This window comes from Tamandua tetradactyla, chromosome 14 (genome assembly GCF_023851605.1).
Source record: "Tamandua tetradactyla isolate mTamTet1 chromosome 14, mTamTet1.pri, whole genome shotgun sequence".
In the NCBI taxonomy this organism is placed as follows: Eukaryota; Metazoa; Chordata; class Mammalia; order Pilosa; family Myrmecophagidae; genus Tamandua; species Tamandua tetradactyla.
The window spans coordinates 37,852,378-37,924,466 of record NC_135340.1 but is presented as its reverse complement, the minus strand read 5'-3'; the positions used below and the strand labels follow the sequence as shown (position 1 = coordinate 37,924,466).

Below are 72,089 nucleotides of genomic sequence, written 5' to 3'. Positions count from 1 at the left end.
ACATATAGACTGTTACAACCCAAAACACAAGGATATGAACTTTTCTCTAGTGCTTATGGAATATTCTCCAGGATAGCTCATAAGCTGGGGCACAAAACCCATCTTAATATATTTAAAAAGGTTGAAGTATTTAGAGCACTTTTTCTGACCAGAATGAAAGGAAGCTGGAAATCAATCACCAACAAAGAGCCAGAACTTTCTCAAATATTTGGAGATTAGGTGACACACACTTAAACAAGAAGAAATTGCAAGAGAAATTGGTAAATATCTGGAGATGAATGAAAATGAAAATACAACATGTCAGACTTTATGAGATTTGGCAAAGGCAGTGCTGAGATGGAAAGTTATTGCCCTAAATGCCTATATTTAAAAAGAGGAAAGAGTAAAAAATTGAGGACATAATGCTTACCTGGAAGAAGTTGAGAAAGAACAGCAAACCAACCCCATTGCAAGAAGAAATAAATGAATTGGAGAACAAGAAGCAATAGAAAGGTCTTTTTGGTGATGATGACCTCACCATGAGAACATGCCTCTCACAAAGGACTTCCCTCATCCCTCTCCAGAGGAGAAGTGGAAACACAAGAACAAGAAGCATTGTGTGCAGAGTCCCAATACCAGGATGCTATAAAAATCACCATGGTCTTTAGCCATGCACAGACCATAGTTTTGTGTGTTGGCTGTTCCAATCTTCTTATCCAGCCTACTGTAGGAAAAGCAAGCCTTAAAGAAGCATGCTCCATCAGAGGGAAGCAGCACTAGAAATATCCTGAAGGAAGATGTGTGGGATACTATCACAATAAACATTTTGGATACAAAAAAGCAATAGAATCAATAAAACCAAAAGTTGTTTTTATGAGAAAATCAATAAGATGGATGGAACCCTAGTTGGGTTGACAAAGAAAAAGTGAAAGGATGCAAATAAACAAAATCAGAAATGAGAAGGGGGATCATTGCCATGAACCCTGAAGAAATAAAAAATCATAAAAGGGTACTATCTATATGCCAACCAGCTAGACAACTGAAATGAAGTGGAGAAATTCCTAGAAACACACAAACAACCAACACTGACTGAAAAAGAAAGAGAAGATCTCAACAAACCAATCACAAGTAAAGAGCTTCAATTGGTCCTCAAATATGTTCCTACAGATAAAAGCCCAGGACCAAGTGACTTCACAGGGGAATTTTATCAAAATTTCCAAAAAGAACTAACACCAATTCAGGTCAAACTCTTCCAAAAATTGAGGAAAAATGAACACTACATAATTCTCTTTATGATGCTTACATCACTTTAATACCAAAACCAGGTAAAGATGCTTAAGAAAATAAAACTACAGATCATCTCTCTAATGAATGTAGATGCAAAAATTCTCAGCAAAATAACTGCAAATCAAATCCAACAACATATGAAAAGAATCATACACCACAACCAAGTATGGGTTTATACGAGGCATACAAGTGTGGTTCAACACAAGGAAATCAATCAATGTAACAAATCAAAATGGAAAAATCACATGATTATCTTGATAGATGCAGAAAAAAAGCATTTTCCAACATTCAAAATCCTTTTCTGATAAAAACACTGCAAAAGATAGGAATCGAAGGAACTTTCTCAATTTCATAAAGAACATATACAAAAAATCCACAGCTAGCATCATACTTAATGGTGAGAGACTGAAAGCATTTCCCCTTCTATCACTGCCATTATTCAACATTGTGCTAGGAATTCTAGCTAAAGCAATCAGGCAAGAAAAAGAAAGATAGGGCATCCAAATTGGAAAGGAAGAAATAAAACATTCATTATTTGCAGATGGTATGATACTATACCTGGAAAATCCTGAGATATCTGTGACAAAACTACTTGAACTACTAACAAATTCAGCAAAGAGGTGGTATACAATATTAATATCAAAAATCAATAATGTTACTATACAAAAGTAATGACCTGAGTAGTTAAGGGTAAAAATTCTATTCAAAATAGCAACTAAGAGATTCAAGGGTCTAGGAATAAACTTAACAAAGGATATAAAAGAGCTGTACAATCAAAACTAAAAACATTGCTAAAAGAAATCAAATAAGATCTAAATAGGTGGAAAGATATTCTGTGCTCATGTATAAGAAGGTAAAATGTCACTAAGATATCAATTCTACCCGAATCTATCTACAGATTAATTGCATCAAAACTCCAATCACCTACTGTGAAGACATGGAAAAAGTAGTTAAAAAATTTATTTGGAAGGGAAAGAGAACTCAAAAGGCAAAAATATTCTTAAAAAAAGTGAAGTGGGAGGACTGACACTTCGTGAATTTAAAGCTTATTATAAAGCCACAGTGATCAAAACAGCATGTTACTGATACAAAGACAGACATATTGATCAAGGAAATTTAATTGAGAGTATGGAAATAGACTACCAAATCTATAGTCACTTGATCTTCACAAGGCCCCCAAATCAATGAACTGGGAGAGAATAGCCCTTTCAATATATGGACCTGAAAGAACTGGTCATTAATAGCCAAAAGAATGAAAGAGTATAGGGTACCTTATACCTTATACAAAAATTATATTAACTCAAGGTGGATTGAAGACCTAATTATAAGAGTATCATACATCTCCTAAAAGAAAATATAGGTGAACATCTTTAAAGTCTACTAATAGGAGGTAGCTTCTTTACCTTTACATCCAAAACACAAGCAACAAGGAAAAAAATAGATAACTAGGAACTCCTCAAAATCAAATGTTTCTCATGTCTCAAAGGACTTCATCAAAAGGTGAAGAAGCAGCCAACTCATGGAAGAAAATTTTTAGGAACCACATATTGGATAAGGTTTGATATTTGGTATATATAAAGAAATCATACAACACAACAAGAAAATAACAAGCAACCCAATTATACAAAGGACAAAAGATATGAATAGGCATTTTTCTGAGGAGCAAATCCATATGGCTTAAAACACATGAGGAGATATTCATCATTATTAGCTATAAGGGAAAGGCAAATCAAAACTACAATGAGATGTCATCTCACACCTATAAGAAAGGTTGCTATTAAACAAACAGAAAACTAAAAAAGGTTGGGGAGATTGTGGAGAAATCAGAACCCATTATACACCACTGTTAGTAATGCATAATGATACAGCTGCTGTGGAACACAGTTTGGCAATTCCTCAGAAAGCTAAATACTGAGTTACCCTATCATCTGGCAATAGCACTGCTCAATATATACCCAGAAGGGCCAAAAATAGTGACATGAACAAACATATGCCCACCAATGTTCATAGCAGAATCATTCACAATTGCCAAAAGATAGAAACAATTCAAGTACCCATCAACAGACAAGTGGATAAACGAAATGTGGTATATACATTGTATTAGTTAGGGTTCTGTAGAGAAACAGAATCAACTGGAAAGGTTCGTAAATGTAAAATTTATAAACGTGCCTCATGTAACCATGGGAACATAGAGTCCAAAATCTGTAAGGCAGCCTGTGAAGCTGACAATTCTAATGGAGGGTCTGGACAAACTCCACATGACAGTCCCACTGGCTGAAGAAGCAGTGATCAGGTCTCTCTTCTTCCTTAAAAAGTCTTCAACTGATTGTATTATCTCATTGGTTGGAGGTAGGCATTGGTTGATCACAGATTTAATTAGCCACAGGTACAATCAGCTGATGATTTAATACACCCACCTTCCAGTTTATCAATCAGCCATGACATAGCCATGCAGCAGTGATTTGGTCAGTGCTTGCCTGATCAGACCACTGGGCATCATCACTTGGCCAAGTTGACATCAGAATCTAATCATCACATCCAATAATGTCTCTTGGAACCTTCCCTCCTTCCTTGTTACATTTCATACAGAATCATGCGTCACATTTAATTGTCATTGTCTCTTTAACTCTTTCTTACTTACTTTTTCTTATTCATGGAAACATCTATACAGCATAAACTTTCCCACTTTCACCACTCCCAAAGATACTATTCAATGGGATTTGTCACAGTCACAGTATTATGGTACCCTTACCACCTTCCATTACTAGAAATTTCCCATCTCCCTGAACAGAAACCCTAAACCCGTTATATATTAATTTTTCCCCCACCTCCTACTTCTGGCAAACTGTACTCTAATTTATGTCTCTGTGAAATTGTGTACCTCCGATATTTTCTTTGTAGTTATCATGGAGTTTACATTGATCGTAAAGAATCTATAACAATATTGTTTGTTTTAGTACCATTTGTTTTAGTTTGCTAAAGCTGATGAAATGCAATATACCTAAAATTGACTGGCTTTTAACATTGAGGATTTATTAGCTAAAGAGTTTGCAGTTCACTGCATGGCTGACTTTTCCATGAGCAGAACCTCCCCCCCCCCCAAAAAAAAAGAGTTTGCAGTTTTAAGGCTGTGAAAATGTCCAAATTAAGGCATCAATAGGAGAGTTTCTTCTACCCAAAGTCTGTATACTGGTGAGCTTGGGTTCCTCTGTCAAATAGCAAGACTCATGATGACATCTACTGGTCCTTCTTTCCCTCGTTGCTTTCAGTTGCTGGCTTCAGTGGCTTCCTTTCTCAGCTCTGGATTTCCCTTTTGGCTTCTGTCATGGTTAGCTTCTCTGGGGCTCTGTTTTCTATATTTTATCCTCTTATATAGGACTTCACTAAGAGGATTAAGACCCACTCTGAATGAGGTGGGTTACATCTCAATTGAAATAGCCTAACCAAAGAGTTCACCTACAATAGATCTACACTCACAGGAATGGATTAAAAGAGCATGGTCTTTTCTAGGATAAATACTGCTTCAAACCACACTAAAACAGCTTCAGTGGGTTCCTGTACCCCTTCATCTCCCCACCTTTTTGTATTTCTTGTAAGAAATTGCATGTTTATACATTATGAGACCAAAATCATTGATTTATCATTAAATTTTATGCAATAGGAACTATTTTAAATCCAATAGGAACTAAAAAAGTGGAGTCACAAACCAAAATATAATAGTGCTTGTATTTGTATTTACATGTGTTGCTACCCTCACCAGAGATTTTTATTTCTTCATGTGATTTCAATATATTGTCTTCTTTCCTTTCAACCTGCTGAATTTTCTTTACCATTTCTTGTAGGGTAATAAACTGCCTCAACTTTTTTTTTTAATCTGGGAATATCTTAATCCTTACCTTATTTTTGAAAGACAGTTTCACTGAGTATTTAATTTTTGGTTGGCAAGAGTTCTTGGTTGGTTTCATTTTCAGCACTTTAAATATGCCATTTCACTGCCTTCTTGCTTCCATGATTTCTGATTTAAAAAAATGGGCATTTAATCTTACTGGGGATCCCTTTTATGGACATATTTCTTCTCACTTGTGGCTTTCAAAATTCTCTCATTTTCAGCATGTTTGATTATAATAGGCTGTGATACAGGTTTATTTTGTTTTTTCCTATTAGAAGTTCATTGAGCATTCTGCATGTGTATATGCATGTCTTCATTAAGTTCAGAAAGTTTTCAGTCATTATTTCTTTGAGTGTTCTCTTTCTGCCGCTTTTACTCTTTTCCTTCTGGGACTAGCATAATGTATATGTTAGTATGCTTCAGAATGTCCAGACTCTGGTAGGTTGTTCAGACTCTGATCCCTATTCGTCAATCTTTTTCCTTTCTGGTCCTTAGATTAAATGATTTATGTTGGCTTAAATTCAAATTCTCTTATTCTTCTCCAAATTCTCATCTGTTATTGAGCCCCTCTAGGGAATTTTAATTTCTGTTACTGTGGTCTTCAGTACTGTTTGGTTTCTTTTCATAATTCCATCTCTATTGATATTCCCTTTGTTATTAACCATAATTTCCCTGATTTTCTTTAGCCCTTTGAAGAGGTTTAAGACCTTTTATTAAATAATCTTTTTCTAATGTGCCCCAGGTCTGTTCCTCCTCATTGATGGTTTCTGATGCTTTAATTTTCTCCTTTACCTGGACCATCACTTTCTGTTTTTTGTTTGCTTGTTTGTTTTGTAATTTTTTATTGAAACAGCACACTTGATATTTTGATATTTTAGGGTGTTATTACTAGAATTTAGACTCTGAGACATCCATTCCTTTAGCTTGTATTATAATAGAGCTTTTCTTGAAAAGCTAATAAAAAGAAGCTAATAAAAAAAAGAAGAAAGAAAAAAAAAAACACCTTTCTTTCCAGATTGACTTTAACAAGTACTCTCTTTCACAATTTATCCAAATAATTAGTTTAGAGATTAGCTGTAGGCCAATCCCTAGGGGTCTCCCTCATTCTTTCTGCATATGTCTTGTCTTGGGCATGTATGAGTAATCTTAAGAATTCCTTCATAAATACAATTCTGAACACCCCCTATTCAGCAGGAAATAGTTTTCTGATAGTCCTGGGCACTGCATTGAATGTCCCACATACAAAAACCTTGCAACAAACATACCTTGTCTCAGGCAGCAGAACTTGACTGATTTCCCACAACATTCCATAGGAGAGTTTCTGAGTTGCCTTCTGCATGCAAGGCAAGATCTGGGAAGGTGGGTCCCTCAGGTCACCAAGTGATAGATTGGTTGGACATATATGCTCCCAATGTGGGCATGAGGGTTACTCTACTCCACCAGGAACCAGGACCAGAGATCCAGACTGGGAGTTCAAGCCAGCTCCAAGTAGAGCTAGTGAGGGGTGAGGAGGTTTTGTGGCCCTCACCGAAAGAGAGACCACACAATTTAAATTGCAAGCCAATCGAGAGTCTTTGTTAGCCAGCCAGCAGCTGCCTCAGAAACCTCTGAGTAGAGATTCTGAGAGCAGCCCCCATAGATTCTCGGAGTCACCTTATAAAGGCTAAAACCACATCCTAGTTCATAGCTGAGAGCAAGCAAACATGACCACAGAAGCAAAAAAATGCTGCTAGCTCATGCCAAGGTACATCCTGTTCCTTCCATTTCCTACACTTTGCTTTATTGTTTTTGGTAAGTTGAGTCAATTTTAACTTTTGGGAACTTTCCACCCTAGTTGTTTTGAGGACTTGTCATTGTGTTGGGGCCTGATTTATAGCTCTTGTTTCTGTTGTGATTGGGCCTGATTTATAGTTCCTGTTTCTGACCCCCCACAGAGGGACCAGGCAGGGTACCAGAAAATCCTACCATATTTAGTAGCCTTTTCCTAATTCAGCACTTACCATATTACTGCCATCCTTTGACTGTTTCTAGTGCTTTGAAAAGATGTTTCTGCTAGTTCTTGGAGGGTTTTGAAACTTCTGTGGAGGGACAGTTTGGCCTAATCTTAGACAATCACATCTTCAAAGATTTTATTTCCAAATAATGTCACATTCACAGGACTGGGGGTTAGGGCCTGAGAATATCTTCCTGGGAAATATGATTCAATTCAACTCATAATGCTAACCATATGTAAAGATGTTTTACATCATTAATAAACATGGAAATGCAAATTATTAGTGTTGTTTCACATCAATAGAATAACTAAAGATAAAAAGCTTTATTATTCTTTGGGATTGTCTATACGTAGGATCATGTCATCTGTGAATAGAGATAGTTTTGCTTCTTCCTTTCCAATATGGATGCCTTTTTCATTCTTGTATAATTTCTCTGGCTAGTTTCCAAAGCAATGTTGAATATCAGGGATTAAAGTGGACTACTTTGGCTTGTTCCTGACCTTAGAAGACATTAGGAGATGTTTTTGATCATTGAGTATAATATTGGCTGTGGATTCTTCTTTACATATGCTCTTTAATATGGTGAGAAAGTTCTCTTCCTAGTTTTCTGAGTGTTTTTATCATAGAATAGTATTGGATTTTGTCAAATGTCTTTTCTGTGTCAATTGTGATGATCATGTGCTTTTTTTTTCCTGGTTTCTTTTAATGCAGTGTAGTATATTAATTATTTTTCTTATGTTTAGCCATCTTTCCACTTCTGGGAGAATTTCACTTAGTTATGGTGCATAATCCTTTTAAAATGTTATTTAGGTTTGGTTTTCTAGTATCTTGTTGAAGGTTTTTTCAACTGTAGTCATAAGAGTTATCAGTATGTAATTTACTTTGCTTGTGGTATCTTATTTGACTCTGGTAATAGGGCGGCATTGGCTTCATAGAATCAATTAGGAAGTGTTTTCTTCTCAACGTGTTTTGTAAGAGCTTAAGCAAGACTGTGCTAATTCTTATTTGATTGGTGAAATTGAACAGTGAAGCCATTTGGTCCTGGACTTTTCTTTGTTTGGAAGATGTTGATTACTAATTCAGTTTTTTAATTGTTATTTGTCTGTTGAGATTTTCTATTTCTTCTTGAGTCAGTCCAGGTAATTTGTTTGGAATTTATCGATTTCACCAAAGTTATCTAATTTGCTGATGCATTATTGTTCATAGTGTCTTCTTATACTACTTTTCAATTCTGTAAGTTTGGCAGTAATCTCCCCCTTTTATTTTTTATTTTCATCTTATTTATTTGTCTCTTCTCTCTTTTTATCTTTATCAGTCTACCAAAGGCTTGTCAGTTTTATTTGTTTTTACAAAAAATAATTCATTTTGTTTTGTTGAATCTATTTACTTTTTTTATTCCCTATTTGCATTACCTCTACTCTAATCTATATAGAAAATCTGAAGAATTCATAATAAAATTACTAGATCTAAAAAAATGTATTTAGAAAAGTTCAGGGTACAAGATAAAATGAATCAGTGCTGTTTCTATAAAACAACAATGAAATACTAAAAAGGAAATCAAGAACACAATTTCATTTACAAAACAGCTAAAAGACTAAAATATCAAGGAATAAATATAACTGAGAATGTAAAGGATTTGTACACAGAAAATTACAAAACATTGATGGAAGAAATTAAAGACCAAGTATTTGGAAAGAATTCCATCTTTATAAATTAGATGATTGCTGTGTTAAAGACATCAATATTGCTCAAAGCAATTCATAAATTCAATGCAATCCCAATAGAAGTTCCAGCAACTTTCTTCACAGAAATGGAAGAGTCAATCATCAAATTTATAGAAAGGTCAAGGATCTCCATGTTGCAAAAACTATCTTAAAAAAGAAGAGCAAACTTGAAAGGTTTACATTCCAGGATATGAAAACTTATCACAAATTTACATAATCAAACAACATGGCACTGGCTCAAGGACAGACATATAGAACAATGGAATAAAATTATGTGCTCATAAATAATTCCTCACATCTATGGTCAAATGATTCTTGAAAATTGTGCCAACTCCACACAATGGGGGAATAATAGTCTCCTCAAAACAGTGTTGCCTGGAAAACTGGATATCCAAATGCAAATAAAATGAAAACAAACACCTACCTCACATTATATACAAAAATGGATCAAACACCTAAATATGTCATATTTAAAACCCCAAGAAAAAAATAGAAAAAATATCTTCAAGAATTTGTGTTACGAAGTGGATTCTTAAACTTTACATTAAAACCATAAGAAACTTAAGAAAAAATAGATAAATTGGACTTCTTCAAGATTAAAAACTTTTGTCAACAAAAGACATTATCAAGAAAGTGAAATGACAGCCTACAGAATAAATAATTATAAACCATACAGGTAAAATAATTAAAAGCCATATCTCTTAGAAGGAGTTAATATCTAAGGTACATAAAGAACTCATTAACTCAACAAGAAAAAAAACAAAAACAATTTAAATGGGCAAAATCTTGGATAGACATTTCTCCAAAGATGATACAAAAATATACAATGTTCAATATGGACATGAAAACATGTTCAACATTATTAGTTATTAGAGCAATGCAAATCAAAACAGCCATGAGATACTACATATTTAGTAGGATGATTATAATTTAAAACAGAAAATAAGTGTTGTCAAGAATGTAGAGAAGTAGAAACCCTCATACATAGTTTGTGGGAAAGTAAAATGTTGCAGACCCTTTGGAATAGAGTTTGGCAGTTCCACAGAAAGTTAAGTGTAGAATTATCATATGACCAAACTATCCCACTAATAAGTATATATCCTAAAGAACTGAATGCAAGGGCTCCAATGTTTGCATGCCAGTGTTCATCACATCATTATTCACAATAGCCAAAAGGTGGAAGCTACCCAAATGCCCATCAATGGATGAATGGATAAATAAACTGTGATAAATACTTACAATGGAAAAATATTCAGCCATATAAAAGTCTGATACATGCAAAAATATGGATGAAACTTGAAGAATAATGTTGAGTAAAATAAACCAGACAATAAAGAACAAGTGTTGTATGAATTCATTTATATGAAATAACTAGAATATGACATTCATAGAGACAGAAAGTAGATTACAGGTTACCATGGCCTGGGTTGCAGGCAGCAAACAGGGAATGAATGATTAATGGATACAGAGTTTCTGTTTGTATTGATTGAAGTTTTGTTAATGGCTGGTGGTGATGGTAACACAACATTCTGAATATAAAATCTCTGAATTGGACACCTGAAAGTGTTAAAAATGGGAAATTTTATGTTGAATATATTTTACCACAATAAAAATTTCTTGTAGAAGACTTGAGAATATCAAATATGGAAGATATGCAGCTCTGAAGCAAGCAGACCTCTTATACATTGGTGATGTGAAGGTAGAGGGGTATAACTACATTGGAAACCCTTTATCAGTTTCTCATAAACAGATCATATTGTATCCCATGATCCAGCAATTCCACACCAAGGTATATGACTAATAGGATGGAGATTAGATTCATTAAAAATGCAAGAAAATTCATAGCAGCTTTGGAAACAAAACATGTGGTCAACAAAGGACGAATGGATAAAGTGTGGAATAGTCACACAATGGGGATGCCTCTTCACATTTAAAAAAATGCTTTCTGATATGATTTGAGTGTATCTAACAAATATCATGATGAGTAAAAATATATAGTCATAATTTAATGCGTACTATGCAATTATATTTATAAAAAGTCAAGAACAGGCAAAACTAATGCATGCTAATACATTTCATACTAGCCTGTGGGGGTAAAATATGGTTTAGAAGGAGTATGAGACAACTTAATAGGTGGCTATAATTTTTATTGCTCTTGATCTAGGTGATTTTTGTACTGGTGAATACATATACATACATGTGTATATATGAATTATTGAACTGCACTCTTAATATTAGTATACTTTTTTATACTTTGTGGTATGTTTGTTATACCTCTTAAGAATATATACACAGAAATAATGGTAATAAATATTAGGTAGGATTGTTTTAGCATTCTTTGACAAAGATTCTGCTATGAGAATTATGATATTTAATAAAGCAGGAACTCATTTTGTTTATATCTAGCCTAGAGAAACAAAAAGGAAATCTTCTGTGAAAATATATTGAAAACACTTTAAGGATTTCCCAAAAGGAACTTTATCTGGAGGACATAAACAGTGAATCTGGCTTAGCTGGTTGTGTTGTGTTGAAAGAGTGAAACTGTTTATAAATGAAAATATTGCCATATTAATTCCACAGGCTATAAGTAATCCTTTAAATATTTCTTCATACAAAATAAACTTTATAATTTAAAAATGATCATTTATTAAAGTATAAGAAAAATATTGTCAATGAAAAAATTAAATGAATAATAAAAAAGAAATGAAAATATTTCTCTTAATATGAATGATAGGTTAATGTATGTATGTTCATGTTATCAGTCATCTTTTACTCTACATGTATGTTATAAATGTCTTTTTGTATTTTTCCTTAGTGTTTAACAAACGGAAAACAAAATGAGTAGAAGATATCATATAAAACTAAAATTATCTTTTATATTTGGAATTTACATGATTTTTCTCTCCTGATATGAGGAGAGAAAAATACATAACCATATATATCATTACCAGATGAAAATATATATTCACATTCAGCCAATATAAACAAAAATTGAAGTAGGAAATGAAAATGATTCCATTCTCTCAACTCGTTGAATAGATATGTTATTATATTAACAGAGTCTAAGCTATGAGTGTGTGAAGTTATAAATTCAGAGACAAGAAAAACAACAAAATGGTTTGGATACTGCTAACTGGCATTTTTACTGAAATTTCAATTCAATTAGACAAAATTGTCATGTTGACATTACAAACACAACAGTAAGATATAAGAGATATAAAAACAGTGATCTGTTGTTTGACATATGAGAAATCAAACATTTAAAAATAGCAATTTCTTTTTAGCCATGAACTATTTTGGTACAATTCAGTACCAGCATAAGTCCTAAATCCAAGAGGAGCTAATTATATAGGAAAATTATGAAGGTAGTTATTTCAAGCATCAGAGGGATGTAACTCTTAGGGAACAGTTATTTCCAACATTTCCAATTAAATTGGCACTTTTCTCTTATCCTATTAAGATTATATGATAAAAGGAAGAGAAGTGCACAACACAGCTTAGTAAGAATTTTCCTAGAATAGAATAAAATGTAATACAATTAATCATGCAATCTTTGCATTATGCTCCTTAAGTCTTTTTCCTTTGGATCTATGAAAATTCAATGTTATGTATTCTGCACTTTAAATAGGACATTAAGTTTTTATATCCATTTCTGTGCTTGGAAACATGGGTATATTGTTTGTTTTCTAATGCTTTATTTTTATCCCTTCCTCATTGGGAAAAGCTACAGCTACATACTAATGAGAGACTCCAAAGGTTCTATCTTGCCAGCTGTATGGCCTTCTAATTGCTGAGGGAATTCATTTACAAGATGCATGCTTTCCCAGGGTCATTAAGTGATGCATTTCTAATACTGTCTTATTCAGATTCAAAATAAAGGGTATTTCTTCTTTTTTATATTTAGGAGGTAAAAAGAAAGAAGACTGAAGAAAGTGGGAGCATGTGAAAAAAATACTAACAGTCTCAGCGACTTCCAATTACAACTTCCAAAGGTATGAAGAAAAAGTCTTATGCCTGTGTTTTATTAAAGAAAATATTCATTTATTTTTTCCTGATTTCAAAAATAAAACATACTTATTGCAACATATTTCTGAAATACCAAGAGGCATTGAAAAATATTACTGACTATGTAATTCTACCATCAAAAGTAAACCACTGTAAAGCTTTGATGTGAATGATCTCGGCCTGTTTTTCTGCTGAAATTAAACTTATTTCACATATTCAAACATAATTTCTTTATTTATTAAGCATTTTATATTTTCCTTGGTTCATTTTTAAAGTAGGCTCTTGAAATTTTACCTATTGATTTACAAGAATTTGATATCAAGAATACATTTATACGTATTCCCAAATTCAGCATTTATCTTTTCAACATTTTTTAATGTCTTTATGATAATAGAGAGGTGCTTATCTTTCTGAATAAAATCTATTACTGTTCACTGCTATAGTTTCTGCCCTTGGCATTATCCTTAGAAATTTTTACTAACTCAACATTATAAAACACAACAAACAAGTATACCCACTTATGTATTTGTATCTTTTATTTTTTTATTTGTTACTATTTAAATGTTTAAAGACGTTTGGATGTGTTTTGGTTTACACCTCACATAGCTAACCAACTTTATTTATTTACAAACAATGTCCCAATATTTGAAGACCACCTTAATCCTAAACAACATTTTTGTAATATATGATGCTATTTCTGAATTCTCAGGATTCTTGTGTCAATTTATCTTTCTAATTACTCTTGAGAAGGAAAAGTATAATTTTATTTATGCTCACAATATAATACATTGAGCAATAGATAGATTTGTCTCCTACATTGTCATTTTTTTCAGGAATTTTCTTAACAATACTCACAGGATACTTTGGGGGATCTGATGGAAGAGGAAGGTGAAAGGAATCTTCCTGCCTCATAGTGAAATTGCTTTGTCAAAAATTGATATATGACTTGGAATGTTTTTCATTCCTGCTTTTCTGTAGTATATTGCCATATCAATAATCCTGAAACATCAGTTTTTAATGTTGCTGCAATTATAGGTACCACAAAAACTTCAGATTGTTTCCAGATTGTTTTTCAAATTCATTTACAGCTATATTTAAATCAGTGATGTTTTGATTTTATGTCCTTGGTAGCAAAATGTTGACTTCATTTTGGAGGGCATTTATCCAAGGCTAGAAAGTTAATCTATCTTATTAAATTTCACACAACATGAACTTACAAAACTCAGAATCTGAGTTAAACCCTATTAATCAATATACCAGAGATAAGCACCCTTAAGAATGTGACAATATTTTATGGTTCTCTGAGACTTCTATAACATATGTCTGTTTCTGTGTGTGGGTGTATACCATAACTTTTATTAACAATGTTATACTATGTATAAAGCATATTGATATTGCCAGTGTACAGAATTTCCTCTTTTCAAGATTAAATTAATTTTTTTTGCTAGAGAAATTTCAGGTTTACAGAAAATACAGAGTTCTCATATACACCTCCCCCCATTATTAACACCTTGTATTAGTGTGGTACCCTTTTTTTAATTGATGAAAGAATATTGTAACTGTATTATTAACTATAGTCCATGTTTACATTGGGGTTTCCAGGGTGTTTCCCCATATTTGGTCATTAGAAGCAATGCTTCAATGAGCATTCTTGCTCATTTATCTGTGAAAAGAGAGGCCATATAAGCTACAAATGGGAAGCCTGTTAAAGTATTGCAAAAATTTTAAATATGAGATATGGTGCCGAACTTCCTTCCCCTAAAATACCATATCAATGTCTAAAAACTAGTATAGAGGAATACTTAAACCCCCATATCACATCCTGACCAAAATTAGTAGATAAAATTTTCTATCACTATTATGTTAACTTGCATTTATTTCACTGTAATTTTGAGCACTTTTATGCCTGCCAATCCAATACTTTGCTCACTTTTTCATTGTTTCTTTAACCTTTTCGTATTAATTGCTAAGTGATATTTGTAAATCAGGAATACCAGCTCCTGTATTTAGTGTTGAAATTATATTTTCAGCTTTTTTATGTTCATTTTTTTTAATTTTGTTCATTTTCATAGACTGAAATCTATGAGTCTTTGTTTTCATGAAATTTAACTTTCACATAACATCTAGAATTTTTTTAGCAACTTAATTATGTTAAAATAATATATATCTATGTTTTGTTTGCTTTGACTTAGTTTTGTACAGTTCTGTTGTCATTTGCTATTCTGCATTCTGCCTGCTCTGAGTCCTCACTCTGCAATGCTATAACTATAGAATGTAGAATGAGTAGTGCATGAAGGCAAATTCCACTATGTCATGAAGACTAGTCATGTCTTAAAAAGGCAGGCTTTATTGGGGGAAATTGACAAGTAAAAATTCAGTGATATTTTCCCTTCTTTCATTATCTCATGGAGAAGTACACAGGAAATGTTACTGTTACATGCAGAATGATTATGTATTCTAAGGAAAGCAGTCTCACCTTCTACATAGCCTGCTTTTTGGGTGAACCTGAGAGCAAACTTAAAGGAAATATTAAAATGTCAAATCTTAGAGGCTAAGCAATATGAAATTTACATCCAGCTTTTAGAAAAAAATATGATAAAGCCAAATGTTGGCAATTATTGATATTGTGGAAATTTGAAATCAAGAAGAGTGTCTTTTCCAAATAAGAGTGGCCTATACCAGCAAACTTATTTCTATGCAACACTCTGGGCTCACCAGTGAACAATTATGTTAGCTTTTCAAAATATGTTTTAATATATTATTTGCTACTATCATCAAGTAGAGATTTTATTATATTTTTTGTTTCATTCATTTATTTTTATATTTTTGAGTCCACATCAAACTGTCTTAGCTGTATGGTTTTATAGTAGATTTTATTCTGAGTCTTCTAGCTTTATCCTTCATGATTGCCTTGGTTCTTCCTGGCATTTTTTATTTCTATAAGCACTTTAGAATCAACTTGTCAATTTCCACAAAAATGTCTTGCTTGGATTCAGATTGAAAGTATGTTGAAGATAATTGAAAAACATAACTCAAGAACCTAGTACTTCTCTCCATATATTCAGATGTTTATTTTTTAATTTTTAAATCATTTGCCTATTTAACTCATTAATATTATAATTTAAATAAAACTGTGTCCTAAAATTGAGCCATCACTGTATTCCTGGAATAAAAATATTAGTTGTAATAAGGGTTAAAACAGATTTATATTTGGTGGAATTTGGCAATGCAAATTAGTAAAACACTTTCTTAACCAATTTGGAATTATTTGATCAGTTAAAAATGACCTGGTGTTTCTAAGTTCTAGCAATCTGTCCTTGAAAAAGTCTTTTATGTGTAACCAGAATGTAAGTAGAATATAAGAAGTGTACCATTTTTATAACAGCAATTCATTATGTAAAGTAAAATTCTTATTTGCAGGTAACTGTGACATGATACCATTCACTCATTAAAAAATACACACAAGGGGGTACAGATTAGTTCAGTGGTACAATTCTCATCTACCATGTGGGAAACTCAGGTTCAATCCCCAGTCCATGCACTACCCAAAAAACAAACAATCAAAAACAAACAAACAAATACAAATTCAACAAATGGTGCTGAAATAATGGGATACTCACATGCAAAAAGAATGGATATGACACTGACATACATCATAAACACACACACACAAAATGGTAGGACAGTAAACAAACTTTCTTATTTTATTTAAAAATTCTAAAGTAAAATGGTAAGAATACAAATATTTGACTCTTAAGAATGGATATTGAGATCTTTATAGTATTGTTTTATTTTTCTGTGTTAAAATTTTTCAAAATACTTGTAAAAACTACATTGTGTTGATTCTTTTCTATTAATAGGGCCATCAGATCGATATGAACTATTTCATGTTTCTTTCAGCATTTTTCTTTTTTCCAGGTCTCAGTTAAAGAAAATGTTGTCTTATTATCTCTTCTTAGATATTTAGTTTACCTTCCTTGGTATCCTGTTTCATAAATTCTGGTTGGCATTGTGTTTGAATGGGTGTCATTTCATCTGGGTTATATTTACTGTCTAGAACAAGATGGGAATGTTCCTGTTGGATCCCTTTTTTTACAAGAGGTCTGAATTTTAATATCTTTATAAACAATATGGATAGTTTAAAAAAAGTTCAGACATTCAGTCACTTCACAGAGAAAGGAAGTTAAGTGTGAAATGGGAAGTTATCAGCAGCATCAATTATGACCTCTCTCTCAACACTTTACCTCCAGATCTGTTAAAATTATAGGCCCATATAGGCAAGCCTCCTGGGAAAAGTTCCCAAATACTTGGATCCTTCTTCATTTTAAGAAAAATGGTTGGATGCCTTCTTGATTTGGCCAACTGTAGGTATATCAAAGATTCACAGTATTCATCATCTCTACTCATCTGACTTTCAGCAGTAATCAAAAGTAATCACAATCCCAGATTGTGAATGCCCCATATTCCTTCCACTCTATATTACATTTCTGGGTCCCATTTTCAATTAGGAAACCATTTGGTCTTTCCTTCACTTATATGCCCCTTACTAGACAATGTAGAAATAGATTTCAAGTTCTTTGCTCATGTAGGAACAATTAATCTGTTTCTCAAGCTCTAAAAAAGGTGGCAGTGGTCTTCCATATCCTCTTCCCTACTGAAATATACACTTTTATCAAGAGTAGTGAAGATGTGGATTACATATCAACCACAATTGTCCTCAAAACCTCTTGGCTTCTGGCAGATAGTCTTAATAATCTTTGCTAAGTGCTATCGTTATTACCTTTTTGTTTTTAGTGCTGCTCCATTGATTCTTGTTGAACATTTAAGTGGATTTTAGGAAGTGGAATTAAGTGAATACATGTTTCCTATCTCACCTTTATCTCACAGATTTTAATGTTTTTCCATTTTGTTTTAGGTAACATATGCCAACAGCCAAAAAAAATGGAAAGACAAAATCACTCCTTGGTGTCTGAGCTTATTTTGCTGGGACTCACAGAGTCTCATGAGTTACAGATTTTCTTTTTCTTATTTTTTCCATCATCTGCATAGTCATTGTTTTATTTAACCTCATAAATATCTCTGTAGTGAAAGTGGACCATCAATTACATTCACCCATATACTTACTCCAAACCAACCTCTCCTTTATTGATATGTCTCTGGCCACATTTGCTACTCCTAAAATGATCTCTGACTTAATTAGTGAGTCTAAGACCATCTCCTATGAAGGCTGCATGGCCCAGATGTTTTTCCTTCACTTTTTAGGTGGAAGTGAGATGATGTTGCTTGTAACCATGGCAATTGATAGATATGTAGCCACATGCAAACCTCTCCATTACAAAAGTATCATGAACCATCGTACTTGTATTGGACTTGTGCTTCTCTCCTGGACTACTGGTTTTGTGCACACTATGAGCCAAATGATTTTCACAATGACTTTGCCATTCTGTGGTCCCAATGTTGTTGACAGTTTTATTTTGTGATCTGCCTCGGGTAATCAAACTTGCCTGCATTGACACTTACATTTTGGAGCTGTTGGTCATTGTAGACAGTGGATTACTCTCTTTGTTCTATTTCACCTTTCTGCTTATCTAGTATAGTGTCATCCTGATTATAGTCCAACATTACTCCTCCCATGGAACTTACAGGGCCTTGTCCACACTTTCAGCACATATTACAGTGGTGGTACTTTTCTTTGGACCCTCATCTTTATCTATGTATGGTCATTCAGCAGCATCTCAATAGATAAGATACTCTCTGTGTTTTATACAATATTTACTCCCCTTTAAAATCCAATCATTTACACATCCAGGAATAAAGACATGAAAAAAGCAATAACAAAAATAAAGAACAAGCTTATGAGTTTCAGATCAGCATTTTAACTGAGATATTGTAGTTATCAAAGAAATCATTATCATCACTATCACCATCATCATTATCCAAACATATTGAGGTGCATTATTTTATATCAATCATAAGTCATATTTTCATAAATGAAATTCTTCCCTATACAAGCATCTATGCAATAAAGCACTCTGGATTATGCATTCAAATACAAACCATTCCAAAATGACAGTATTAATTTATGCTGTAATTTTATGTTTTCCTATAAATTGAATCAGATTCTAAGTATCATTTATTTAATTTTTGGTATGTATGAGGCACTTTGAATACAAACTTTCTTATCTTCCTAAGAATGAAAAGAGAAAATATTATTTGCATATTATCAGTAGGAAACTGAACCTTAGGTAATGTAATGAACTTGTCACAGAAACTATAAGAACTAGACCCAGGGTCAGATCTCATAACTACCTACAAAATCTATGCTTCTCTATTTAAAATATATTTCTATCTATATCTTAATAACATTACATTTTTTGTTTCCTATACCCTCCTTCAGAAGTCATAATTTCCAACAGACAAATATTTCCACAAAGAGGATGCAACATTTTTTCCCCCATTGATCTGGAAGTAAAGACAGTCATCAAGCCATTTCTACCTACAATTCAATAGAAAAAAGTTACTAAACTCATTGTGATGATTGAACTCAATTATCAAAGTTTTCTAGTGTTGCTGTTACAGAATGGAGCAAGGAAGATCATTTCTGAAGTAACAGTTTATAGTATTTGCATTTGGGGTAATAAAAGTAACTGAAAATTACAATAACCCAGTAGAAATGACAGCTTGATGCACCTCACAAAGTAAAGAATCACTGTTATCTGAGATCTTGGAAGAAGAAAAAAGAAACATACAATAGAGTGTAAAAGAAGGCAGCTATAAATATTGAGTCCCAAAATAATAATAATAATAATAATAATAATGCTTTTAGGAGCTAAGAATATTTTCTTCCTAAATTGTGCATTTATTAAGCAATTCCCAATTCCTTTTTTATCTTATTTTTCCTTATCAAGGAGATGCTGGTGGAGTTAATTTTACAATTTGTCTTAGGTTACAGACTAATTATGTGGGATATGAGTGAACTAAATGAGAGCTCAAAGATCCTATGGACATGGACATTCTAACCAATGGGAATTTTTATAATTTCCATTAAGTGAAAGGGGAAAGAATTTGTTAATTTGTGCACAAGATAGATGTATTTTGTTAGATTGAAGCTAATGCCATTTTTTGAAAGTTTAAATAAAGGTAGATTGATATGTATGGAGGCTGAAAACCAAAGGGGAAATTATTCTGAATGTTTGTCTGTTGACTTTTAGCACAGTACTAGCTTTTTACAGTTTCCTCTCTATGTTGGGGTGTTACAAGCCTAAAATTATATTTCCTGAACTCTGTTGCAAACTTTTACCCCCGTGTGGGCCTACCAAGAGGACAGTCACATATCAGAAGGTGAGAAAAAGGGAGAAACTTTATATTTCTCTACTGCTGTCTCTGGCTGTGGTAGTAGTGGCTAAGTGTGGACTTCAGCAATGTTGCTGTGGTAATAGGCTCCATAGGGTTAGTTCATCCAAGTCATTGAACCAACAAACAACCAACCCAGCAAATGATGACATGAACTTTGGGTGGCAACAGAGAAAAGCATGGTCAGTATTGAGAGTCAACAAATAGTACATGCTACTCCCTAAGTTATGTTTATCTGTTCCCTGATTTTTAAGACTCCCCTATATTGGACATTCTTTTTAAACCACAGTTGGAAATTTTCTAAATGCCTTTATAAATAGTTGTGACCAGATGGATACTAAGACTCTCACTTGGACTCTCCCAGGTTGAGAGTCCCCTTTCCAACAGTTTCTCCTTCAATAAATATGTAGCTTTGATTACATTAGGTAGGTTGTTTCACTTCACAGTCACTTGTGCCAGTGAAGCTTTCTCCTTTTGTTAATGGACCTGAATGTGTCTTGGAGAATGTTTTCATTTATGACTCATGCCCTTCTCCTAAATGGGTATAGCTTAGCAGATGCCCACCTTCTGTCCTATCCCCAAGGAATGGTGTATTTTCTCAGATGATTGTATTTCAATTTTCTATAGCCCTTAGGACAATTTCCAGAGGCTCTATATGATTGTTCATCATAATTTTCTTCAATTAAATATTTGTTTTTTGGGAGAAAGTGTCCATAACACTCCTCACTCTGCCATTCCAAAGTCTTCACTTCATTTATTTCTGATACAGAAAATCTGAAAACAGTATTTTGGAACTCACCACACTACTCTGTGTATACCATCACCTCTTATGCATAGCATATTACCAAATCTCCACAATTCTAACTGCTAATTTAACCACACCTTCCTCTCCATTCCCCTGAATAGACTTTTGATTAGGCCTTCATCATTTTTTATCTAGATTATTGTAATAGCACAGTAATTATTCTTCCATACTGCCACTGCCATGACTTTCTGAAAACTCAATTCTCTTCATAGTTCTTATTTTACCCCTTCAGTGGTAACCCACTAGCTGTAAGATACATGCCAAATGGCTTTGATTGTCTTAATCTAACTTTCTGTCTTCATCAAAAACTCTCCATTCTTCAACATCCCCCACCAATATTCGTGTATACTTCAAATATAACACTTAATTTATGTTCCCTTAATATGTCAGGATATTTTGTATTTCCATGAATTTCTACATTTAATGATCTCATCCTGTCTTCTCCATGTAGCAAATCTTATCTTATCACGAAAGGCACACGTCTTTTTTGTGAGAGTGGTGACCTTTTTTTATGAGAAATTTGCGTCCTTCACAAAACAGTTTGACTTGTTGAATACCTGTATTATTACAGGTTCAATGTAGGAAAATATCTCACAAACCCTGAGCTACCTTTGGAACTTGCTGCAGGGGGAGAAAAATAGCCCACATGATTAGTTCAGAGGTTTGATAGACTAATTACAGTCCTTAATTTAAATGTATTTATAGCTTATTACAATAGCCCACTTACAATTCTTAATTTATGTGTTTATTAACCAATCACTATGTATGCACATCTCATACCCCTCTCCTTTAATTTAATCTAATAGCCCTTATGCTCTGCACCCAGGCACACGTCTCTCCCTTGAGCAGCCTACACTCACCCCTTGAGCTTGTACTGTCTTTCTCTCTTCAATAAACTTTATCACTTGCTTAAACCTGCTTGTCTCATCCTTAAACTCTTTCTTGCATGAGACCCTGAACTTGGGGTGGGGCTCCATCACCTTGGAGCTATGTTAATACCTTTCTTGGTGAGTCAGCCAGGAGTGACTTAGACCCCATGGATTGCCTGAAAAGTGTACTTAACCACATTTTATGGGCCTTTCCCTGAGCATTTCCTCTGAAAAGGGAGTCTGATATCTTAGCCACATATTCCTTCCCTCAGGTCCAGTTATGGAAACACCCAAGGCTGGCACCTGAGATATTTCCTCCCTAAGGTTTCTTTGTTTGTGGCAAATCCCTTGGTTCACTGTCAGTGAACTGAAGCCTGGTCCTTCACATATAGATGGGTATACTCATCACTCTACCACCAATGTAGGCAGTAATCTAGGCAGTAAATTAAAAGTACAGACACACAGAAAGATGAGTGGGTCAACTCAGCAGCATCAGAATGGTACAGGGCCATCTGTCTCCTGAGTCTTCAAGGATCCCAGGGAAGCCCTGGAGTAGGGCTCCTGATCCCACAGTACCAAGGAATCGGTGCTTGACAGCAGGTTGTAAATCAGGGGTGCCAGGTGCAGGTATTGAAATTTGCCTTTTTCTTCTCTTCTTTAAAGATGCTTCCAGCATTCTGACTAACAGTCCATTGATCTGCCTGCTGTGAAATTGATATGAACTTCTCACACAGAGCTAAAAAAGGAAAAAGATTTTTTCTACTGTATTACTTCTAGCCACAATATCACCTAGAGAATGACCAATGTTGGCCCACAAATGGAACAGTCAACTAAAACCCTATCTTATAATCAGATATCTTATGTATAAAAGAGTGAAAGTGGCAAGAGAATCCTTATACACAGATTTTCATGGCCTTGGATCAAGATAAATCCATGAAAGGCTCTTGCAAATTATATTAACTCCAAGAAGACTGTCAGGAATCCTCTCCTCATGACCCTTCTTCAAGAAAAGGGACAGATATTTCAGATGGCATTCTTTAAAGTAGCCCTCCCCCCTACAATCCTGTCCCAGAAAGTGAAGTGCTTCCAGGCCTCTTTAGAGTTGAAACCTTGACCCCCTCAGCACCCTCTTCACCTCCACCCTAGCTTAGCCTGGCAGGCCATACTCATGATGGGGTCCTATACCATAACACAGAGGAAAAAGTGAAAGAGGATGGCATGTTTCCCATACAGTAAGTAGAAAATAGAGACACAGGGACCATCTGTATTCATGTCCCTTCTTCTATGGCTAATCTGGTACATTATAAGATACAGGAAGTTTCTCAGAGGACCCCCTCAAACTTTATAGAAGAATTTAAAAGCCTTGGAATTCAACAGGGGGATAAGCAAGTCATTCTTTTCTCTTATTGCACTCTCTAGAGGAAACATCAAATTTGGACTGAAGCACAGGGCCACACAATGAACTTGCAGGGCAGCAGTTTTTCCAATATGCTAGGAGCAGTAGCAGTTCCAAATGTCGATAGTTAGGGTGATCCAAACCAGCAGAGGGGTCAGCTAGACTTGAAAGCCAGGGACCACATGAAAACTTCTCTATTAGTTACCTTTCAATCCATAAATTACATGTTATAGAGTATAATTCAGTAAGATAAAGAGTACCCCACTCTATTTCAAGAAAGGCTGATGAAGGTGATTATAAATATGTCCAAGTAGACCCTGATTCCCCAAAGGGGCAAATAATGCTTAAACCTATTTTATTGGTAAATCAGTTTCTGATATAAGGAAGAACCTCCAGAAACTGGTCCAGACCACAAACTCCTATGCATGATCTCATGAATACCACTTTTCCCTGTTTTTAATAACCAAGACATAACTGTGGAGGAAGAAAACGTAAGGAGAGACACAAACAAAGCTCAGCTCATAGCTCTACCATGAATGGCAAACAGCTGTTTCCCTGTGGGCCACTCAGAGCAGTGGAAAGTATGGAGTACTGGAAGTACAAGTGTGTTCAGGGGTGTCAAGAACACACAGATCTTTCCCAAGGTGCAGGAAAGCTAGAAATGTGGCCTGGTAATGCATGGAGTCCCAGAGGGGAGTTGAGCCTCCTCCCCCCACGATGAAAAACCCTGATGACCGCTCCCAAGCAAGACTCAGAAGGCCCAAGGCCACTAGTGGCTTTGTGGACATTGCCAAAGGACATTGATTTTGATGAGTCCCAGGTGATTTCTGATGTAGCAGGTAAGACAATTGATCTCTTAATTGACACAGGAGCCACTTATTGTTTTGACCTGTCACTCAGGCAATTGTCCCCATGAACCTGTCATATAGTAGGGGGTATATGGAAACCTAAAGCTGTGAATTTCCCTCAAACTCCTCTTTGTAAAATTGGCAGCATACTTTTAAACCATTAGCTATTTAGTACCAGAGTGCCCTACCCCACTTCAAGGAAGAGATTTGCTATAAGCATTGGGCATGTAGATCTAATGAATTGGCTTCTTGTCTCCCCAATGTCTTGAGGAATTTGAAGGGGAATCCTAGCCAGAGCCAGAGATATAAATAGACTCATCCCTCCTGAATATGATAACTCAAATTAAGCCAGTAGCATGGGAAATGGAAATAACTGGAAATGCCACTCACATCTCCTTGATCATAATCAGTTATAGACAGAACTATAAGAGGAGGTGGTAATCTCTTAAATTTGAAGAGAGTGAATATCCAACCCCTTATCCAGAATTTCCTAGAACTGGCTTCCTGGTCCCTTTTCACTCTGCCTGTATTATCCATATCCTGCCTGTAAAGAAGCCAATGGGACATATCAGTTGGTGCAGGACCTCAGAACCATGCACAACTTTGTCATTCCCCTTCATCCTATAGTTCCTATCCCTTATATGCCTAACAAAATTCCTAGCTCTACCTTGTGTTCCTTTGTTTTTTATTTAATGGATGCCTTCTTGTGCATAACTTTTGTGCCAGTTTGAAAGTATTATGAACCACAGAAAAGCCATGTTTTAATCCTGATCCAATCTTGTGGAAGCAGCTGTTTCTTTTAATTCTAATTTAATACTGCAAGGCAGAAGCTTTTGATTAAATTATCTCCACAGAGATGTGAGTGTGACCTTTGATTAGATGAGATGTGATGACCGCCTGTTCCAGGTTGCTCTTGATTTGTTTACTGGAATCCTTTAAAAGAAGAAACATTTTGGAAAGAGTCAAAAGCAACAAAACCAAAAGAAACAACAGAGCCGAACTGACAGACAGAGAACATGGATGCAGATGTTTGGAGGTGTTTATAGCCCTGTAGACATCAATGTGAAGTGTTAAGCAAGCCATAACTTGAGAGAACCTAGGGAAGCCAAGAGATGAAAGTCAGCCCCAGCGAATCAAAGTGAGGAACCCCCATAAAAACAGAGGGTGAAAGCAACACAGCCCTGGAAGAAGGGACTGGCGGTGCCAGCCATGTGATTTCTCAGTTGGCAGAGCTGTTCCTGACCCATTGGCTTTCCTTGAATTAAGTTATCTTTACTAGATGCCTTAGTTTGGACATTTTCATAGGCTTAGAGCTATAAAATTGTAACATAAAATTCCCCTTTTTAAAAGTTGTTCCAGTTCTGGTATATCACATTCCAGCAGCTTACAAACTAACACAACCCTATACCCAAACCCCCAGTTTTCTTTGCCATTGAATGGCAGGGGCCAGAGGACACTACCCCAACCCAGCTTACTTGTACAGTTCTAGCTTAGAGGTTTAAAGATAATCCTCATGTTTTTGGAAATGCCTTAGTACAGGATTTAGCCCTGTTAAATTTAGAATTTACTGCACTTCTTCAGTATGTAGATGCTTTTTGGATATGCAATCCCATTTAAGAGGCCTCCTTTCAGACACCCTTACCACACTTATTTTCTTAGCTGAACGAGGGTATCTCTTTTCAAGTTACCTTACAAAAGGTTCTTTACCTCCAGTTCATCCTTACCTCAGCGGAGAGCTCATTGTCATCTGAGAGAGCTCATGTCATTTTCTCAGTGCCTTCTTCTGGGACTGTGTTAGTTATATTCAGTTGTCAACTTGGCCAGGTAAGCATACCTAGTCTTGTTGCTGCAGACATAAGCCAATGGTATGTGAACCTCATTTGTTGCTAATTACATCTGCGGTCGGCTAGGAGGCATGTCTGCTGCAATGAGTGACATTTAACTTAATTGGCTGGTGCTTAAGTGAGAGAACGCAATGTAGCACAGCCTAAGAAGCTCGGCATTACTCATCTCAGCACTCATAGCTCAGTCCAGGCCTTTGGAGATGCAGAAAGAAGTCACCCCAGGGAAAATTGTTGGAACCCAGGGGCCTGGAGAGAAGACCAGCAGAGACCATCTTGTGCCTTCGATGTAAGAAAGAAACTCAGTGGAAAGTTAGCTGCCTTTCCTCTGAAGAACCAACAAAATAAATCCCCTTTTATTAAAAGCCAATCTGTCTCTGGTGTGTTGCATTCCAGCAGCTAGCAAACTGGAACAAAATGCAAGGTGTACAAATTTGTTTTGGACAAAAAAACCCACATATTTCATAATTCCGTTTATATGAAATGTCTGGAATAGTCCAATCTATAGAGTCAGAGAATAAATTAGTGGTTCTGATGGTTAGGTTCCTGTCAACTCATCCATGAAATGATGCCCAGTTGTTTGGTCAAGTAAGCACTGATCTAATTGGGATCCCTGTGTACTGCCTGCAAAACCAACAAGTTTGTTTGAGGTCTGTATGAACAGATTAGTACAGCTTTTATACAGAGAGTGGGGTGCTTTTATTGCAAATAGCAAAAATTTGGAATGGTTTTATAAGTGGGCAAGAGGAAGATTCTGGAAGAATTGTGAGGTGCTGTTCTAGTTTGCTAGCTGCTAGAATGCAATATACCAGAAAAGGAATGGCTTTTAACAAGGGGAATTAATGAGTTGCTAGTTTACAGATCTAAGGCCGAGAAAATGTCCCAATTAAAACAAGTCTATAGAAATGTCCAATCAAAGGCATCCGGGGAAAGATACCTTGGTTCAAGAAGGCCGATGAAGTTCAGGGTCTCTCTCTCAAGTGAGATGGCACATGGTGAACACAGTCAGGGCTTCTCTCTCGGCTGGAAGGGTGCATGGCAAATACGGCATCATCTGCTAGCTTTCTCTCCTGGCTTCCTATTTCGTGAAGCTCCCCGGGAGGCGTTTTCCTTCTTCATCTCCAAAGGTCGCTGGCTGGTGGACTCTCTGCTTCATGGTGCTGCAGCATTCTCTGCTCTCTCTGAGTCTCTCTGAATCTCCAAAATGTTTCCTCTTTTATAGGACTTCGGAAACTAATCAAGACCCACTCAAATGGGTGGAGACATGTCATCCCCTAATCCAGTTTAACAACCATTCTTAACTAAATCACATCAACCAGGGAGATGATCTCATTACAGTTTCAAATATACAGTATTGAATAGAGATTATTCTACCTTTATGAAATGGGACTTATATTAAAACATGGCTTTTCTTAGGGGACATACTTCCTTTCAAACCAGCACAGGTGCTTTATAGAAAAGACCTAGGTTGTTCTGAAGAGACTGTTCGTAGAAATATGGACAATAATGGTATTTCTGAGGAGGAATTAAAAAGAAATTATGAATGTGTCATTGCAAGTTAGAACAAAGGCAACCCTTGTTTAAAGTGGTAGAGAATTTGGCAAAATTGAATCCTGATGTCAGATGGAAAGCAGAATTTGAATGTGATGTGCTTGGATATTTAGCTGAAACAATATCCAAACTAAATGTAAAAGCTGCTTTCTGGTTCTTCCTTGCAGGTTAATGTGAGAGGAAAGTGATAAATTGAGAACTGAGTTCTTGGGTACAAAGAAACCAAAAATTAATGGTTTGGATAATTCTGAGTTCCAGAAAGTAAGTCCCCAGAGGATAGTGCCCCATGTGAGGATTTAACTGAACATGGACCAGTCAGCCACATCAGTGCAAGTCAGGATTGGAGATGGAGAAATTCAGAAAGAATCTGTGGAAAGTCAATGTCTGATGGGTGGGATCTCTGTGTGCCACAAGCAAAACCAACAAGTTTGTTGTTAGATCTGTATAAATGGAACCACATACAGCTTGGACTGAAAGTGACAGAAAAAGGACATATTGAAGTAGAAATGACTTCAAAGGCAGGGCCATGGTAGATGAGGTCAGGAGCAAAGAAATCTTGTCAGATGAAGAGAGCAGATGCACCCATGTATGTAGAATATGTGAGTATGCCCCCAAGTTTGGAAATGGTGGTCCTTCTGTCCTGTTGTTCAGGAAGAGTGATGCTTCCCCCATTTTCAGAGAGGGTGGAGCACATTGTTGTGGGATAAAAGAGAGTTTGACCAGCACCCCCACTATTCTGAGGGGTTGAGCCTGTGTCCCCAGAGATTGTAGACAGTCCAGTATTGCTCTGATACTTGAAAAGGGTGAAACCTAGAATTTGGCCACCACCCAATGTGGTTGATGAGGGTAGAAACAAAAGCATGGCTTCTGTGCAATCCCCTTGAGTAGAGTGCCACTCTCACTCCATCAGGGCAAGAAGACGAGGCATAGTTCTACAAATGGCTCTTAGATCTCAAAATCATATGAAGTATGTCTGGCAGGTTTACATAATTCTTTGGGACTAGTGCCCCATGTTTTTCTTCAATTTCTTCCTATGGTTATGGTAATGTTATTCTGTAACTGTCCTTCCAATGTATATTGGGAGCAGATAACTTGTTGTAAGTTTTACAGGTCCACTGCCAGAAGGGAATTTTGCCCCAGGACAGACAACACCTATAATTGATTTTGATGAGATTTTGTACTTAATATTGTTACTGAAATGATTTATGCTTTTAAAATATTGTAATGGAAAGAATGTATTTTGCATATGGAAGGAATATGACTTTGGGGGATCCAGAGGTGGTAGTGTGAGGGTTTGGAGGTGTTATGGACACCAGAAAATTATGTTCTTAATGATAATACATCCCTCTGGGTGTGGACATGTTATAAGTAAGATCCTTTGGTGAATAACATCTTAAGATGTGACACACCTCTTTCAGGGTGTATCTTAATACTCTAACTAGAGACCTTTGTAATGGAAAGAAATTCAGACAGAGAGAAAGAAAGTCCCAGAAGCCAGAAGCTGAAAGCAATAAAACCCAGACGAGAAAGGAGAGACCAAAGATGCCACTATGTGCCTTGCCTCTAACAGGGTAGTCCAGCAACACTGCAGCCTGTCTTCAGTAAGAAGGTATCATCTTGATAATGCATTGATTTGGGAGTTTACTTGGTCTTATAAACTAATAAATTACTTTGCTGGTTTGAATCTGTTACATACACTGGAAAAGACCATGATTTTTTCATCCATTTCTGTCGTGGCAGACCTATTGTGGGTGGGATCTTTTGGTTATGGTATTTCATTTGAGATGTGACCCAGCCCGTTCAAGTTGGATCTTAATCCCTCTACTTGAATCCTTTGTCAAAAGGATAAAAGACAGTAAAAGTTCAGAAAGCTTAGAGGGAAATTCCCTGGAGATGTTAAGAAAGGACCCAAGAAGCTCAGAGAGGAGACCATTGGAACCAGAAACTGAAAGTAGCAAGACCTGGGAATGAAGAACCAGCAGATGTCACCACATGACTTCCCATGTGACAGAGAAACCCCAATTGCCAGCAGCCTTTCATCAGAGAAGGTATCTCTTTTTTAAAACCTTAATTTGGACATTGTCATGGCCTTAGAACTATAAATTTGTAAATTCATAAATTCCCATTGAAAAAGTCAACCCATTTCTGGTATCTTTAGCAAATTGAAACCATGCCCATTGTTAAATGCCAGCTCATTTCTGGTACATTCTTTTTTGGTAGGTTAGCAGAACGAAAGTGGTTGTCTAGTGGTAGAGAGGGTGGAAAATAGAGATCTGTGTTTTTGTGTCTGGCTTCTTTTACCTAGCCTAATGTTTTCCTGTTTCATCAATGTTGTAGCATGTATCTGTGCTTGATTCCCTTTCATTACCAAATAATATCCCATTGTATGCATGTATCACATAGGGAGTATCTACTAATGGAGACACCATTTCCTTTGGGGGATGATGAATGTGTTTTAAAATTAGATCATCATAATTTTTGCACAACTTTGTTTATATATTAAACATCTACTTACATACTTAAAATGGGTAAATTTTATAGTATATTAATTCTATATAAGGCTATTGAAAAAAGTCAAATAACAAGAGTATGTCCATGGCTGCCAGTATGTGAAAGCTAATTTTTGGAGCCACATCACTGTGTGGACCATTTCTCCTTCTTAAGGGTCAGAATGTTCCAGGGGGTTATGCTTGGATTTACTGTAGTTATACATTTGAAAGGAAATTGAACCAGGCCCTAAAGAGTTAAGGACAGAAGGAAGTTCTAGCTTAATATAGTGAGGGAATCTGTAGAACTAATGTTTTTAGGGATATATATCAAGATGTGTACATCTCATATTGATACTGGACAAAGATGGTGAGTTCTCTGCCTGGTGTATTCAAATAACCAATTCCTAGACACCAAAGTTTCAAAGAGACATAGAGTTTATTGCTAGGCACAAATCAGGAGGTAAGATGGCATACTGGCCTAAAAATCTTTCTCCCTGAGTCTAAGGTATTCAAGGTTTTTGTGGATTCTAACAAGGGGTGATGAACTCATTATACTTTCAATGGCAAGTGTAAGCAGAAGGGGAGAAATAGTTATCATTCAATAGCAAGCACAAGCAGAGAGGAAGAGTGACAGATTTATCAGATCAATAGCAAATTTAGGCTGAAACAATTTACAAATGTCAAGGAGTAAGACTGTGTTTGAGCCAGTGAATGGCTAACTCAAGTTCCTCTATTAGCATTAGGGTGTTTGTTTGTCCTTACAAATTTCTAAAGTAAAAACAAAAAAAAAGGTGTACTCTAATGTACCAGATTATTTGATAAATCCTAAAAGCTTGGTTACAACATTTCAGGGTTCTAGGCTCTATCAGAGTCTATGTGTTTTATTATTTTTAAAATAAAACACGTCTTTACTGGATATTTACATTTTTTCTGGAGCCCTTTAACTCTATCAGTTCTTCATTGTATTGTTTGTTTATGACTGCTCTTCCACTGAAGAAATAAAGGGATTCTTTGTAAGCTACCTTGGGCTCTTATATTTAACCTTTAAATTCTTATTAATGAGCATTTCTTACTATTCCTCTAAGGACCCAGGGCCTGAACCCATCCCCTCCCTCATTTTGAGAGCAAGTCACTGTGCAGACCTGTCTACATGACTGGGGACAGATGTTAATGGTCAAATAATGTAAAACTCCACCCCCTTATCACTTTTGATAACCAAATCTCATTAGAGTCTGCTGAGACCTCATTGCAAACATATCTTGTGAGACTGTTAAGCTTTATAAGCTGCTCTCTTGACCCACCCTTTCCATTTTGCTTTTTGTTGTAGACTGTTGGCTTTTATGTCCACATCAGCTGTCACTGAAAGTTTTTCTACTGTTAGTAAGTCCCAAATTAAACTCATGGGGAACTTTTTGCTTGGTGTCTTCTTCAGTTTTGTGGTTGAGCTAGACTGGAACAATCCCTCTATAAGACATTGATAGAACTTAGCGATGAGAAACCAACTCCACTCTGTATAGAAATTGTTATTCATTCATCTTTCAAGAGCATGAATTGAGCACCTGTAGTGATATTCTCCTTCACTAGGATGTTTTCACAGATCACCATCAGTAAAATCCTTAGCAATCAGGCAGTACCTCTCACCAGGGATTATTTGTGCACCATATGCTACTTAGAATGGAATATTCTTTGCCCAAAGGGCAGAAAATGAGTCAATTACAAATCCCCATTTAGTACCTGTTTTCCCAGAATCAGTTATGTTGGTTTATGTCCTCGGAGAAGTAAACATAAACATAGGACTAGAATATATGCATATAGTGTAATATCATCTAACAATAAAAGTCAAAGATTTGTTAACATTAAAAAATGAACAAAAGCAACAGAAAATGGTTTAAAATAGTGGAAACATGCATGAATACCACACAAATGAGAACACAATGCAAGGATATAGCAAGTTTGCTATAGCAAGGGAGTCAGACCCCACTGTTTGCATTTGGCAGAAACTCAAAGGCTGGCCAGGAAATGTAAAAAGTTTATAGTGGTGAAAAAGGGAGGCTTCAGGTATACTCTGATTAGTGGTGTTTGGCACAGAGAAGTGTGAATTGAGGTAACTAGAAACTGGGCATCTTACATGATCAGTAAGGGAGCATATTTTGCTCTTTTTAGTTGGTACTAAGTTGGAAGTGGTAACAAAAACTGTGGAGATGGCTATAATTAAGTCTAGGCTATTTGGGGCAGATTACTATAGAAGTTGTGGTTTGATTTCCTGGACTAGTTGCTGCAGATCTTAGTCCAAGTTCTATATTTACCTATGGTGTTACCATCGTCTGTTGTACATTCAATCTGAATAGAATTTGGAATGGTGCTTTTTCAACAGTATAGGCAATAAAACCACTCATTGCTGCATTGTGGAAATGATATTATTATAGAGGGGTATATTGTTTTGCTTCTCTACCAAGCATCTCTCTCTTTTTTTTTTCTTGGGAGAGTTCCTATAGCCAGTATCTAAGTACATTCTTCAGGGTCAAAGCAGGGCTAAGGGAAAAGAACTTTAGATTAGCTTGGCTCTATAGATATATTATTATTTTTTGCATGTTTATTTTAGTACTCTTTTCTGCATTTCTGTGTGCTGAATTTGTCCCTCCCTTTACTCATTTGTTCAAATTAAACTAGCAGCATGGTATAATTAATAGTACTTTACCAATTTCAGCAAAATAAAACATAATCCATCAGTGAATTATATATTATGTTACCCTTTCCTTTTCCTTAGCACTAAAAGCCTGATTTATATTTCAAAATGTAATTTAGAGCATTTGAATATTAAACTATATTTGTCTACATGTATCAATTTTCAGTTCAAACTGAGGAATGTAGTTATCAAAAGGTAGATCATTTCAAATGACTAGGTAAAGTTTTAGTCTTCTTATTTGAACAGCTAATGTGTCTTAGCTTTTGAAGGATATATATATATGCATACATCCCTCAAAATAGCATGAGCTAAGCAGCAGGAAGAAAAATTTTGAAACATGATCATTCCACATTACTGATGGAAGATACATTAGTCATTTGGGGTGAGGGGTTTTGTTTATCTAAACATATTTTAATTATTAATTCAGTAATACTTTTCACTTTATGAACTAATTCAGAAAGGTAGTAGACAGAGCTCTTTCACATTGAATCATCTCCTAGAATGATTTTCTTTTTTCCTCTGTACTAAGGTGACTTTGGTTTTAAGTACTTAAGGCTTGATTTTGAACTGATTCCTGTTTCTTGAGTTGACTTTCCTTTACCTGGAATAATAGGATAGAATTTTCTATGGTATCAAACATCCGCCTAAAATGCAAAACAAAGAGAGAAAAAGGAATATAAATACTTATAAATATATAGACAAATAAATGAAATGATGGAGTCTATTTTTGTACTTTATGTTATTACTTTTTTGTAATTTCTCCAATTTAAAACCTGTTAGACTTCTATCTATTTTGTCACTTTATGTTTCATATAAGCAGCAATGGGAAAGAAACCACTGACTAGATATGATCTTCAAACACCAATGTAGTGCTACCACAGAGGGATATTTTCTTCAAACTTTCAGTTTGGAATAAACAAAAACAAGCATGTAATTGTAGAATAATTATGACTAAGTTTAAAAAAGAACACATTAATTTAGGAAATAAAATAGAAGATAGAAGAGAAACTTTTGAATTGCCAGAAAGCTATAATCTAGCCTGTGTCATAGAGGAATAACTTGATAGAGACTTGGATAAGACATGGTAGCACTGGAGAAATTAGCATTAAAGACCTACCTGCTAGCTATTTCTTTAATTTGAAGTGTTACCACCAAATCATTCAATAAACCTGGCAGCAGGGCACACCAAAATTGCCAATTAATTGTCCTTTGTCTTTTCTCAGTTATCTAAATTTGACTGTAAATGCTTTGAGGTTTCATTCTTTACTTTCTTTCCCAAACTGTTGATTATCTTATGCTCTTAATAATAGCAATTGTTGATAAAGTAAAATAATATTTTAAGCTATGATTTGTTACTCTGTTAAGAACTCTCTGACTTGCCTAAAATATAAGAAAATAATAATCATCTATCTCATGCCTTGTTTGCTAGTATAAATATAAACATAGACTGCTTGCTATTATATTTTGTAAAAATGGAGATAATTTATTTTTCAAATTTATAGTAGAGGTGCTGACTTTTAAATTATAAATTAAAATATCTAATTTTACTAAAATTGAAATTATACACATACTCATATATATAATCACACACGCACATACATATATGAGCTGAGCAGCAGGAAGAAACATATATATATATGTATTGCGTGTGAGAGATTTTATATATATGATTAAGAGGTTGCCAAAAGTAAAGCTTTGGTATGAAGAAAGCTCAAACTCAGTCAGTCACCAGCTCCCTATACCTCTATGTTGAAGCAGCTATGAAATATCAATAGCTGCAGAAATGTCCCAGCTTCAAGGAGCAGGTAGCTGGCACAAGGACAGCAGGGGAAATCTAGTCCCCCAAAAGTTGGGGTTGAAGTTTGACGTTGGTCTGGGGAATTCCTAAGGGATCAGCACAGACACGAGCATAGGTTTTGACCATCTGTGAAGGAGCAGCTACTCAACTCACACAAGATCTCCTAGAATGTAAAAAGCAAGTTCACCGTTTTTTACCTCTTGATTGTGATTTTTGTTTTGTAATTCTCCTGAGGAACAAGTGTGTATGCTGGCCCCATTTCTAGCCTTGAAAGCACGACCCAACTCTATACTGTTTACAGTAGCCTCAACTTAGATTCACAGATACAAACTGGTTGAAAGTAAAAAGATGTTTTTTAAAAAGTCATGCAATTATTAATGAAAAGAGAGCTGAGGTGTCTATAATTGACTTTGAGTAAAAGACTGTCATGGGAGACAAAGGAGGACCTTATATATTGATTAAAGAAGAACCTAAAAGCTTGGAAAAAACAAAGGCAGAACTTATGGCAATGAAAGACAAAATAAAAGAGATGAAAAACAAAATGCAGACAAACAACATCAGATTTGAAGAAGCAGAAGAAAGGATTAGTTCTAGTTGACAAGCAATCTGAAATACTACATACAAAAGAACAGATAGGGAAAAGAATAGAAAAATTTGAGCAGCCTATTAGGGAACTTAATGACAGCAAGAAGTGTAGGATATACATGTTAAAAGAGTTCCAGAAGGAGAAGAGAAGGGAAAAGGGACAAGAAGAACAATGGAGGAAATGGTCACTGAAAATTTCCCAACTCTTATGAAAGACATAAAATTACAGACCTAAGAAGTGCAGCATATTCAAAACAAAATAGATCCAAATAAGACATAATCCAAGATACTTACTAATCTGATTGACATATTCCAAGATGCTTACTAATCTAATTATCAAATGTCAAGGACAAAGAGAGAATTCTGAAAGCAGCAAGGGAAAAGTGGTGCATCACATATAAAGACACCTCAGTCAGACTAAATGTGTATCTCTCAGCAGAAACCATGGAGGCAAAAGGGCAGTGATATGTTAAATTTAAGACATGAAAAAGAAGAAAGCCAATGAATATTTCTATATCTCACAAAAGTGTCCTTCAAAAATGAGGGAGAGTTTAAAATATTTACAGTTAAGTAGACACTGAGAGAGTTTGTGAACAAGAGCCCTTCTCTACAAGACATACTAAAGGGAGCACTACAGTCAAATAGGAAAAAACAAGAGAGAGAGTTTTGGAGAAGAGTGCAGAAATGAAAATTAGTAGGAAGGGTAACTAATATTGTTAAAAGAGGGGGAAAATAAGATACAACAGATAAAATCCAAAAGAAAAAAATAGTTGAAGAAAGTACAACATGTATAGTAATAACACCAAACATTAAAGGATTAAACTCCAAAATCAAAAGACATAGATTGGCAGACTGGATTAAACAGAAAACAGAATCCATCTCCATACTCTTTATAAGAGATTCACTTAAGACCCAAGGACAAAAACTGGTTGAAAGTGAAAGATTGGCAAAAGAAATTTTATGCAAATGTCAACCATAAAAGAGTGGAGGTAGTTATAACAATACCAGACAAACTAGACTTCAAATTTAAAGCAGTTAAAAGAGAGAAATATGAACACTATATAATAACAAAAGGGACAATTCATCAGGAAGACATAACAATCATAAATATCTATGAACTGAGGCAGAATGCACTAAAATACATGAAGAAAACAATGACAACACTGATGAAAGCAGTTAATATTTCTACATGATAAATGGAGACTTCAATACACCACTCTCATCAATGGAAGGGCATCTAGACAGATGAACAGTAAGGGAATGGAGATCTTGAATAATATGATGGATGAACTAGACTTAGACATTCACAAAACACTGCACCTGATAACAGCAGGATACACATATTCCTTAAGTACTCATATTTCTCAAGTTCCCCACATTTGGGGGCACAAATCAGGACTCAATAAATTTAAGAAGATCAAAATTATGCACAGAACTTTCTCAGATAATAATGAAGTTGGAAATCAATAACAAATAGAAGTTTAGAAAATTCACAAATTTGTGGAGACTAAGCAATGCATTCTTAAACAATCAGGGGTCAAGGAAGAAATTACAAGATAAATCAGTAAAATCTCAAGGTGAATTAAAACGAGAACCCAACATATCAAAACTATGGGATGCAGAAAAAACAGTGCAAAGATGGAAATTTATTGCCCTAAATGCCTATATTAAAAAAGAACAAAAAATAAAAATTGAATAATTAACTGCTCAATGAGAGAAAGAATAGAAAACTAACCACAAAGCAAACAGAAGGAAAGAAATAACAAAGATTATAGCAAAGATAAATGTAATTTAGAACATGAAATCAATAGGGAGAATCAACTAACCAGAGGTTGGTTCTTTGAGAAAGTCAACAAACTCTTATCTAGGCTGATAAAGGAAGAAAGAGAGAGGATACAAATAAATACATAAAAGGAAGGGGCACATAACTATTGACTTCCATAAAGAAAGGAGATAATGAGAGGGTACTATGAAAAACTATGTGCTAACAAACTAGACGACCTAGACAAAATGGACAACTTCCCAGTAAAGCATGAACAACCAATACTGACTTGAAATGAAATAGAAGACCTCAACAAATCAATCACCAGTGGAGAGTAAATCAGTGATTAAAAAATGCTCAAAAAACAGAGGAAAATCCATAACTAGATGGTTTCATATGTGGATTTTATCAAATATTCAAGAATGGAATAACACCAAACCTGCACAAACTCTTAAAGAAAATTGAAGAGGAGAAAAACCTAACTAAACCATTCTCTGTTGCTAACATCACCCTCATACCAAACCAAACATGTTGGAATGGCTTTTTAAATAGATAGGGGGAAGATTTTGGAAGAATTGTGAGGAGCTTGATAGAAAAGGTCTAAAATGCTTTGAAGAGACTTTTGGTAGAAACATGGACTCTAAAGATACTTCCAATAAGGCCTTAGGCAGAAATGATTCATGTGTTATTGCAAACTGGAAAGAAGGTGAATCCTTGTTGAAAAATGCAAAAAGAATTTGGCAAAATTGGCTGGTTTGGATTAGAAGGCAGATTTTAAAAGCCATGAACTTGGATATTTAGCAGACGAGTCTTCCAAATTACGTGTGGAAAGAGAAGCCTGGTTTCTCCTTGCAGCTTATACTGAAATGTGAAGGAAAGAGATAAACTGAGAACTGAACTTTTTGGCATAAAATAACTGGAAAATGGGGACCTGAAAAACTCTGGGCTTCCAGAAAAGGGGAACCCAGAGTATTCTGTCTGAAATGATGATTTAGCCAAACATGGAAGCAGTCAGCCATTACAGGACAAGCAAGAATTTGAGATGGTGTTATCCAGGAAGGATTTGTGGAAATTCCTTTTGTCTCATCAGCATGATCCTTGCGTGCTACATAGAAAGCAAACCAGGGTGTTGTGGGATCTTTGTAAATGGAACTGCTGCCAGTCTGGACTAAAATACTCAGAAAAGGGACAAAATGAAGGTAAAATGTCATCAGAGACAGAACCACAAACGCTAAGGTCTGAAGTCAAGAAACCATGGGCCAGGAGAGTGGACCCACCCAAGTACTTGGAGAGGGTGAGTCAGCCCTAAAGGCAGTAGGTGAACCATTAGCCTTGTTGCATTGGAAGAGTTGTGTCTCCTGAAGATTTGGAGAGATGGAGCACAATCCTTGGGGATCTGTGAGAGCCGGGCCTTTATCTCTTTGCTTTGGAGGGATTCAGCATGTGCCCCTGAGATAACAGAGAGCTGGTATGTGGCCCTGATGCTTGAAGAGGGTGGAGCCTAGAAAAAGTGGTCTCCCCAATGTCCCTTAAGGTTGCATTTGGAGAGAGGCAGGGCACTGTGTACAGGCCCTTGGAAAGGATGCTTTCTAAAGCCCTGAACATAAATGATTCTAAGACTTTGAAATCTAATGGAGTTTTGCCCTGTAGGTTTCTAGAAATATTTGGGTCCAGTGACCCATGTGCTCTTTCCAATTTTTCCCTATAGAAATGGGGATATGAATCCTATGACTTTCTTTCCTTTGTATGTTGGCAGCAAATAATTTGTTGTGAGTTTTATAGGTCCAGAACCAGAGGAGAATTTTGCCTTACAACAAAGCATGCCTGCAGTAGACTTTGATGAGATTTTTTACTGTTTCTGACTTTGTTTTGTATTTATATTGTTATTGAAATGGTAAGGCTTTCTGATATTTTTATAAAATGAATGTATTTTGTATTTGGAAAGAACATGTCTTTTGGGGGTCCAAATGATGGAATGTGTTTGTTTGAATCTGTTGTGTACCCCAGAAAACCCAAGTTCTTTAATCCTCATCCAACATTGCTGGTGGAAATTTTTGACTGCTTCTATGGAGATGCAATCCATGCAATTGTAGGTGGTAACTTTTGATTAGATGGTTTCTAACCATCCAAGTTGGGATTGCTTACAGGGGCCCCTTAAGAGGGAACTATTTTGGAAAAATCTATAGAGCCACCAGAGCCACCAGAACCAAGAAAGCCAACAGAATGGACAGAGCCCCAGGGAAGCCATTGAGTTGAAAGCTAGCAAATTTTGCCATGTACCTTTCAGGCTGACAAAGAAACCCTTAACATAATTGGCCTTCTTGAACCAAGGTATCTATTCCAAGATTCTTTAGATTGAACATTTTCATAGCCTTGCTTTAATTTGGGCATTTTCATGACTTTTTAAAAATGTTTTTATTGACAAAAAAACATACAAACACACACATTCTTAACATATGAACATTCCATTCTTGGTGTACAATCAATGGCTCACAGTATCATCACAAAATTGTATATTCATTACCATGAATAAATTCCCCTTTTAAAAAGTCATTCCATTCTGGTATATCACATTCTGGCAACATGCAAACTAGAACAGTAACTAAACCATTCTATGATGCTAACATCACCCTCATACCAAAACCAAGCAAGGATACTACAAGAAAAGAAAATTAAAGACCAATCTCTTTAAAGAGTATAGATGTAAAAATACGCAACAAAATCCTTGCAAATTGAATCCAGCAGTACATTAAAAGAATTATACACAACGGCCAAGACTTTATTGCAGGTATGTAGGAATGGTTCAACACAAAAATAAATTAATGTAATATACCACATCATTAAATTAAACAGGAAAAACCAAATGATCATCCCAATTGAGGCAGAAATGGCATTTGATAAAGTTCTGTATCATGTCTCGATGAAAACACTTCAAAGGATAGTAACAGAAGAAAATTTCCTCAACATGATAAAGAGAACATATGAAAAAACCACAGCTAACATCATACTCAATGGGGAAAGATTGAAATCTTTCCCTGTAAGATCAGGAACAAGGCATGAATGTTCACTGTCACCACTGTTATTCCACATTGTGCTGAAGGTTCTGGCTAGAGCAATTAGGCAAGAAAAAAAAATGCATCCAAGTTGGAAAGGAAGAAGGAAAACTTGCGATTTTCACAGATGACATGATCCTATATGCAGAAAATTCTGAAAAATCTATAATAAAGCCATTTGTGCTAATAAATATTACATAATATCTGTAAATTATATAATATAATAAATATTATATCAGCATATGGTAGGATATAAAATCTACACACCCAAATCAGTTGTGTTTCTATATACCAGGAATGAGAAATCTGAAGAAGAAATTTTTAAAATTACATTTACAATAGCAAATAAAAGATTCAAATATTTATTAATAAATTTAATCAAGGACATAAAAGATGTCTACACAGAAAACTGCAAAACTTTGCTGAAAGAAATCAAGGAAGACCTAAAGAAATGGAAGGAAATACTGTGTCCATGGGTTAGAAGAGTAAATATAGTTAAGATGTCTATTCTACACAAATTCATTTATAGATTCAATGTAATACCAATTAGAATCTTAACATATCCATATCCAAAAGAATGTGCTAGTTTTAAATTGTTATGTATCCCAGAAAAGTGTTGATTTTCTAATCCTGATTCAATATTATAGGTCAGGACCCTTTGATTAGATTGGTTCCACAGAGATATAATCCACTTAATTGTGAGTGATGCCTTTTGATTAGATGGAGATATGGCTCCATCCATTCAAGATGGGTCTTGATTAGTTTATAGAGTCCTTTAAAAGGGGAAAATTTTTGGAGAAACCTCAGATGCTGACACTTGGAGAACAGTTGCATCAGAACTAACACAGATGTAGATGTTTGGAGGTATTTGGAGGGCTGACAGAGAAAGCAGATGCCTATATATGGGTAGGGACCAGAAGACATCATCATGGGCCTTCCCATGGGATGCTAAGCAACTCAGAGTTGAGACCCAGAAGATCAAAATGAAAGCTTACAGATACTTGAGAGGAAACCACTGACATTAGAATCTGTTAGCAAAATAACTGGGAAAAAGGACCAGCAGACACCAGCCATATGCATAAACATTGGCCTTTCTTGAGTCAAGGTATCTTTTCCTGGATGCCTCAGTTTGGACATTTTTATGGCCTTAGAACTGTAAACTTGTAATGAAATCCCTTTATAAAGCCATTCCATTTCTGGGATATTGCATTTCAGTGACTTTGGCAAACCAAAACACACACCATATACAAAAATTAACTCAAAATTGTTCAAAGACCTAAACATTAGAGGTAGAGTCATACAATGTTTAGAAGAAAATGTGGGGGAAATATCTTAATGACCCTATGATAAGTGATGGTTTCCTAGACCTTACATCCAAAGTACAAGCACTACAAGAAGAAATAGATAAACAGGATATCTTCAAAATTGAACACTTTGGTGCGTCAAAGGACTTTGTCAAGAATGTTACAAAGTCAGCCTATGCAATGGGGACAATATTTGGAAATCAAGGCAAATATCAGACAAGGGCTCAATAGCATGAATATATAAAGGGATCCTACAACTCAACAACAAAAAGACACACAACTCAATTTTAAAAATGGGTAAAATACACGGAATGACAGTTTTCTGAAGAAGAAATATGTATGAAATGACTCAAAAACATATGAAAATATGTTCAATATAAATGGTTATTAGTGAAATGTAAATCAAAACCACAATGAGATATCATCTTATACCTCCTAGAATGGTCATTATCAAAAAAAAAGAACAGAAAACTACAAGCATTGGAGAGGATATGGAGTAAGTGGCAAACTTATTCACTGTTGTTGAGAATTTAGAATGTAGGATGGTGCAATTGAATTGTCATATGATCTAACAACCCCATTATATCTATCTATCTATCTATCTATCTATCCATCCATCTATCTATCTATCTATCTATCTATCTATCTATCTATCTATCTATATATATATATATATATATATATATATACCTAGCCAAATAGGTATATATGTATACCTAGCCAGAACAAAATGACACATATTGTATGGTCTCATTAGTATGAACTAACATTAATGGGTGAAATTTGAGAGTAAAATTTGAGAACACAGGTTATCAGGAGATAGACAGAGGGTAGAGTTTGGACATTTAATGCTGAAGGAGTACAGAATGTTCAACAGGATTGAAATAAACATCCAGAAATGGATAGCACAATACTATCTAATGGTAGCCCAATATTGTAAGTACACTGAATGAAGCTGAGTACAGTATGATTCAGAGAGGACTGGGGACATGTATAAGCAAAAGATAGAGAATAATGGAGACTGTGACAGTATAACTTAGTGAAGCCTAGAATGAACAATGATGATGATTAAATATACAAATATAATTTTTTTTGCATGGGGAGAACAAATGAACTCAACATTGCAAGCTGCTGAAAATGGAATGGATACAGGAAGAAATACAATGCGTATAAACTTGGGTCCAAATTAACAATGACATTCTAATAGGCTTCCATTGAATGTAATAAAGTTAATATATCAAAGCTAAATGTCAATAATAGGAGAACATGGGTAACGGATATGGGATTCTTGGTGTTTTTGTTGTATCTCCTTTTATTTTATTTAATTTTTTGTTTTTAATTCTTCATTTTTTACTCCTCCTCTTACTTTCTGGAAAAAATGGAAATGTCCTCATATAGATTGTGGTGGTGAATGCATGGCTATGTGATTATACCAAAAACCACTGATTGTTTACTTATGTTTATTTCTATGGTGTGTGAATAAAGCTGTTTAAAAATGGATGGAAAGATACAAGTCCTGGAGAAAATATGGAGACAGAGATGCACCTACTCACTGTTGGTAGGGAATCTGGATGGTGCAGTCCCTCTGGAGGTGAGTGTGGTGGATCCACGGGAGGGGTGGGGATACCTATGATCCTGCACCTCTGCTGTTAGGTGTATACTTGGAGGAACTGAGTATGGGGACAGAAAAGGAAATTTGCACACTGGTGTTTGTGACCACAGTGTTTGCAATTTGAAGTGGATATAGGTAGCCTAAGTGTACATTGACTGAGGAACTGGAAGTGGGAACTGCAGTGTATACATACAAAGGAGTATTGAGTGGTTTCAAGAAGGAAAGATTTGAGGTATGCAAGTAGGTGAATGAAACTTGAGGACAATATGTTGAGTGAAATTAGCCAGAAATGAAAAGACAAATATAAAACCTCACCAATATGAAGTAACTATAATTTTCAAACTCAGAATTGAATTTATGAGGATAGGTTATCAGGAAAAGGCCTATTGTAAATGTTCTTAGATTGTAAACTCTTACAGCATTCACAGCTACTCCTGAGTTGTAGCTGTTATTTCTAAATTCTGAGTTATTTAGATTTTTCTGTGTAACCTATTTGCTGAACTTCGGGTATTTGTATGACATCTGAGACTCAGAGCTTTATTTCTGCAACTATGAAATTCAGCATTAACCCCATTCCACAAGAGTTAAAAAAGCTGAAAAAGAGATCAGACTTCAATTAGAGATATGAATGAAGCTGATCTGGACTAAGGTAAATTAGACCAAAGGGTAAAGGATGATAATGACTGTTTCTTAAAACTCTGACTCCTGTGTGAGACCAAAGGAAGAGATGTTTATTTGGTAGTACAATATCTAATTTAACTTGTATGGTCAACTTATTCGAATACCATAATTATGGGGAGACCTGTTGGTTTTTACAGGTACGTGTGATGCCCTGATTCATCCCAGAGTAATCTAGGCAGAAGATAGAAAATTATTTGCAAAGTTCCCTTAAAGGACTGGGGAAAAAGTGGAAATATTAAACTTCCCCACCTGGGGAAGACTTGATATTCTCACGAGTACTAGGGACTGCCAATTTGATGGGCTAGGCCCTCGATCTTGGAATCTGCCTTTATAAAAGTTATTCCTGCAAAGGAGAAGTTAATTGTACTTATGATTATGCCTTAGAGTCACCCAGGGAACCTCTTTTGTGGTGGATATGACATTTCTTTCTAATCCAACTTCACAGGTAAACTCACTGCCTTACCTTCTACATAGAACTGACTCCCAGGGGTATAATCTCCCTGACAACATGGGGCATGACTGCTGGAGATGTGCCTGGCCCTGGCATCATGGGGTTAAGAAAGTCTTCTTGACCAGAAGGGAGAAGAGAAATGAAGCAAAATAAAGTTTCAGTGCCTAAGAGATTTCAAATAGAGTTGAGAGGTCATTCTGGACATTGTTCTTATGCAGTATATAAATATCCCTTTTTAGCTTTTGGTGTGTTGTAGTAGCTAGAGGAAAATACTTGAAACTGTTGAATGGTTATCCAGTAACCTTGATTCTTGAAGAAGATTATATAACTATGTAGCTTTTGTGGTATGCCTGTGTGATTGTGAAAATCTTGTGATTGATGCTCCCTTTATCCAGTGTATAGACAGATGAACAAGAAAATAAAGACAATGAATGAATAAATAATATCAGGGTATGTAGGGGATACAGATGTTTTGGGTGTTCTTTTTTACTTTTGTGTTTTTTTTTTGAGTAATGGAAATGTTCAAAACCCTAGTGTTATGATCAATGCACAATTATATGGTGATACTGTGAACCATGGTTTGTACACTTTGGATGTTCATATGTCAATAAAATTGCATTAGAAATAAAATGAAATGGAGCCTTGGGACAAAGATCATGGTAAGTGTGCCAGTTTGAAAGGATGTATGTACCCTAGAGAAGCCATCTTTAAATCCTAATCCCATTTTATAAATCCAGCCATTTCTTCTAATCCTTATTCAGTACTGTATGTTTGAATCTGTAACTAGATCATTTCCCTGGAGATGTGACCCAATCAAGAGTGGTTGTTAAACTGGATTAGGTGGGGATGTGTCTCCACCCATTCTAGGTGGGTTGTGATAACTTTACTGGAATCCTATAAAAGAGGAAACATTTTGGAGAAAGTGAGAGATTCAGAGAGAGCAGCGAATGCTGGAGCACCACAAAGCAGAGAGTCTACCAAAAAGTGACTTTTAGAGATGGAGAAGGAAAATGCCTCCTAGGGAGCTTCATGAAACAGGAAGTCAGGAGAGAAAACTAGCAGATGATGCTGTGTTTACCATGTGCCCTTCCAGATGAGAGAGAAACCCTGACTGTTTTTGCCATGCGCCTTCTCACTTGAGAGAGAAACCCTGAATGTCAATGCCCTTCTTGAACCAAGGTATCTTTCTCTGGATGCCTTTTATTGGACATTTCTATAGACTTGTTTTAATTGGGACATTTTCTCAGCCTCAGAACTGTAAACTAGCAACTTAATAAATTCCCTTTATAAAAGGCCTTCTATTCCTACTATATTGCATTCCAGCAGCTAGCAAACTAAAACAGGAAGGGTATAACTGTAACAGTCTTTGTTGAGACCTCTGAAAAGTCTGAGATGGCATCTAGTGAACTCTTTTAGCTAAACCACAATTCTTCTAGGAGTTTTAAGGGTTTGGTGGCACGAAAGTTTGACATTCCTGAAATAGGGACAAGCCTGTCTTTAAAAGAATTGTAGATAAGGCTTTTAGGGCATGGAGTGAACTTAAATCAGATATATGATAAACCCATATTTTTCTTTCTTTACATGGGCAGGCACAGGGAAATTGAACCTGGGTCTCCGACATGGCAGGCGAGAACTCTGCTACTAAGCCACTGTTGCCCACTCGATAAAGCCTCATTTTTAAAGAAAACTGTACTAACAAAAGTACCACTGGCTTTAATTAAAAGATACTGAGACCTTTCAAAACAAAAATATGCCTCTTGGCCCCAAAATAACTGTAAACAGAAAGCAGAATGAGAAAGTTACTCATTTTGGCTATTTCTTTTGTTAAACAAAGGAACACTCAGGGGAGAGCCAAGAGAACTGAAAACAATAGAAAAACAGTAAAAATAAGTGGATTGGGAGACCAGTTCCAGGGAGAAGAATGTGAATATTGGTTCAGCACATGAAAAATTATCAGAGAATCCTGAAACATATTAAATGGCAACTGATCATGATCAAGTATATTTTATTTGTATTATTAAAGAATAATTCAATATAAGGTATGGTACATTGAAAAATATTAGTACAAATTTTTCCATTCATAAATAAATGTCTCTTCAATGTGTCATTACCACTTCTCCATTCAAAGGAAGGACATTATTTCCCCATAGCCTTAATTTTGATTTGGCTTTGTGACTAGCTTAGATTAATAGAATATGATAGGAGTAGCATTATGGAACTTACAGGCTTAGGATTTAAGAGTCTTTAAAGTTTGCTCTTCATGCCCTTAGACCTTTGCAGATACTATGCTGTAAAAATCTCTGATAAATAAACTTTGAAAATAAGAAGACAAATGGAGAAGGGGGACATCAAACATGAAAGAACACATAAACAATGAGAGAGAAAGGTTCAGCCAGACCCTCGTAGATGTGCCAGGTATGTTAGTGAGGTCTTCTTAGATACATTTTGCACAATTGACAAACCCAGTCAGCACTACATGAAGCAGAGTTGAACCATCACTGTTAAGCTCTGAACAAATCCTAGAATCATGAAAAGTGATACACACCAATGGGAATTGTTAAATTTAGAAGACTGGCAATCTGAATTGTTAATGTGAATATAAAAGAACTGATTATCAGAGTGAAAAATAGTACACACAATCACTAAGGAAAGCTCTTTGACATTTTTCATGAAGTTTAACATTTTTTTTTATCCTGTAAGTGATGGTGGACTCTTTCCACTCAAATAAGGAGGTAACTTAAGCCTCTACCTTCTAACCTGGTCCATAACCCCCTCCCCCAGACAATATATGATAATGAAGGACTCAACATATCTTCATCTGTTATTGGTCAGGTATGGGGTTTACTTAATTGTTCCTCTCTAAGGGCAGCTAAATTCACAAATGAAAGACTCAACATATCTTCATCTGTGGTTGGTCAAAGACAAATGAATAATTACAGTAATAAGGTGTAGAAAACTCTCTTTAATTGGCTATTTTCTAAGACTAGATTGCAACTTCCATGTAGCCAGCCAATGGCAAATCGGGGAAGGGACTCCTTTGTGTTAGGGACTAAGCCAAAAGGAGCCTGCATGCTCCCATGTTTTGCATTCGCTAGCCGCTTTTTCCTGTGAGTCCCTTTCTCATGGAAAAGAAATAAAAGAGTTTCTGCCATACTGCATGAGTGACAGAAGAACTAACTTGAGCTAGCAACATTGAGCTGGTAACACTGAACTAGTAATGCTGATCTGGTAACACTATTCCATACAACCCTATGTTCCAGCATCTCCACTCATGTATATATTTCTAATGTAAGAGAGAATGAAAACAAACGTCCACAGAAGGACTTTAAAAGAATGTTCTTGGCAGCTTTATTAATAATTATTCCCTAAACTGAAGATAAGAAGATGCAAGAATTGTTTTACACTTAAATGGGACATTTTTCAGCACTAAACATGGATACATGTCAAACACATGTAAGAAGCCAAACACAATAGAGTACACACTGTATGCTTGTATTTAGGTTACTCTTTTTGGTATGTTGTATGGTGGGGGGGGGTCATATTTCATTCCTGTTCCATATAAGTATCCCATTTTTGCAGGTTTTTTTGTTTTTGCTGAAATTTTTTGTTTGGTTGGCATTTTGCTTGTTTTTTTTTTTTTAGAAGGGCATGGGCGGGAATTAAACCAGGGTCTCTTGCATGGCAGGTGAGAATTCCACCACTGAACTACCCTTGCATCTCCTGTATTTAGGTTACTTTTAAGAGCACAGAAAACTAACCAAGGTTGATAAAAATCAAAATAATGGTTACATTATTATATATATATATATAATACTTTACTATATATATATATATATATAGGGATATAATTGGCTGAAAAGGGTCTCAAAGCAACTTTCCAGTGTGATGGAAATATTCTGTCTTGATCTTTGCGGTGATTAGCAGGCATATAAATGCTCAAGAATTCGTAGATCTGTATACTTAAAGCTTATTAATATTACTGTATTATAAGTCAGTAAAGTTCAGGAGAAAGTGCTATGTACATGTACATACATACACTAGCTTTGATCCTCTGTTTACTCTTCAGTGAATATATCTTTCATATATACTTGCATGTGTCCAAAAATGACATATGTTCAGGTTTAATTATTTCAAAATGAATTAGAACAGCCAAATAAATGGAAATAACCTCTATGCCTATTTTTAGGAAAAAATTTTTTAAATCTTATATATATATGCAAATTGAATAATAGTATTATATTTATAGTTGGGAAACTTCATGCATAAATATAGACAATTCTCCAAGATACATTGTAGATGAAAAAGCTAAGGTACAAAATATCGTGTATTGCATGCCTCAAATGCGTGAGTATGCTATAAAGGGGAATGGAATGTAAAAGAAAATTTATTTATATAATGATGTTTTTGAAAATTCTCACAAGAAATTGATAATAGTTTCCTCTGTTCAGTGTGGATTTTGGATCAAGGGATAGAAAGGGAAAATTTCTCACTTTGTATATATTTATACTTTAAAAAACATTTATAAAAAAAAAATTTTTGTAAACATAGTTCCCATGAAAAAGTAATATGCTTAAAATATTATACTTTATTATACTACCATCTCCATGTTAGTAAATTACCCCATAATTCACAGTCAATCCATCAAAAATGTTAGGAATTATTCTTGATTCCTCACTCCAGGCATGATATCAACGAGCAAGTCCCAACAGTTTTACCATCAAAATGTATGTCAAGTTCCCTTTATTTCTTCTACCACTATGTCTTCTTCTCACCCCAACTTTCTTAGCCCTCATCAGCTCTTGTGTCTGGTAGTACAAAATCTCCAAACTGTTGCTTCTACTCTTGGCTCCCTCAGTCCGTTCTCTACAGTAGCCAGAGTGCTTTTTTAAAAATGTAACACATATTACAACACTCCCCATTATACTAAAGTAAGGGCAAAATGTCATGCACTGCACAATATCTGCCTTCCTCTCTGACATTGCTTTAAACTTTTCTTCCTTTTAGCCATTATTGTCTTGCCACCCTGCTCTATTCTCTCCTTCTCAGAGCACCAACTTTCCTCTCCTTCATGGCCTTTGTCCTTGTTTTTCCCACTGCTTGGAAAATGCTTCTTTCAGATGGCCCAAAGGCCACATTCACCTAGTCATTCAGACCCGAACTCGTGTCCCTCCTATGAAAGGACTTTTTAAAAACTTAAAATTTTAAATTTCTCTAAAATAGCATCCTCTGTTTTCCCAGGCACTTTCTGACCTATTACTTTACTCCATTTTTTTTTATTCTCTGACATTTTATTGCCTATTGTCTTCATTGATTAGTGGTCTCTCTCCACTAGAATGTGAAATGAGACCAAGGACCATGTTCAGCACAGTCCCTGTTGAATTGCTGACCAATAAACTGTCTCCCATATTATAGGGCTCTGTCTTTGGTATTTTCACCAAAAACGGGTGCTTTATTGTCTAGTAAACAGTACAGATAAAACTGAGAAACATCTATGAAAAAGGCAAAAACATAATGAGTATTCAGCTCATTTTAATATTCTAAAATAAAACTTAATATTCTAAAATAATATTCTAAAATTCTAAAAATATTCTAAAATATCCTAAGATGGTAAAACTTTGTCAGAAGAGCAGAAATACTTATTGGGGACTAGTTAAGATCTCAGTATCATTTTCCTCCATTGTAGTAAATGCTGAGAAGAGAGATATCTGGGAAGTCAGTAATTATAAAAACAAAAATCAAAAGAAAACAAAATTGCATTGTCAAGGATTTCTCCCCCTGAACCTCCCCCTGTCTCTCTCTTCCTTTTTCCTGTGTATTTTTTGTGGTACATACATTTCTGTGGGTATTGTTTCACTGTCTCTTCATCTTTTCTCCTAATTTTTCATGTTTGTCTTTCCATTTTTCTCTTCTGTTCTTCTCTTTTTTCCAATTATCTTTTTAAAGCTCTTTTATTGTATAATGTAGCATATATACAAAGGAAAGAAAGCAAAAAAGCAATCGTTTTTAAAGCAACCTCCAGATTATAACAAGAAAAAGAAAATATTATTTCCCTCTCTTTACCTCTTTCTTACACTTTTGATCATCAACTGCTGCATTTCTGGCCAAACTGGGCATTATCTGAATGAAAGTGCATTTGACCATTTATTGTATTTATTTGTTACTGTAAAATGTATGCTTGTTATTTTTACTTTAATGTGATTTAATCTATCCCATTCTTCTTTTAATTTATAGCAAACTATGAAATTAAGTTGAATTTGTATTGCTTTAAATGTTTGTATTCTACATAATAATCTTTAATTGAAAAACAAAAATGTCTTCAGTTTCCTGTAGTAGAATATAGAAATCACACATTCAAAAAACGAATAACTATATATGAAGATCACAATAGAGTTTTCTTTCATTTGAGAGAGCATACTCCTAGATTTACTGGTCTATAAGACTCCATGCCATCCTCTAATTTGAAGAAACTCCTGAAAAATATTTTTAAGCATAATATATTCTCTTTCTGTGTATCTTTTCCTCAAAAAATCAAATATATGCAGATTCTAACATAATTACCATTGTTTTAGCCTCACTGCTGTATGGAACAGCAATGGTTTCTAATCACATAAATGAATGCATAATATCTCACATAAATTTCCTTGCTTACAACTTCCTCATACCCAAGAAATGTACATGATGTTCCATTATCTCTGTCACTGACAAAATGTTAAGTTCAAAACTCAAAATGACCCAGTGGCACATGTTTTGAATATTTGATCCTTAAAATATTCTAATCTTTTTTCTTTTTCTAATTTTAATTAGCATTCTAGTAACTCCCATTGGATATATTCTGAGTGGCTGAGGCATCTGTTAACCCCCAAAGCACATTTTTCTATTGCATCATAAATTATCAGAACAGAATTTAGAACCCATGTTATTTAATATGAGAATATATATATATAATATATATATAAGAAAAAAAATTCAGGGGTGATCAATTAATTTCTCTTCTAAAAGAAAAAAGAGGATGGTCATATGTCTGAGAACAGCACTGGAACCCTAGAAATGTAAAATTCTTGGTTATAATTCGTATTCTAAAGAAATAAGAGAGGAGGTAGAAATAGAAAAAAATCAATACTTTTCTTCTAAGACTTCTGCTTCCTTGAAATGCATCAGAACAGAGTAATGCCACAAAAACGATAAGGGTGAAATCTAAATTCAGATGAATAACACCTTTTACTTGCTTCCTCAAATAAATCTTCTGCTACTCCTGATGTTTAGTACTGTTTTAAAGTAGATCAAAACCTTTAATTACACTATTACTTTTTTTAAAGTGAGAATGTCAATAGCTGGGATCATCACTACCTGTGACTGACTTTTTCCCCATCCTAAATCAGAGATAAAGGAAAGGAAAAGGTCAGGAATCCCAGTAAGTCAGAAGGGCTAGACTAAGTACCAGGGACAAACTTGCCTGACTTCAAAATTGTGCAAAACTTCTGTTCTCACCCTCATATGTCAAGAGCTTCTCCTCTTGCCTATAATCCTTCCATTGCATATAGTCCTAGAGGTTCAGAGTTAGGGATCCTCAAACTTACAAAGACCTGATTCACAATCCCTGGCTGAATTAGCCAAGAAAACAATTACATAGGCCCTTCTCTAAACCCCCATAAGTTTTTACCCTAAAATCTACTCTGATTTAAGCACACACCATCTCAGCTGGTATTAACCAAGGGCAGTGACAAAAGATCTACTGACATAGTGTCCATTTGTCATTTTTATTAGAATTTCTCTTATCACTGAGTGTTTTCCTGTCTTAATTCAATTTAACTGGTTGTGAACCAGCTTCTAATCATCTCATCTGACCTTCATATAAACCTTGTGGAGTGGAAAGAGTGAATATATTTCCATTTTATGGTTGAAAATTTCAAGTTTAAAAATTAAATGGTGGTGGTGCAATGGTGGCTCAGCAGGCAGAATTCTTGGCTGCCATACCAGAGACACAGGTTCAATTCCTGGTCTTGTTCATGCAAAAAAATAAAAAAAAGAAAAGAAATTAAATGACTTGCCTAAAGTTACACAATTAGGAAATTGTAGAAATAATAAACCAGGTGGAATGTTCCTTAAACCAGAGCTCCTTCTATAACATCCACTACATAGTCTAAAATTTAAGCATATTAAAAGACTCTGAAGGTTTCTGTTATCTAATTTAACTGTTCCACTTAACTGATAAGTAATTCTCTGGGTGAAGATCTGTGTAATTGAATATACCTGTAATAGTAATTATCAATGTTAGTTTCAATTAAATATTTTTTATGTTCTTCAGACTGATCCACAGCTATCAAAACTTATAGAAACAGGCCATAACATATTTTAAGAACCCTAAAGATAGAATCAATACTGTATCAGAAATTATAATGCTATTTTGTAACTTTTATTAAATGTATTTATATTGGAGGGGTGTTATTAAGAAGATTTCCTCTAGGGAAGAATGATGTAATTTCACTTTTATCAATATCATTTGTGAGCAGACATAATATGTTAAGCAATATGAAGGCATTAAAGAGTTGCTCAGACTTAGTAAATTTCTAAGAAGATAACATTCAAGAGAAAGACTCAGCACTGAAGGGTGAGTTAGTCATTTTCAATCTGTAGAAAAACCCATTGGAGTAAAACAGCTGGGAAGCAACTTCTTTACTCATTCCATCATGAAAGGGGTAAAACAATCCACTTTCTCAATGTTAATTGAAAAATGGGCAATTAAGACATTGAATGGAAAGATAGGTATTAAAGTAGAACAAATTAAGAGAACAAAATAAGAATGATATAAGGTTGAAATAGTAAGGACAAAAAAGGGAAAAGAAAGAATAATATGGAAGAGAGCAAGGTGGAAGGAAAAACAAAGGGCATAGGGAGATAAATAAATTGTGAGAGAAAATAAAGAAGCTAAAATCAAATGTATAAAGAATAATTGAGTAAATGTAGTACTTAAAGATAGAATTATCAGGGAAGAAATGAATGGGGAAATATGAGACGTGAGCCCTAGGATGGTGATCAGATCCCCAAAACCCTGGCTCCAGGAGAGGGTCTGATAGCAGTCTGGAATCCAAGCATGTGCAGTGATGCCAGCAGGTGCTTGTGTGTCTGTACTCTGTGAAAGGGCAGAGGGATAAGAGTCCTTCCCTATTTCTTCCAACTTTCACTGCCAGATGACAATTTGTTTCAGCTGAAATAATAAGGGAACTTAGAGATAGTGGCAAGCATACAGATTTCTATTTTAGCCTACATGGATATCACTTTTTCTCTTTATCTGATGAGGATGGAAAACTTGTCCCTGGATATCCATCATTTTGGGGCTTTCACTGCATTAACTTACCTCATTTACACAGAGCAGAATGCCCATCTGATGCACATTCATCTTCAATTTCTAGGTCATTCAAAATTTGAGTACAGAACAGAAGTCACATAAATGAAAATCTGGAGAAAAAAAGTGGATTTAGAATGTTAAGTGGTTCAGAATTCCATCTGATAGGTAACAGAAGGGGATAGATACAAAATAAAAGCAAAGGAAGACTGGGAAAGAATATAGTTCTCAGCTTACTACTAAAGAAGCATGAAATAACCAATTTAAGTAAGCAACTGGAATACAGAAAATGTAAGAATAGATGTAAGACCTTTTTTGACTCAGTTTCTTAATAATAGTTTTCAGTTGACAGAGCAAGGTATGCATTTGCAAGTCAATGGATGCCTTAGTGGAAAAAATAGAGAAGGGAGCTGCTAATGTAATTTGAAGGGAAACAAAAAATTTTTTTTTTGCGGTTTCAATTGGCTTAGACTTATGTTGGGTGTATTCATACATGTGCAAGTATGTGTTGGTATGTATAAATATGTGCCCTGCACTATATCCATTACATAATATTTGCCTGCTAGTCACAGATGTCAAACACCCCAAACAGATATTCTGATGTTTCTGTCAGTGTGCTGTGAATATATTTGCTATGATTTCTATTTTTGACATTTTTGGCTGACTTTTCTTTATCCTTTTCCTCTCTTTTCTATCTTTCTAGCTCTGTTTTCTAGGTATTCTACTATTAATTTCTGTCATAGAACATTTGGGAGCTTCTTCCTTTGCAATCCCCCAACCCCCAACATTCAGTAGTACTTTAAAAAGTTTCATTAAGACACAGTTAACATATCATGACATTCACTGTTTAATGTGTACAATTCAATGGTATAATGGAGTTGTGCAAGCTTAGTTTCATTTTAGAACATTTTTCACACTCCCCATAAAGAAACCTCATTATCATTTACTCTGATGAAAGCCTGAGGCCTAGGCAAACTCTTATTTACTTTTTGTACCTATAGATTTTCCTTTTCTGGACATTTCACATGACTAGAATCATAAAATATATGGTCTTTTGTGACTGACTCCTTTCACTAAACATAATGTTTTCAAAGCTCACCCATGGCATGCCATCATGTCTCAGTACTTCATTTCATTTTATTGCCGAACTGTATTATATTATATTATATTATCTATAACACTTTTGAAAAACAAACATTGCATGCAACCAAATATCAAAGGAACTACTGACATAAGTCACAATGTAAAGTTTATTATGAAATAGAATCTTTAATTTCTTAAATTATTCAATTGAATAGTCAAACATGAGTAGGGATAGTAAATAGATGAGTATTTATTCATAAAATATGTTTGTGCAATTATACTAATATAAAATTAGAACCAAATCACAAGTATAACATTTTTTAAAAGGATAGGTTATAATAACATATGGTGAACCTCTACCATTTATATATATCCAAATGAATTATCATATGTACTTCCTGGGGTGAGCCCACCTCACTTTGGAGACCATTGTGTCGACTAAGCCTTATTTCTGGATGTCTCTAATATGGATACAATTTGTATTTAGACTAAGTTAATATAATATGGCCAGATGAAGGGAAATGTTAAGGTTAGTAACCTAATTAAGTAGGTAAGATGGCATTAATTGATGAGATAGTAACTAATAAATGCCCAATCACACACCTGTTTTTCTCTACCAGTTGCTAATGAGAGCAATGAAGCAAACTCATTGCAAATTTAAGAAATAACCCCAACAGCTTTATATTTATCATATATTAGACTACATATTGTTTGTGGCCAATTCCATCTCTAGTATTTTTTGACTTTATTAATCAAGATAGCCAAAATATTTTGCTTCATTCTCATAAATATTATATAATAAGAAAATGTTTGTGAAGGGGTATCATTTGGCTGTCATTCTTGAATCTAAAGAAGTAAATTATGTATATTTAGTGAGCAAATGAGACTTGATATATGTAAATTATAATACAAGCACAAAATGTAGAGCAGAACCCCATCAGGGATGTCATTAGGAAACTTCCTCTAATTTAAGTGAAATAAAGGGTTCTTGCTTGACATTCTGGTGACTTGCTTGGGGTAAGGATGTGTAATGGTATCAAACTAGAACCCTGCTATGATAACTATTAGGAAATACAATCCAGAAAACAATACAAATAATCAATGTCTAGTAACTGGGGACTCTATAAGAACCAAAGGAAAGAAGGACCTGCAAAAGCACTGCTCTCTTGAGATAAGAAGGGATCAAAACCCTGTAAGTAATCTGCATGCACCACATCAAGACAAACAACAACATCAACAAAAAACCCTAAACCTTGATAATAAGAAATTTATAAAATATCTCAAGCAAAGTACTTACCAATTCTATGGCATCAGCAACCTGGTATCTTACAGACTTGCAGTTACTTAGAAGCACATGATTGCATGGGAATGAAAGTATGGCTCTAAGGATAATGTCAGTGTGGAATTAGGAAAATGAAGAGTAGAAGAGTTTACCCAGGACACTGGAGAATGATAGGACATAAATTACTTTGTGCTGGAGAACTGTTGGACATAACAAATATTATCTTTAACTAGAGAGGAACTATTAGATAGATGGTAGAGTAGTTAAAGCATACAACATTTTCCTCTTTGCATTCTGCAGACTGAAGAGTGACGGAGAGAGACAACAGCACAGAGGTGACAGAATTCATCCTTCTTGGTCTTACCCAGTCTCAGGATGTTCAACTTCTGGTCTTCGTACTAGTCTTGATTTCCTACCTCATCATTCTCCCTGGAAATTTCCTCATCATCCTCACCATCAAATCAGATTCCAGCCTCATGGCCCCTCTCTACTTCTTTCTTGGCAACTTGGCTTCCCTGGATGCATCCTACTCATTCATTGTGGCTCCCAGAATGTTGGTGGACTTCCTCTCTGAGAAGAAGGTGATCTCCTACAGAGGTAGCATCACTCAACTCTTTTTCTTGAATTTCCTTGGAGCAGGGGAGATGTTCCTTCTTGTGGTGATGGCCTTTGACTGCTACATTGCCATATGTCAGCCTTTACACTATACAGCTGTCATGAATCCTAGAGCCTGCTATTGATTATTGTTGGAACTCTGGCTTGGAGGCTTTGCTCATTCAGTTGTACAAGTAGCTCTTATTCTCCACTTGCCCTTCTGTGGTCCAAACCAGTTGGATAACTTCTTCTGTGATGTCCCACAGGTGATCAAGCTGGCCTGCACAGACACCTTTGTAGAGGAGCTCCTGATGGTTTCCAACAGTGGCTTTCTCTCCCTCTTGTGCTTTCTGGGGCTTCTGACATCCTATGCAGTCATCCTCTGCCATGTAAAGGACAACCCCTCTGAAGGGAAGAGTAAGGCACTGTCCACATGCACCACTCATGTTATCATTGTGTTTCTCATGTTCAGACCTGCCATTTTCATCTACACTCGCCCCTTCAGAGCCTTCTCAGCAGACAAAGTAGTTTCTCTCTTCCACACAGTGATCTTTCCTTTGATGAACCCTGTGATTTATACCATTTGCAACCAGGAAGTGAAAACTTCCATGAGGAGGTGATTGAGTCAGCACACAGTTTGCTGAATGGAATAGAAGGATGAGAAAACCAAGAGATGAGAAAGTCCAGCTAGAATTCATTCAATTATCCATTCATGCAGTTGGTCAGTCACTTAGAAAAATCTTTATTTGTCAAGCTCTTTACAATTTTGAAGCTCTTCTAGGCATTTGAACAAGACAGGTAAGATATCAGTTCTCCTTGAGCTATATTAAAGTGAATAAGGGCAGGTTAAACTATTTAATAAATAAATGACATGATTTCAAAAAGAGATAGTATTCTGAATCAAGTAAAAATAGTGTTATGCTAGAGTTTGACTTTGGGGAGAAAGTAGTAACTTTAAATTTGATGTCAAGCAAAATCTTGTTGAGTGGTATTTTAGATGTTACCTCAGAGCCATGAAATATTCAACTTCAATTATCTGAGGGCAGAAAATGTGAGGCAGAGGAAATTACTAGCACAAGGACCCAAAGATTTTAAAAGCTTGGCATTTAAAGATCATAATGATTAGAGTAACTAAGTGTAGTTAATGTTAAAGTGGCAAGTTTGAAAAGTTGGTAGAGGCAAAATAATATCTTTTAGGCAATTATAAGAAGTTCAATTAACTCAAATTAGAAGGGAAACTATTGAAAGGTTTTAAGCAAGAGAGTAATTAGTTTTATTTCTTCTTTGACTTAAGGCAAGAACTTCAAGATTCTGGATAAAGCCACAAGTAGAAAATTATCACTAAGAGGAAAGCATTGTGCTGCTAAGTAATTTTTGATGGTTGTTTTAAGAGCTAGATATTTTCCTTAATTTGGTAGAAAGAAGAAAAGTAAGCTGTGCTGTTTTTTGGCAACTGTCATGAAATGATTTAATTTTATATTTTACAGTTTTGAATATGAAAATTTTATATCTTAACAGTTCCTACTGGTGATTTTTTTAAATCTTAAAGAAGAGTTTGCATTTACTCAAAAATGATGTCACCTGGAATGCAATGATGATAGCTATTTGGTGTGTTAGTTGGTATTTAGTTGCAGATAACTAAATGATTGTGATTATTTTTAAAAGGGCTAATATAAGTCATTAGGTCCTTATAAAACAATGAAAGACTGTAAAACTAAGCTGCAGGCCTGGAATCCAAAAACAAATCCCAAAACACTGCCAAGGAATTTGTCTATCAAAGGAGTGCTATTCTTGCATCAGTTATGGAGTTGGGGAATAAGGAAGGAATAAGGAAGTCATGTTTTTGACAGCTGGTTTCAGGATAACAGCACTTAAACCATGGCTTATAATTAGGAATATACACCAAAGCTGCTATATTACTGTAGATATCCTTACATAAAATGGAAAACTTATATTCTGTTGTCTTTTTTCCAGTTTCCTTATTTCTAAGTTAAATCTTATATAAGTGAATTAGAAATACTGAGAAAACATCAGTTTCTGATTTTAATTCTGGAGTCCACGGATGCACCAGTTTTATTAGGGCTTAAAATCAGCTTCAACCCAGTAAAACCTCTGCCTGGATTGAGGCAGAGTTTCTCATCCTTAGCACTATTGACATTTGGACCACATAATTATTGGTTGTGGGTACTGTTTTGTGCATTGTAGTATGTATTACAGCATCCTTGACTTCTATTTGGTAGTTGCCATTGACATCTTCTCTGTTGTAGCTGCCAAAATTATCTCCAGATATTACTGAATATTCCCTGGAGAATGAATTTATTCTCAGCTGAGAACGACTGGATTAAGGTTATCTCATATTTAAGTGGGCAAATTTTCTTTTTGAGAAAATAAAAAGGTCTGGAGCCTATAAAACTTAAAAGTTTTTGTAAATAATATCTATAATTAAATTACAATGACAAGAAACATAAGATAGAAATGTTATGAAAATGTTAAAGAAGAGAGAGGATAACAAGTTATCCAAATGATGGAAGTAGGTTATAGCAAATTTAAATAACAATGATTCATATGCTTAAGTGAATAGAATTGAAAGGCAAAGAGATAAAATGTTAAAGAATTTCAACACTTACTCTACAGAAGCAACTAAATGGAAATTCTAGAAATGACAAAAATTCTGAAATTAAAAATTCATTAGATGAGGTTAATATCAGGTTAAACCAAGGAAAAAGCTAAAAGATTAACTGAAGTTGAGACAATAGAAACTATTCAAATTGAAATGTAGATAGAAGGAAATGATTTGAAATTGCAAGAAATACATTAGAGATATTTGAAATTGCAAGAAATACATTAGAGATATAGTGAGAAAGTCTTATATATGAGTAATTGAAGTCCAAATAGGATGGATAAAAGAGAGAATGGGAGAGAGAAAATATTTGAAGAAACAATTACCAGAACTTTCAAAAACTGGTAAAAGATCTCAACCCACATATTCAAATCTCTGTGATGTACAAGCACAAGGAGAATAAAGAAAAAATACATTTTACCTGTGTTATAAAAATGAAAGATGTAAAGAAAATATCAGAAGCAGCTGAATGAGAAAGACTCACTGATTTAAAATAAACAAATTTAAAGGTTATGGTTAACAGTGATAGAAACATGGGAGTCAATTAACAATAGAGTTACATCTTTAAATTTCCTAAAGAAAATATTTCCAAACTAAAAGTATAAATGAGATTTTTAAAAATCCTTTAAATTAAGGTGAAATAAAGACATTTTCAGACAAATAAAAAGGAGAGAATTTTCGTGCCTACAAATTTTCACTAAAAAATATATTAACAGGACTTCATGTAAAAGAAAATAATTCTGTAAGGAGACACTAAATCAAAGAAAGAATAAAGAAAAAAACACTGTCAAATATGTTGGTACCTGTAGATAAATACACACTGAATATTTATAGAACAATGCTCTGATGCATTCAGGGATTTGCAGTATCTGTAGGTAAATTGTATGAGAACAGTTAGAACATGCTAGAAATTGTATAAAGGGAATTTAAGTGTCCTATGGCTCTATCACTAAAACGGAACACTAATCTTTGAAATAGCCAAAGAAATAAATAGTAAAATAATTTATAACTAACAAAGTTGCAGAAAGAAATATATTATTATTGTTGTTGCTATTATATTGCAAAAGAACGTAAGAACAAAGAAAAAAGAAATAAAAATTCAAAAGAAAACCTAAAATATCCCATACTCCTTATCACCCCTATAATAATAATAATATGTAATATAATATAATAATAATAGTAGACAAAACAATTATTTTATTTTATTACTCATCTACCCATATGCTGGAGAAAGAGTGTCAGTCACAGGGTTTTTACAATTACACAGTCAGATGATGAAAGTTATAAAGTTATACAATCATTAGCAAAGATCAAGGCTACTGATCTTTACAGTTGAACAATTTCAGGTAATCCCTTCTGCTCTTCTAATACACTTGAAACTGAAAAGAAATATCTATATGATGCATCAGTAGTCATAATCATTTGTTAGACCCTAATTTCTCAGTTATATCTCTCACTTGATCATACTCTCAATCCTCAGGGATATCTGGGTAATGACCATTATAAACTTCTTCATGATGGAAAGGGGTGTCAACTATATGGAGTAAAGAAATGAAACTGAATGATGTTCTTGGAGAGACTGGTGTGTCTGGATTTAAGGGCTTATCTGGCATAGGTTAAGTTTCTGAAAAAAATTACTATGTAAAACTTTTATAGAGACTTAGAAAGAGCCCAGGGAACTATCAGATTATGCACAAAGAGCACAATATCTCAGAATTTAGAAATAGCAGCTAAAGCTTAGGAATGAATGTGACTGCTGTAAATGCTTACAATATAAGAACTTTTACAGTAAGCCTTATTGAACATTATGTACTCCTTAATCTTCGATTGCCCAATCTTTGCCCACTACCTATCTCCTGATAACCTATGCTCCTGAAAGTAATTTTCAGTGTTTGTTCATTATAGTTAGTTTATATTAGTGAGATCATGCAATATTTATGCTTTTGCCTCTGGCTTATTTCAGCATAATTTCCTCAATGTTCACTCACCCAGTTGGATGCCTCATGGCTTCATTCCTTTCTAAAGCCACACAATATTCTTTCATATATACTCACCACAGTTTGCCCTTCTGTTCATAAATTGATGTCCCCTTAGGCCACCTCCACTCGATGGCAATCATGAATAATGCTGACATAAACATCAGTGTGGAATGTCGACTTCTGCCCCTACTTTCAGTTTTTCAGAGTTTTTCAATTCTGATAACAGAGTTGCAGGATCATATGGCAACTCTATACTTAGCTTCTGTGGAACCATGGAACTGCCATCTGGTGGGGCTGAAGCATTCTCCTTCCCTACCCACAATGTATAGGTGTATCTCTCTTTCCACATCTTCTCCAGGACTTGCAACATAACCCTATACATAGCTTCCTGAAGAACTGCTACACTGCCTTTCAGAGCACCTACACCATTTTACATTTCCACTAATAGTGAATAAGTGTACCTGTTTCTCCACATCTCTCCAGTGCTTTTAGTTTTCTGTTTTGTTGAAAATAGCCATTCAAGTAGGTGTTAAATGATATCTCATTGTGGTTTTGATTTGCATTTCCCTAATAACCAGTGAAGTTGAGCATCTTTTTATATGATTTTGAGCCATTGGTTTTTCTTCTGTTTTGTAGCTTTCTGTATAGGTCTTTCATGTTTTGATTAAATTTATTCCTAAATATTTGATTCCTTTCCTCATTATTGTAAATGGATTTTTTCTTGATTTTCTCCTCAGATCACTCATCACTGGTGTGTAAAAACATTACTGATTTTTGCACGTTGGTTTTGTATCCTGCCACTTTGCTGTATATGTTTATTAGCTCTGTTAGCTTTGCTGTAATTTTTTCAGGATTTTCTATGTATAGGCTTATACCATCTGCAAAAAATGAAAGATTTACTTCTTTTCTTTCCAATTCATATGTCTTTATTTGTTCTCCTTGCATAAATGCTCTGGTTAGAACTTCCAGATAATGTTGAATAACAATGGTGACAGTAGGCATCCTGTCTTTTTCCTGATTTTAAAGGGGAAGTTTTCAGACTTTCCCCATTGAGTATAATGTTAGCTGTGGGTTTTTCATATATTCCCTTTATCATGTTGAGGAAGTTCCTTTCTATTCTTATCCTTTGAAATGTTTTCATCAAGAAAGAATGTTGAATTTTGTCAAATGCCATTTCTGCATCAATCAAGATGGTCATACGGTTTTTCACCTTTGCTTTTTGATGTGGTATATTACATCAATTGATTTTCTTGTATTGAACCAACTCTGCATATCTGGGATAAATATACTTGGTCATGGTGTATAATTCTTTTAATGTGCTGCTGGATTCAATTTACAAGGGTTTTGTAAAGACTTTTGCATCTATATTCATTAAGGAGATTGACCTGTAATTTTCTTTTCTTTTAGTATCTTTGTCTGGCTTTGGTATTAAGGTGATATTGGCTTCATAGAATGGGTTAGGTAGCTTTCCCTTCTCTTCAGTTTCCTTGAAGATTTTGAGCAGGATTGTTCCCAGTTCTTTCTTGCATGCCTGTCTGGTTTCACATGTGAAGCCACTGGGTCTTGGACTTTTCTTTTCTGGGAGGTATTTTTTGGATGACTAATTCAATCTCTTTACTTTTGATTCATTTGTTAAGGTCCTCTATTTCTTCTCAAGTCCATGTTGGTTGTTCATGCTTTTCTAGGAAGTTGTTCATTTTGTCTAGGTTGTCTAGTTTGTTAGCATATAGTTGCTGACATTATCCTTTCATTATCTCCTTTCTTTCTGCGGGGTCAGTAGTTATGTACCACTTACATTTCTGATTTTATTTATTTGCATCCCTCTCTAAGAGTCCATCAAGTTTATTGATTTTCTCAACAAACGACTTATGGTTTTGTTGATTCACTGTATTGTTTTCATGGTCTCAATTTCATTTATTCCTGCTGTAATCTTTCCTATGTCTTTCCTTCTGTTTGCTTTGGGGTTAGTTTGCTATTCTTTCTCTAGTTCCTTCAGGTGAGCAGTTAATTCCTCAATTTTTACTCTTTATTATTTTTTAATACACGTGTTCAGGGCAATGAATTTTCCTGCCAAAACTACCTTTGCTGCATCTAATAAGTTTTGATATGTTATGTTCTCATTTTCATTTGTCTAGACATTTTATTGATTTTTCTTATAAGCTCTTCCTTGATTGTTTAAGATTACGTTGTTTAGCCTCCGTATATTTGTGAACTTTACAGCCCTACACCTGTTATTGATGTCCAGCTTAATTCCATTATGATCTAAGAAAAAGTTTTGTATAATTTCAATCTTTTTAAATTTATTAGAACCTGCTTTGTGAACCAACATGTGCTCTAGCCTGGTGAATGTTCCATGAGCATTTGAGAAAAATGTATATTTTACTACTATGGAGTACAATGTCTTGTAAAGTCTAGTTCATTTATCACATTATTTGAGATATCTGTTTCCTTATTGATCCTCTGTCTAGTGTTCTATCCATTGGTGACAGTGGTGTATTGAAGTCTCTACCTATTATTGTAGAGATGTCTACTTCTCCCTTCAGTGTGGTCAATATTTGTGTTATGCATTTTTAGGGATGCTGGCACAGTGCATATTTTTTATTGTTATTTCTTCTTGAAAAATTATTCTTTTTGTTAATAAACAATGTCCTTTTTCTCTTTTAATTGTTTTACATTTAAAGTCTAATTTGTCTGATATTAGTATAGCGACCCCTACTATTTTCTGGTTGTTATTTGTGTCAAATTTCTTTTTCCAACCTTTCTCTTTCAATCTATTTTTGTCCTTAGGTCTAAAATGAGTCTCTTGTAGATAGTTTATATATGGATCCTGTTTTTTGATCCATCCTGCCAGTCTATGTCTTTTGATTGGGGATTTTAAATCCATTAACATTTAATGTTATTACTACAAAGGCAATAGTTTCTTCCAACATTTTGTCCTTTGGGTTTCGTATGTCGTATCTTATATATTTTCTCTTTTTACCTTCTTAGTTATTCTTACTGGTTGGTTAATCTTCATTTCTATACTCTTCTACAAGCCTCTCTTGTCTTTTCCTATCTGCCTGTAGTATACCCTTTAATATATCTTTTAGAGAATATATCTTGTTCACAAACTCTCTTTGTCTGTTCATCTGTAAATACTTTAAACTCTTACTCTTTTGTGTGTGGGGGGGGCAGACACTGGGAGACAAACCCAGTTCTCCAGCATGGCAGGCAAGAACTCCGCCACTGAGCCACCACTGAACTGCCCTCTCACTCATTTTTGAAGGATCATTTTGCCAAATTCTTCAGCCACTTGTTTCTTGGAGACTGGAAATCTTACAGGGTTCTCAAGCAGACCCCCAATTGCCCTTGCCAGGAGCATGTTGGGATAGACTAGGCTCTACTTTTTGTATGTTGTAACTTTTGTGTGTTTAGGACCATCTTGGCTTTGTTTTTTGTAGGTTGAAACTGCTGCTGATATCCTATCTACTTGGGTGTAAACTCTCTGAATGATTGCTGCTATTTGTGTTAGGCCTTGACCCTCCTTTTCTTGGGAAAGATACTTAATTACTTTGCCTCTCAGTCATTCCTTAATTCTACCTTTGCCTGTGGCAGTGTTGGAAACTGAGAAAGCCTTCCACTTTCTTTAAAGACCTGTTTTATAAAAAGAAAAAAACCGAAGAAACTAAAAGAAAAAAAAATCTGTTCTCAGGCCTGGTCCCAGCCACCCTGTGTTCTCCAAACAAGAGCCAGAGTCGGAACCCAGCTCTATATGCCCCTTTCCCTGGGGCACATCCCCTTTGCAGTATTCTGTGCTCAGCCATCTCCAGAAAAGTGTCTTGCTTTTTTTTGTTTTGGTCCTGCCTCCACCCTACTGGGGCTGATAACAATCTCTAAGTTTCTTTCTTGTTTGCTTTGTAGATTTATCTACAAGTCAAACAAGATTTATCCACAAGGCTTGGGGTTGATATTCAGCAGGCCAAATTTATTAAACAAAGCCACAGTTGGATCTTGGTTAAGCTCTCCTTCTCTTGCTCCTAGTAGTGAGGGGCTATGTTTCCCACTAGAGAAAGACTGCAAGTCAGCCTGCTGTATCAGTGGGGGTGGGGTGCCAACCTCCACAGCATGAAAGAATTGACTTACAGTTCTGTGTTGTGAGTTATCTATCTCAACCCTTCCATTCATTCCAGACATGTGTATGATTGGATCTGGTCACAGAAGTTTCCCAGACAATTGTTCCAGATAGTGGCTAGCTATTCACTAGCTTCCTTAGAGGATGAACTAAATCACATCTGCCCCCCCACCGCCTGCCCCCATTCCACCATCACTGGTGTGTTTAGACCATTTACTTCCAACATTATGATTAGTAATATGATTGAATTAAAATATGCTGTCAGATGTTTTCTCTTTGCTACTTAAATTTTTCCACTCTTTCTGATTTAATTCATCACTATTTACATTTATATTTATGATTACATTTTCTTCAATATTGGCTTGTTAGTTTAAAAAATTTCTGGTTGCCCTGAAGTTCATGACATATATCTTTACTTTATCACAGTGTACCTATAAACATTTTCCTCTTTTCTCTGTAGATTAAAGGCCTTATATTAGTATACCCCATCATTTTTTTCTATTGTTTTCATACATTTTATTTTTACATTTGCTATAAACACACAATACATTGATGTTATTTTTCCTCTGGAGAGTGATATTCTAAATCAACTAACAGTAAATAAATATGAAATTCATTTTTACCATTCCAGCACTCTTCATTTATTTGTGTAGATCTGTATTTCTCCCTGGCATAAATGTATTCTTCCTGTAGAAATTGCTTTGCATTTCATTGAAAGCAGGTCTACTGGCAACAAATTTTACTTTTCACTAGTGAGAAAGAGTGCTTATTTCTCCTTTATTTTAGAGGAAAATTTCCTACGTGTAGAATTCTGTGTAGACCTATTTTACTTTCAGTATTTTGAATATTTCACTCCATTGTCTTTTGGCTTGAGTAATCTTCTTAATTCTTTGTTCTCATATATGTAATGCAGTTAGCTTCAAGAGTTTCTTCTTTTGGTTTTCATCAGTTGAGTAAGATAGGCCTAGGAGATGTTTATTTGCTTGTATTTATGTTGTTTGTATTTATCTGAACTGCTTGAATTTCTGGTTTAATATCTGTCATTAGTCTTTTTAAAATTTAAGTGTTTCTTAAAATCCTCTTCTTTCCTATATTCCCTCTTTATTCTCTTTTGAGATTCCAATAACACACAAATTAGACTGCTTGATATTTTTCTACAGATGTTGGATACTCTGCTAATTTTTTTAATTTCACTCATTTATCTTCTTTTGGTCTATCTTCATGATTGCTGATTCTTTCCTTAGTTGTATTAAATCTATTAATGAGCTTGTCAAAGATATTCTTAATTTGTTACTTTGGTTTTTAGTAGATTTTAAATGTTAAAAAATAAAATAAATAATAAATAAATAAAAATAAATAATAAAAAAAATAGATTTTCATTTGATTTTTTCCTTACAGCTTCCATTTTTCTCCTGCAAGTACTCATTATATCCTATATATTGGTCAGCTTTTCTATCAGAATCTTGACTGTATTAATAAGATTTTTTTCAATTTCCTTAATATTTTCAACATCTGTGCCAGATCTATAGTTCTCTTGATTCCTTTGACTCTTTTTCCCTTTCTTTTTTTTATTGGTCTGTGTATGCCTCATAAAAGTTTTTAAAAACCAAAAGCCTCATGTTGGACAGTACAGACTGAGGTAAATGCATTTTATGGTTGGAAATGAGTAAGCCTTTCCTTCCACTAGGCCTTTAGTGTTAGAATTTGTGTCACTGTATATTCAAGGTGTGAGCAAGTTTCAAATTTTTTGTTGTGTCAGTGCATCACAGATTTCATATTCCTCCAACAGTACCCTGTGTTTTGGGTAAAGTATTGTCTGTTGGAATATTTTATAAAATGCTTGTTCTAACCTCAGGCTTAGGTCTTCATTTTGAACTGTTTCTTAAAGAAAGCCTTTCAAGTCTTTGTGACTTCCCCAGGAGTATTTCATAATTACTTGTGACTTAGTGTTTTCTAGTCTGTGGTTGAGTGTCGGGTGGTTGTTCTATGTTGTTATGACTCAGACTTGGTCTTAGATAAGCACTGTATTCCTGGGTCTTATAATTCAACCTGTTCTGTCCTTTTGTCCCTTCCCTTTTGTATTTTTAAGTCAAACACCAATAAATGACTAATTGATATTCATTAAGTGAAAAATGACAAATCAAATTTGAAGAAAATAATGTAAGCTCTAAATCTATTTATACTATAAATATCCAAATAATGTTAACAGAATTTTATAGTAATCCTTACTTGTAGGCCTTTGTGACAGAAAAATACTAAACCTAATACAGTAGTGGATATAATGCATTAATTAATGGATTAATAAATATTGTATATATCTATATTTTCTATAGAATAGCTTTTGAAATTACTATATTCTATATTTCTTATGAGAAACAAATGTTTGCTTTTTAATTTTTCTATTAGAATTCCCACTTTTCTTTTACAGATTCAACATTTGTAATGAAATTATCTTAATTACCTCTCTTTTCACATAATTTTACACATTATCTATTCTCTTGAGCATTTAACAGTAATTACTTAAAATCTATTATTTTCTTACTCATATATCTGAATTTCTTTGCTTTAACTCTATTATCCCTTTTATTTTTTTATTAGTATGTGGTCCTTCCTCTTGGTATGTTGGATACTTTTGATTTTTATTGAACATTCTGTATAACATATTGAAGAGGTCCTTGTGATGTTTTTGACCTCTAGGGAACATTTATTCTTTGCCCTTCCAGGCAGATGGTGTGAAGTCTCATTACCATTTATGCAAAAAGAGATTTAATTTAGTCAAAACAGTAGACAGACTCCTAAGACAACCTCCCTACATGAACTCAATCTTTTAGCATTCCTATGTAAATGATCCCACATAGGCCTGAAGTTTTCTTTGTATGAAAGTTTATACCTAAAATTATTTTTCAAATAGATACAAAGACTACTCATACTATTAATTTTTCTTCAGTAAGCTTTGTTAGTTTGTATAATTCAGAAAATCTATTTTATCTAAAGTTTGAAATTCACTGCCATAATTTTGTTCATAGTTCTCTCTTATTACCCTTTGCTGTGTTTAAAATTTATAATATTGTCAAATCTACCATCATGTCATTGGTCTTTTCTGGTATCTCTTTTACCTGATTGGTATGCAGACAGAAACTACTAGAAAAGCTTTAGAAATGAGATATCCATGTATTACCATTTAAAGTTTAAATATCTTCACAGAAACATTTATAGATCATATTACATATAGCAACAAAAATACAAAATAGGGAAAATTGCAATTAATAAAAATTTTCAGTGTTTATATAATGAACATAACAAAATGTAATTGTGGGTCATAAATAAGACAAAATATTTTAAAAGATGTAAAATGTTTCTGAATGAAAAAAATAAATTATGTAAAGATGTTAATTTTTCTTACATTTATTATAATTTCAAAATCATGAGACATTCTAACTTTAGAAAATAATTCTATTTCATTTAGATAAAGTAAATAGCTAAGAAAACTTTGAATAATAAACCAACTACAGCATACTTACTGTACCAGACATTAAAATGTACTATAAAATATGAACATAAGTTATACTCATAATGATGAGCCTCACTGCCTTGTTATCATTTGTAAATTCTTTTTCTGTGAATTGTTACTTCTTTTTTTCTCTAATCTAAACAGTCCTAGCAAAGTCATACAAATGGATAAATGGATCTCATGAATATCAGATCAACTGTTTCTGACTTCATCCTCTTGGGACTTACCAGTTCTCAAGATATTTGTATTTTTTTTTGCAATCTTCTTTTTGGTTTATATAGCTAAGAAATTTATGCTTTTCCTATGTGGCAACTCCAAGAGTGATTGCAGACTTCCTTAGAAAGCACAAGATCATATCCTTTGGGGGCTGTATGGCCCAGATGTTTTTAATGCACTTCTTTGGGAATGGTGAGATGCCTCTCCTGATAGCAATGTCCATCAACAGGTGTGTTACCATCTTCAAACCCCTGTACTACAAGACCATTATGAGTCACAGGTCCTCGTCGAGTTTCTGCTGCTCTCAAAGGTGATGGGTTCAGACATACCACAGTGAACACCACGGATGGTATTTACAATAGATTTACCTTTCTGTGGCACCAACATAGCAGACAGCATTTTCTGTGACATTCCCCTGGTTATTAAGATTGCATGCATTGAGACATATATCCTGGAGCTCTTGTTATTACAGGTAGTGGGATTCTGTTGCTGGTCTGCTTCATTCTCTTGCTGATATCCTACATCATCATGTTAGTCACCACCTGGCAGCACTCTTCCAGTGCATCTTCCGTGGCTGTGTCCACTTTCTCTCTTCACATCATCATAGTAATTTTGGCCCAGCTATATTCATCTATACTTTTCCATTCAACAGCTACTCTTTTTTTTAACATTCTTAACTTTTGATCATTCTGCTCTACATGTATAATCAGTAATTCACAATATCATCACATAGTTGCATATTCATCACCATGATCATTTCTTGGACCATTTGCATCTATTCAGAAAAAGAAATCAAAAGGAAACAGAAAAAAAATTCAAACATACCATACCCCCACCCCTCCCCCTCACCATTCACCAGCATTTTAATCTAAATTTATTTTAATGTTTATTCCCCCTATTATTCATCTTTATCCCATATGTTGTACTTGTCTCAACAGTTACTCTTAGTAACTTTCTTTCAGTGTTTGCTGTATTATCATCCCTCTTTACTTAATCTAATTATTTATACTCCGAGGAGTCAGGAAATGAAGGAAACCTTAAGAGACAGAGCAGTAGGCATATCAGTTCCTGGGTGTCCCCATTAAATGATAATATTAAGTAACACAACTTTTGTTCCTTTCAAATGCCTAGAATTATTATTAAGATATTTTTGATCAAAGAATTTTAATGGAAAATATCCAAGTACAGTCACAATACATAAATCAATATTCATTTACTGGAACCTACTTGTCTTTAAAAAGGCAAGTAGATCCCCAGTAAATGAATACTTATTTAAATGTATAAACATAATGTCTGCTTGCAAAACTTTTATAGTGTTTCAGTGAATCAAGTTGTAATATGGGAAACTTCAGTAAAATACCACCCAATTTGGCATTCAGTACAAATTTTATTTTATAATTTATATTATGTCTTAATAGGTGTTAAACAGAATGGGGATGATCATATCCCAAGTTGGTGGCAACAGCTAATCATCATAGACAAGTTGGGTGTGGCCACCACCATAATGGATATAGACTCAAAGCAGCAGTCAAAATAATCTGACTCGCAGAGACTTGTGATGTTGACTAATAGATCATGGGTACCTAGAAGTAAAATAAATGGGCAGTCTACTAAATCCATGTTTGAGCTGTATTAGCAGAAGAACTCTAGGCCAAGTAAACAGAAGTCTAACTAGAATTATAAAAGCAGGGAGTCGGCCAGCCCATGATTGCTCAACAAGCAGAGTTCTCACCTCCCATGCCAGAGACCTGGGTTCGATTCCTGGTGTCTGTCCATGTTAAAAAAACATTGCAGGGAGTTATGGCCCCTTAATATCCAGATTTGAGTCAGTTTACAGACCTAGAGCCCTTTGGATGAGGGGAGGGTTCGGTTCCTTTCTGGAAAGACCCTTTTAAAATCCCCAAATTTTACCCTGTTAACCTTCCTCCCCATGAGAGGAGATTACTGTTTTGCCTGGGGTGATTGATCCTGACTGTCAAAGGAAAATAGGACTGCACTACACAATGGAGGTAAAGAAGAGATTTTCTGGAATACAGGTGATCTCTAAGACATCTGTTGGTACTACCAAGATCAATGAAAAACTTCAACAACCCAATCCAGGCAGGACTACCAATGGCCCAGAAGCTTCAGGAATGAAGGTTTGGGTCACCCCACCTGGCAAAGGACCACAGCCAGCTGAAGAGCATGTTGAGGGTAAAGTGTATGTTGGATGGGTAGAAGAAAGTGATAAATATGAGCTACAACCATGTGACCAGTTAAAGAAACAAGGACTACGATTGTATGACTATTTCCTCTCTGTTTTATCATGAGCATTTTTGCATTTGTACAAGTAAATATCTTGATTTCTTCTTATCATATGACTTAAGTTGTATTGTTCATGCTACAGTATTTAAGTCATAGGATATGAAGTTTAAGAGTGAATGTTACCTAAGGACATGCACTTTATTCTGGAGAGATGTAGTGTATTCCTGATTGTATACAGCACAGTTGTGTATTATCAGGCAAAACATTACATCTGTTATTGTGTTCTATTTGGAAGTTAAGTCTGTTTCAAGGCGATGTGTAAAGTGCCAAGTTGAGACAGTGTGAACTGTGATGGTTAGATTCTGGTGTCAATTTGGCCAAGTGATGATGCCCAGTTGTCTGGTCAGGCAAGCACTAACCTAAACATTGCTGTAAAGATATTTTGTGGCTGGTTGATAAACTGGAAGGCTGGTCTATTAAGTTATCTGTCAGTTGATTGCATCTGTGGCTCATTACATCTGTAATCAACTAAGCCATGCCTCCCACTAATAAGATGATCCAATGTGGTGAAGACTTTTCAGGGGAGAAAGACTTTTTCACTGCTTCTTCAGCCAGTAAGTTTCTTCTGTGGAGTTTGTCCAGACCTTCATTGGAGCTGACAGCTTCCCAGCCTGCCCCCACAAACTTTGGACTCTTACATTGCCACAGTTGTGTGAGACAACTTTATAAATGTCATATTTATGAATTTTTCCCCATTGGTTCTGTTTCTCTAGAGACCCTGAGTAATACACCAGATGACAACATAGACTATACTCAATGTTATTTTCACTGAATTCAGTGATACATAAAACATTTTTTTTGCATGAGCAAGCACTGGAAATTGAACCTGGACCTCTGGCAAAGCAAGTAGAAATTTTGCCACTGAGCCACCATCACACCAGCCAATGAAACAATTTTAAAAACACTTACCATGTACCATGCACTCTGGCATGCAATAAGGATACTCTGCTATAATGCAGACCTTGCCCTACCCATGAGAAAATCATTAGGCTGGGAGTTATGTACGTTAGGCATTGTGGTCTCTGAAGTCTTTTCTAAGGAGGAGACTTTTAAACAAAAATATTGAAAAAGCAAAAAATTATTA

At 34.9% G+C, this 72,089-nt stretch overlaps 3 pseudogenes; all 3 read left to right on the top strand.

Moving 5' to 3' along the window:
• The first annotated feature begins 526 nt into the window (after positions 1-526).
• On the top strand, positions 527-759 carry LOC143654952 (small ribosomal subunit protein eS27 pseudogene; annotated as a pseudogene).
• A 17,060-nt stretch (positions 760-17,819) lies between these two features.
• LOC143654951 (olfactory receptor 4K13-like) lies at positions 17,820-18,757 on the top strand (annotated as a pseudogene).
• Positions 18,758-24,031: 5,274 nt separating this feature from the next.
• On the top strand, positions 24,032-56,884 carry LOC143655317 (olfactory receptor 4N5-like; annotated as a pseudogene).
• Positions 56,885-72,089: the final 15,205 nt, after the last annotated feature.